At 37.5% G+C, this 71239-nt stretch overlaps 5 protein-coding genes and 1 non-coding gene across 11 annotated transcripts in view; 3 read left to right on the forward strand and 3 right to left on the reverse strand.

The window, feature by feature from the left end:
- The window catches only part of LOC132180555 (Galactose oxidase/kelch repeat superfamily protein), a 10375-nt gene extending 8156 nt beyond the window's left edge, over nucleotides 1-2219 (forward strand). For all 3 annotated transcript variants that reach the window (XM_059593429.2, XM_059593435.2, XM_059593442.2), the window contains 3 exons: nucleotides 400-909; nucleotides 996-1055; nucleotides 1820-2219. In XM_059593429.2, the coding sequence (XP_059449412.1) occupies nucleotides 400-909; nucleotides 996-1055; nucleotides 1820-1900 (651 nt within the window). In that variant the 3' untranslated portion in view covers nucleotides 1901-2219. The remainder of the gene's footprint in view (nucleotides 1-399; nucleotides 910-995; nucleotides 1056-1819) is intronic.
- A 1752-nt stretch (nucleotides 2220-3971) lies between these two features.
- Nucleotides 3972-16607, reverse strand: APC7 (tetratricopeptide repeat (TPR)-containing protein). The gene is made up of 18 exons (XM_059602328.2): nucleotides 16447-16607; nucleotides 16277-16345; nucleotides 16129-16179; nucleotides 15299-15433; nucleotides 15099-15161; nucleotides 14697-14812; nucleotides 13821-13905; nucleotides 13455-13514; nucleotides 10601-10646; nucleotides 9920-9993; nucleotides 6501-6551; nucleotides 6102-6302; nucleotides 5976-6020; nucleotides 5752-5845; nucleotides 5469-5614; nucleotides 5144-5373; nucleotides 4710-4770; nucleotides 3972-4442 (listed from the first exon to the last, which is right to left on the reverse strand). Exons 1-18 carry the CDS (start codon nucleotides 16513-16515, stop codon nucleotides 4356-4358), a joined length of 1683 nt encoding a protein of 560 aa, XP_059458311.1. The 5' UTR covers nucleotides 16516-16607; the 3' UTR covers nucleotides 3972-4355.
- A 1003-nt stretch (nucleotides 16608-17610) lies between these two features.
- LOC132168067 (RING/U-box superfamily protein) lies at nucleotides 17611-25456 on the forward strand. Of its 3 annotated transcripts, none has more exons than XM_059579137.2 (5): nucleotides 17611-17986; nucleotides 23355-23492; nucleotides 23677-23734; nucleotides 24019-24278; nucleotides 24715-25456. In XM_059579137.2, exons 1-5 carry the CDS (start codon nucleotides 17643-17645, stop codon nucleotides 24782-24784), a joined length of 870 nt encoding a protein of 289 aa, XP_059435120.1. In that variant the 5' UTR covers nucleotides 17611-17642; the 3' UTR covers nucleotides 24785-25456. The 3 variants fall into 3 exon arrangements, with proteins under 3 accessions (XP_059435120.1, XP_059435122.1, XP_059435121.1); XM_059579139.2 differs by having other exon boundaries at nucleotides 24726-25456; XM_059579138.2 differs by having other exon boundaries at nucleotides 24025-24278.
- A 472-nt stretch (nucleotides 25457-25928) lies between these two features.
- Nucleotides 25929-35034, reverse strand: FASS (tonneau 2 (TON2)). 2 transcript variants are annotated; one of them, XM_059594506.2, is made up of 12 exons: nucleotides 34654-35034; nucleotides 33625-33716; nucleotides 33244-33306; nucleotides 33037-33135; nucleotides 32481-32639; nucleotides 31585-31656; nucleotides 31309-31441; nucleotides 29196-29260; nucleotides 28323-28398; nucleotides 27638-27739; nucleotides 26842-27034; nucleotides 25929-26452 (listed from the first exon to the last, which is right to left on the reverse strand). In XM_059594506.2, exons 1-12 carry the CDS (start codon nucleotides 34790-34792, stop codon nucleotides 26215-26217), a joined length of 1431 nt encoding a protein of 476 aa, XP_059450489.1. In that variant the 5' UTR covers nucleotides 34793-35034; the 3' UTR covers nucleotides 25929-26214. The 2 variants fall into 2 exon arrangements, with proteins under 2 accessions (XP_059450489.1, XP_059450498.1); XM_059594515.2 differs by lacking the exon at nucleotides 33625-33716.
- Nucleotides 26571-26688, reverse strand: LOC132168333 (small nucleolar RNA snoR104). The gene has a single exon (XR_009438847.2). It is a non-coding gene; the product is annotated as a small nucleolar RNA snoR104 (small nucleolar RNA).
- Nucleotides 35035-56206: 21172 nt separating the features above from the next.
- LOC132167714 (proline-rich receptor-like protein kinase PERK3) lies at nucleotides 56207-59113 on the forward strand. Its single transcript, XM_088513802.1, has 7 exons — nucleotides 56207-56838; nucleotides 56925-57127; nucleotides 57313-57439; nucleotides 57523-57594; nucleotides 57685-57868; nucleotides 58229-58361; nucleotides 58709-59113. The coding sequence occupies exons 1-7, from the start codon at nucleotides 56685-56687 to the stop codon at nucleotides 58958-58960; spliced, it is 1125 nt and encodes a 374-aa protein (XP_088369928.1). The 5' UTR covers nucleotides 56207-56684; the 3' UTR covers nucleotides 58961-59113.
- Nucleotides 59114-71239: the final 12126 nt, after the last annotated feature.

Here is a 71239-nt window from a genome sequence, read left to right on the forward strand (position 1 = left end):
ACAAAAAAACTTTTACAACATGATGTGGCACAATATGATTAGGTTTCTTAAAAGTTGAATTTATCTCATTTCCAATCATGTTGTAAAAGTTTTTTTGTAAAATTTGTTTGTAAACCTAACATCTCTCATGATAAAAATACTCTTAATAAAAATTCAAAAATTTCTTAAAACTAAAAACTTTTTATTTTTATACTTTTATAGGGCTACTTTCTTCTGTTGAAAAAAATTTAGGGTAATTTTTGTCTTTTTATGGGACATTGGGGGTACATTGTAAATTTTTGGTTGTTTGGGAGGACATGATATAATCTTTAGTTTGGGGGCATACTAAAAAAAAGAAAAAGAAAAAGGAAATTTACTGTAAATGGAATTCATTAACATAGCATATTATGTTCATTTCAGGCAACAGAACACACAATGAATCAATCTGATACGGGAAATCAGAGTAACATATCTGGAGGTAAACTCAATGCGGAGGAAACCTCTATGTTTGAATCTGATAATGCGATTCCTCACAACCATGGAATTGGAGAAAATGATTATGTAGCATTCCCAGAAATTGATAGCAAATCTGGAGTCTTATCAGCTCCTTCAAGTATATATCAATTTTATGAAACGAAAATGGCCACCTTAATAAGGAAGAATGGAATTCTAGAAGGACAGTTGGCAACTGCATTGGTGAACCGAGAAGCTTCAGAGAGGAATTTATCCTCTGTTCTCAAGAGCAGACAGGACATAGAGAAAAAATTGGTAGACACGATGAAAGAGATGGAGTTGCTAAAAGAGAAGCTGGCTGGTTTAGAGCTAGCACAAGATGAGGCTAACAGCCTATCAAATATAGTTCACTCTGACAACGTAAGGCTTGAGCATGACGTGGCTTTCCTGAAGGCAGTTTTGGACGATACTCAGAAGGTAACGTATGCATTCATCTTGTAGCCAAGTTATGAATAATTACTTAATTTATTGTATTGTATCCGATGAACCAATATATGTTGTAGGAGCTGCACTCAACTAGGGGAGTCCTTGCAGGAGAAAGGGCAAGGGCCTTCCAACTACAGGTATGGCTTTGAACCAAATGCACAAGTAGCAATAGAAAGGGAAAAGAGAGATAATTATCTACTATTGCTGCCACTTAACTTGGAAATCTTTGGCTTAGCTGTCTTTGACCACTGTTCTATTCTTTGGTGATTCATCATTGTTCTATAGATTACCCTTTTATAAACTAAATTTCCAGGTTGCTGGATGGATGTTTAGACATTATAGGTCCTTGATCAAGTAGGTTAAAGACGGGATAGTTTTCCTCTCCCTATAGTATGTGTAACTTGTTTATATATGATTTTATTTGTTACGTGCTCGTATGAAAAGCTCGTAAAGGGAATTATTTGGGGTAGATTCTTTGGAGGGAATCTGGGCCTCACAAGAAGGAACTTGTTGAATATAATTTTTGCAGCATGCTTTATAGATCTTAACTGAGCCTATTAATAGACTTACAATGTGGAATGAAATAACATTAATCCTACTAACAAATCCTATCAAGATAAAGATAAGATAATTAACCCTACTCAAAGGTAACAATCCTAATTGAATTATTCCTCCTAATCCTATAATGACTTAAAAAATGATAAAATTCTAAGATTGATTATTCTTATCGACTTCTACCAAAACCTATGGCTGTGAAATGACAATGGCATGTGAGTCTCAAATGTCTTGAACAAACTAACACCTGCCTTATATCCTCGCATCGGCATAATATTAATTGGTACACTATCCTATTTTCCTGGGGTTACTTGTGCTGCATTTGCCTCATATGGTTGTTTTGCAGGTTGAAGTTTTTCATCTCAAACAAAGATTGCAGTCTATGGAGAACCGAGCACCCACCCCTAGGAAACCTTTCCAGGTGTAGTATCGAGAATGGAGACAAATCTGAATGATTAAGCTACCCATCAATGGCGAGTGGGGAGAGGGCTGGGCTGTCTTTTGGTAGGTCAGGGGGCTGGCAATACAAGGAACAACATGGTAACTGCTCAGCCTGTAAAAAGTAAAAACCACCTCAATGGTCCAACAAGCACACTACTCCGCAGTTTCAAGCTCGGCAATAAAGAATATGTAGTAATTTTTTCTGTACATATTGGAAGTCACTGTTACTTCTGCACGTATGTTTTATTGTAAAAAAAATTCTGCATCTTCATTTTGTTTTAGCTAAAGAAAACCCTTTCCACTTTTATGCTTGTCTGCCAAATGTTCCTTAATCGAATGACTAATGACCGTGCCCACTATCCTTCTCTCTCCTCTTTCGTTGGGAGTACTTCGGTAATTGTTTCTTGACTGCTGAGTGCTGACCCATCAAGGCCATTCCCAATTTGTGGTCTTATTTGATTCAATAGGGATAGACATGCTTCACTTAATTGAGCTATGCAGAAGGGTATATATGAGATTGCAAGAAAGAGAGAACAACAAGGATGAATGAAGTTGGAAGCGTGTGTTTGTGTGAAAAATTCTGCTAATAATTTAATGTTATGTATTTGGTCTTAGTAACCAGAATATATATTTTTTCATAATTAAAAAGGTAGGAGGGGGCCACTTTGGTAGTTACCTTCTATCTGGATGTGATTATGGAAATACCTGCCCGTTGAAAATTGCACATGGAGAGCCTAAAAGGTGAGAATGCGGAGACGTTCTTTCAAGTCTTTTTGAGCCATAGCTGATCCAATCTCATCAGAACATTAATGAGACCGAAGCAGCTATTATTAATCACGATTGAGAATTCCTATTGTAAAAGTTGACCCCACTCTAGTATTTGTCCAACGCATGAGAATTTCCTTGAGACCACTTAACAAGTACCATTGAGGGTTAAAAAAAAAGAAGGGAAAATATTGGGAATCCCCATATTGCATCACACACAAAATGAATCGTTATGCTAGATATGGCAAATAGTATTTGTGTAATTAAGACTATGCACGATGCTTTGTATTAAACGGCTCGTAATAATCTATTATTTGGTCATACTATTATTCTTTCGCCATTTGAAGCTTTAATTTACTTACAAAAAAATCATACGTCTCTACCGAAGACCTCAACATAACAATTCATTTTTGATTAAATTGTGGAGTAGGTGGGCTTTGAGATGTGGTATTTCATTAATGATTCTTTCAGGACAATGACTGATTCAATGGTTATTTTCAATATTATGCCTCGAAGAAGACTTGAACTTCTGTGCTTTTTAGCACAAGATTTTTGAGTCTCAAGTGTCTACCATTTCACCATCTAAGCCATGAATTGGAGAAAATATGAGCTAACTCAACTAAGCGATAAAAGAAGACAACACAACTCGTCTGCCTGCTGCCCATTTTTCTTTCCTCACATTGGTTGAAAGATCACCATTAATCACATGTTTGAAATGTTCGTTTGCACCAAATTTTTTCTTCTTCTTTCCTAATTGTTCGTTTGCACCAATTGATCTCTTTGTGGCATCTGTTTAAATAATCAATCCATATGAAAAGGTACATCTACGTTCGGCATTGAAGGCATTGAGTAATGCAATAATCTCTCTCTCTCCTCTCCAAGACGCGAAATTTGGGCAAATATTCAATTGTCTTCGGAGTTAAGAGACGAGTGTGCCTTTCTGCTACATGCTTCAACTGGGTTTCTATGATAAGGAAGTTCAGTATTGGATTGAAATTTCTAACAATTTGCTGCTTAATTGTTAGTAATTTGAACAGCAATTGACAAAAGCTCATATAAGAAATTACTAACAATTGTTAGAAAGTCGGTAAGTGACTAAACAACGCAAAATTTATTCGAGCAAATAAGTCTCATATAAGCTCTCTTACAATTACTGACCAGATTGCTAATAAACAAGTGAATTTCATAAAGGCTCTCACACAATTGAAGATGATCTAAATCCCTCTTTACCTTCTTTGGATGGAGAAAACGTGTCAAAATAGGTGTAAGAGTGTGGGATATACAAATATAATGGAAGTAAATTGATTAGATAACAAAACTGAACACTACATATTCTTACATTACATCCGAATTTATAAGAACCCAGTGTTTACAGCATCCAGAAAAGGACCACACACGCAAATACTCGCACTTTCCCGAAGCTTAAATTTTCAAAATAATTAATGTCCTCAAAGATACATCAACTTCCAGCCCACAGAACACATCAATGTAACCTATATGAGTTAAAATTCAAGCTTTTGTGTGACAATTTAAATTTCCCGGTTCTCTAAAGTGGAATCTGTACTTGCAGGGCACCGCCGCAGATCTCTTGCTCCGCATGTTGCTCGATCATTTACAGCAAGATAAATGGTGCGAGTGTGGTCTTCATATTTGCAAAATCTTGTCCAAACTTATCCTCATAAAAGATCAGGATCTTCTTGATCTCCATCAGCATCTTCAACCTCGTTTTCTTCATCTTCTTCAGGTGCATCCGGATCCACACCCTACAAAAGAATATGAGCTTTTAATCCCAGGGCAAATGCACTCCTAAGGTTTTAATTCCTTTGCATTTCCCATTCCAACGTTTCTTTTTTGTTTTTTTCTTCTGCTTAACTGCTTTCATTGAGATCATATTTGGACTAATCTATGAAGTGCCGGACAGAAATAGAAAATAATCCTGAAGCAATGTGTAGTGGTGTGTGTGGGGAGTAATTGAAAGAACTGAAAATTATAAAAGAAATTGCTGAAAAAATAACATTAGCAGAAAGAACCTTCATTTGTTTCTCTAAGCGTTCCAACCCCTTTTTTGCAGCTTCATTCTGTGGGTTTATCCTGCAATGGAATGAAAAAGTAAAATTGAAAGCATTTTCGAATAAGGGCATCTGAGGTTTTCTTGTTTCCTGTTCTTTTGATCATGGCCTGCCCACATGTTTCATCAACATTCAGTGATCAATTGGACATCGCTGGAAGTTGAAATGCCTCATTGCAACTTACTTGAGCAAGTTTGATCATTCAGTGTGAATAGGTAAATTGAAATCAGCCATTCAAACTGGCATAACAAGATAATCTAATAATGATCCCATGCCATCAGTAGTGGTGATGGCTCTAATCAAGGATTCTTTTACCCTTGGGCAATAAAACTTGCAACAGTTCAGATCTTATGTCCTGACCCAGAATGAGATTCACATCTTATGTAAGGCCTTACCTCAATGCAGCCTGATAATGTGACAGAGCATCTTGAAGCATATTTGTGGCAGCAAATACTTGAGCAAGTTTAACGTGAAGGGAGTCGTCAGCCCAATCCTTGAGATACCGTTCAAGCAGAGACACAGCATCTCCATTTCGACCTTCAATCACATGGAGCTCAGCCAAAGCTAAAGCAGCTCCTAGGTAACCAGGTTCCAGCCTAAGTGCTGACTCATAGAACTTTTTTGCCTGTTACAAGTTTGGTTAAATTCACAATATTTAGAATCTGGACAAAATCAATTTTTACCTCTAAGCTGATCCTGAAAAGATCTCCACAGCTTTACCTTCTCTCTGCCACTAGAGTTGCTAGCATGAACATCCCCAACTAATTTAAGCGCTTTGGCAGATTGAGGCATTGCCTTCATCGCCTCCCTGGCAGCATACAAAGCCTCTTTGGTTTTAGAGAAAGCCAAATAAGAATGAACCAAACCTGAAATCATAAGTCAGTTCTTAATCATTTCAAGGCTTCTGCAGTTTTCTATAATTCATTATTTTCTTTAGAAAATAGTTACATTAAACACGAATAAGTCAATGGTAAAGCTGAGTGTTCCCCCTTAAAAGTTGCACCTTGATATGAACGAATGTCAGGTCTCAGTTCTAGAGCTCCCCTGAAAGCAATTACAGCAGCTTCTGCCCGCTTCGCTGCTAACAGCAGGTTACCCTGAAAACTTGAAAGAAATCCTAGTGATTTCATTGAATTGAAGTAAAAGGAAGAAAATGAATAAAATATCGATCCTCTCTGAATATAGTCCATGACTCTACCTATTCTATCAGGTGTAGAATTGTTTTACCTTCATAATATAACCTGGTATGTGCCTCTCATCAATTCGGATGCTCTGATTGCAAAGAATAAGTGGACCTCGTGAGATATAAAAATAAGGAAAGATATATATCAGCCTTTTCTTGAATTTACTGACCTTGTCAGCATAGGACAAAGCTCCTCTCTCATCTTTCCTTTCCCACAACACAGAAAGTGTCACAAAAACCTCTGGCCTTGTAGGATCAATACTCAGCAAATCATGTGCTAACTTGTTTAGCTTCGAATAATCAGACTTCATCTTTAGAAGCATTGCATACTCATCCATATAAGTTACAACATATGGATCAATCAATCGAGCCTGTAAAGACCAAAAACTGCATGCTCATATCTTCTTGCACGTATATCTATCTGTTTGTGTGAGTGTGCAGATGCACACGTGCGAGTGCGAGTGCGAGTGAGAGAGACATTGTGAGTGTGCATATGAGAGAGAGAGAAAGAGAGAGAGAGAGAGAGAGAGAGGATTATAACTGTACAAACATGATCTAGAAGTTATTACCTTTTCAAAATTCATTATGGCCTCATCATTCTTTCCAATAATGGCTTCAATCTTCACATATAGGTTTCATATACAAGTCAAACAGAAAGATAAGTCAAAATGCTGTAGTCATACTAGAAGCAACCTACTAAATATACATTTCAAGACCATACCATGTGAAATTTAATGTCAGTGATCAGGCTAGAGAGGCATCTTAATTGAAAATCAAAGAACATTCTTTTTTGAAAAGTAATCAACATCATTAAAAGCGTAAGGCGCCCCTAGGTACACAGGGAGTATACAAGAAAAGTCACCTAACGTTTACGAGTAAAAAGAACAAAAAAATCATGACAATTAATCACTAAAGGAGAAACAAAAACAACTGTCCAAAGATATAGGGTGTTGAAAAATAAACACTTAATCTCCTCCAAAGTCCTCTTACGGTCCTCAAAACTTCTATCATTCCTTCCAAAGATACAGGGTGTTGAAAATCAAAGAACATTCGTATACCAGCACACTCCAAAGAAATATTTGAAAACCTTTTGTTAGAATTGGTTTCCTTATCTCTATGCATGCACACATGGGCTTAAGCTTGCGAAAGAACAGAAGATAAAATTCCTATAGCTTTCCGCTTAAGTATGAATATTTAAGGGGTTAGGTGAAAAATAAATACAATAAAGCTATAATATATCTTAAATACAATGTGTTTCAGCCTTTCCCACGCCTGGCCACATGGGGGTGGGGAGGCGGGGGGATTACTTGTTGCAACCTATCATTGTTCAGGTCAGCATAATATTAACCAAGAATTTTCCTGTAAAGAAATCATCAAATGGAACATCATATAAGAACTACATTCCATGATCTCTTTAGAACAATAAAAACAGGTTAGATAGACAAATGCATCCAACCAAAAACATTTTATAAAGCTTAAGGTGATGAAAACCCAAATAGCAATATCTTTCTCTTATGCTGTGTAACCTAAGCCATGCTCAGAGCAAGGACCTGACCAAGCCCCATTGCTATAAAGGTAGGTTTTGCACCAGGTCTTGGGTGTACCGCCATCCAGGCTAAAAGACACATGAATCTTAAAAGAGCATTGGCATTGACCAACATGTGATCAAAAAAGCAAGTAACCAGAAAAAGGCATATAAAAAAATGAACATATCACCGTGTGATTCCTTTTTTTTTTTTGATAAGGAATTGTTATATATATCAAAAAGCACAAGCATCGCTAAGTACACAAAGAGTATACAAAGGAAACCAGCGAAAGCCCACAAAAAAACCCAAACAAAAAAACCCAAGAGCCTGAAGAGACCAAGGCACTTTGAACCCGAAACTACCCCTGCTCACACAAAGCTCCGCCAAAAATACCCCCAAATTACAAAACCAAACTAGCCCACAAGCAACCCCACAAGAACACCCAGACCAAGGCACTACAACGTAATAGTCTTGCCCTTAGTCCCAGGCCACCCGATCGTTATACTAAGATCATCTTTCACCTCATCCAGCCACGCTACCTTTCGATCCTCCTCCTCATTGCCCTCCAACCTCCCTCCTCGCGAGGTACTTTATTTTCCCACTGAAAATCCTCTTCCATGTTCATTAAAAGCCCCAAACGATCTTCGTCCTCTAACTCTTCACTGTCCTTTAACTTTTCCCTCATCCACTCAATTTGCCATTTTTGGGATTTGGTCAGACCATTAAACACAGATATGGCAGTGGAGCACGGCCCAGTTGTACTGTTAGACCTTTGCGAACTGGAATCCGGAACAAACCTATCCAACCCAACTTTGACAGTTCGACCGCATCACCTCCGGTGCGACAAGAACCCATGTCATACAAAAAAGCCGTCCACGAAGATGGAGAATTCTGAATCTTTTGGGAAGGCTGATCGAAAACATGCTCCGGAGAAGGAATTGCCCCAGCAAGCGCCCTCGACGAATCAGAAACCTCCAGACCCTGACTTGGGTCCGCAGTTGCCATGCTCGTGGAGCTCGCCGGAGAAACCATTGAAGCCTCAGTAAACTCAATGGAGTGATCCAACGTCGACCCAAAGTCTGAAGTAGGAGTCACTATGTTGGTGACCAAAGGAGTCACCGGATTATTCGCCGGCAGCGGAGAAACAAGCACCATCGGGGAGGCAGACCCAAGACCCACACCAGAAACCGAAGACCCAGAACAAGGCGTCGCACAAGGTCCAGAAGCGGACTTGCGTCCTGCTCTCAGTCTAAACCCAACAAGAAGTTTGGGCTTCGGGACCATCCTAGAACAAACCCAGTCCAGGACTGACCCAAACTTCTCACAAAACTTCTTCCAACGGCTAGGGACCCTAGAGCCCTTAAACCATGACTTTGGCTTAAAGCCCAGCCTGATAGAGAGAACCCGAACCACGTCAGCCCTAAGATTTTCCAGATACGCCTCCCACGAGCGCAAAGCCCTAATCAACTTCGTCGCTGAATCGCCGCCCCCCTGCATCCCCTCACCACCCTTAACCAACTCAGAACAGCTCCCCGTCAGAATCTGATTGCCAGCCGGCTTCACACCACCAAAATCCTTGGAAAGCATAGCCGCATAGGTCTGATTAGAAGAAACAGTCATAATACCCTCGGAACCCTTTGTCTTAGCTACGAGAACCACCAAAAATTTTCACAACTCATCCACAAAGCGGCGCCAACCCCAACCTTCACGGCCCTCAGGGAGCCAAATCATCCCTTTCCAACCACCCTCAGCAAAGACCTCGGCCACTAAGAGCCGACCGGCCTCGTTGCAGCCCTTATGGATCTTCAAAATCATCTCATCCTCCCGAAACGATTTGGCGAAGACCTCCGTCCCTTGAGACTTCAGCGCTCCTCCACCATATTTGCCAACCAATCAGAGCACTGGAGGCTCAGAGAAAAGGAGCCAGTAAACCCTTTTCTCTTTTCTTCCAAGCGCAACTCTGGCTTGCTTGCTTTCGCCAAAAAGGAGAACGATTTAGCTTCCATAGCAAATCTTCGCTCCATTCTGTCCAAAGCAAACGCATGCCACGATACCAAACTAGAGTCTAGCAGAAACGCGCCTCCACTAGAAAGGAAATGGATAGATCTAGGAGATTTCTAGAGAGAGAGAGCTATTTGTTATTCAGAGCCTAATGATCACCCTGTGATTCCTTTCTATAGAATTTGCTTTTATCAATAAGACTTGCTTGATAGAGAAACTGCAAAGCAGTAAGTAGGTATTAAAACATAGAACAAGAAAACAATTCTGCAACCTACACCTTCATGCTTAAAAGTGAAAGATTGTGATATGCAACCAAAGCAACTTGAGGTCTCCATAAACAGACAATCAGTAGTCATTCACCTTCGATGCATATCGCATGTGTGTGTGCACAGTCAATCAACCCAAGCCAGTAAGCAACTTTGGCATATTAAACAAGCTGGAATTTTTACGATCAGTCCTACCTTTGCAATTTCAAGCAATACGTGTATATTATTAGGAAAACGCTGTAAAAGATCTGCAAAGAGCTCCAAACCACCTGCCAACAAAAAATGGCACAGCAAAAGATCGTTGATAATTACAGAAGCAGATACCAATAAAAAATACAGAATTAATAACTTCTCCTGTGGAAACTACACCTGAGAATGAGAGAACTTCCAAAACTAATAAAGAGTAGCGGTAGCAAACAACTTTTTCTTTATCACAAAGGAAATCATCGACATAAATTTCCCAACTACTAACCAAACAATAGACAAGTGAGTCAACCTTATAATTCCCATCTTTATTCCTCCATATCCTTTTCTTCATTCTTGCCTTGGGTTAGAGTTCAAGTAAGAAAGTGAATTTTGCCCAACCAATGTTTGACAGATGGAATGGTTCCAGGACAATTAAAATAAAACATGGCTTACATTACGCAATTTACAGTGTTTAGCAGTTAATCATGCCATTTGGAAACAAGTTCAGTGGTTCTAGGCTTCTTCATGAGGAAGCATCATAGCAATTAGATTCTAGATTTCACCATAAATCAGAAGCAGAAAATTGTAGAATGCAAATCATGTCCCATGGTCTAAATTTTGATGTAGAGGCAACACTGCACACCATACACATATAATAGTCTCAAAACCAAAGAAGAGATAGTAGTTTACCTTTGTAATCATTTGATGCAACACAACATTGGGCCTCAACATACCGCTGCACAAAAAGGAAAATTATTAACTTTCTTCTTTTTTTGGAGTACGAAAATGCACATTAATAATGAAAAACAATACATCCTTAACAGAAATGCCAATGTAAATACCAATAACAATTTTTTATAAGAAAGAACTTCATTTTTAATCTCCATTTTTTTGTGCTGAATATAAAAACGAACTTCAACATTAATGTTGCCAAAGTTGCACCACAACATGCCTAGACTATTTCTCAAGCTTGAAATTCAGAAATCCATGTGATATATGTTAGCCGCTCCCTCAGCAGTTCAAGTGCATGCCTAAACATTATTTCCAATGTGAGGGCACCAAGCATTGCATAATTTAATAACGACTTGATGGATAAAGAAAGCTTATTAATTTATTAGAAAGATGAATCACTCATCTAGCCCACAAAGAATTAACATTAACACCCCCAATATCTTAACCTTCAAACAAATGGAGTGAAAAAGATGGAAGGTCAAATCCCCTAATAAAAAGGACAAGCTGAGTGATAAAGATGTAAAACTATTGTCTTTTGCACAACAAAGTGGGGGCATAGGCTATGAAGCACCTGTTCCTGATACGTGCTTTTAAAACCATGCTCAGAACAATGATCACTATCTCTATACAAAATTTATATTTTACAATGAACCAACAAAATCTTAGACTTCCAGGATAAATCTGTCAAGCTGAAATTGTTTCAGTTGAACACAGCTATCAATGAAGTCAATAGAAACTCAAATTTACTCCAGTGACTCAGCAAAGTAACCTCCTAATCATTGCTAAGTATTACCCTCGTACATACATATCTTTTTTTTTTTTTTTTTATAAGTAATAAGTATATTATCAAAACGCGGAGAAGGGCGCAACCCATCTATACAAGAGGTATATAGGGAAGCCCCTATTGATTAGAAAAAGATTTACAGAGCTCTAAGAAATTAGAAAAGGTGGACTCATGCGAGTTCGACCAAGTCCCACTCCAAGAGAACAAAGTATGTAACGCCAACTTCCTCAACTCTATCATGCCGCTCTCATTATCCTCAAAGTTGCGTACATTTTGTTCTCGCCATAAACACCACATCACACATAATGGGACTAGCCTCCACATACACAAAGCATGCCTATTACCCAATTGACCCCTCCAACTTTCCAAGATATCACTCACCTTTCGCGGCATAGCCCAACTCACTCCAAAGTGTTGAAAGAATACATTTCATACCTCATTTGCAACCTCACAATGTAGGAGAAGATGGTCAATTGACTCTCCACAGTGTTTACACATATAACACCACTCCATTACCATAACATCCCTCTTTCGTCAGTTGTCCAAGGTGAGGATTTTTTCTACCATCGCCGTCCACACAAAGAAAGCCATATATCTAAGGGACACTTTATTGACAAAAAGTTATAACAAACTACCAAAGAAAATGGTCGTTAGTTCTTGTGTTGGCTTAATTCAGTTCCAAAATGCAGAGGCTACTGTTCACAGGCTCAAACACTGATATAGAATGCTCAGAATCAAATATCCACCGTTCATAATGTAGATTCATGTGTCATGAACGTCTCTACAAAATTTCAGCTCAATCGGACCACAAACGTCCATCGATCGAAGCTGTTGATCAAGACTGGACAGCATTTTCAGAATTCTGTTGGACTCAGCATCATTGCATGCTGAGTCCGAACCGGCCTTCCCGGTGTCCGGACCGCAATTCCAGAAACCTTATTTTTGCTCCGCAAGGCCGTATCCGGACAACCCATTAACCTGTCCGGACACCCCGTACCTATTATGCCCAAAAACATGTTTTTAGTGGACCCAGGTCTAGGGTTTAATGTACTGATATATATGCATCATTATAGAAGAGAGAGACACGAATTTTCACCCCTAAAGAGTTCGTCGAAGGCTGTGCTAAGAGAGATCATATGTGGTCAGCGTTAAATTGAATCTCTTAGAGTTTGAGTTATTTCTTTGATAAATCTACGGTTGAGAAGTCTATCGGAGTTCCGGTAAAAAGAAATCATATATAAGAATTGTGCCAGATGTTCTGGAAAGGGCTACTGCGGTAGAAGTCAAGTGGGTCGCTTGTTGTGTGCAAGGAAGCGTCAATTGCAAAGGTTGTGTAATCCTTCTTGTATTCCTTATTCTTCTTATAGTGGATTGATTTCCTAGGTTTGGCTGTCCCAGAGAGGTTTTACATTTAGAGAGTTCTCTAAATGGTTTCCTCTTCGTAACCAAATATCTGTGTCCTTGAATGTTTATTTCATATCTGTATTTTGTTGAATTTTAACTGTTAGGTTAGATCTTATTCTGCATAATTTTTGTGAAACACCTAGACATTTGAATAGGTGTCGTTTGGAGTCGTTTTTAGAATTTTCACATTTCATACCTCATTTGCAACCTCACAATGTAGGAGAAGATGGTCAATTGACTCTCCACAGTGTTTACACATATAACACCACTCCATTACCATAACATCCCTCTTTCATAAGTTGTCCAAGGTGAGGATTTTTCCTACCATCGCCGTCCACACAAAGAAAGCCATATATCTAAGGGACACTTTATTGACAAAAAGTCATAACAAACTACGAAAGAAAATGGTCCAAAGGCATTTAGTTAGAAGGCTTGCTCAAGTAATAAGAAAATACATTGCAGATCAACTTGTTTACACGAAATACAAATGAATAAGTGAACTGAAGCCTGCATAACAAGCTTTTATAAAAAAGAAAGAGGTCTTCCGGTTACAACTGACAAAAAAGTGCTGATAATATACTCATGGTGACAAAGAAATAATTATCCCTCTCATTAAGTACTTACTTGCAGCCAACGGCTCGAGTCAAAATGCTCAAATGAAGCCCTCCCGCTTCTATTTGGAGTCTGAAATAAAAAGTTATGAACAACAGTATCAAAAGGATGATCATATTATTTTCAAACACAATACGCTAGGAGGAAGATTATGTAATTTAATCAAATTAATTAAGAGCTCCAAATATGTAGATGGAGAACATTGGCCTGGTCAATGATACACAAGGACATTGATATTTTTCTAGATATAACAAAGTAGCAGATCTAAGGCTCATAACAAAATAAAATTCTTGCAGATGAATCAAAATATGGTTTTGCACATGATTATGTTGATTGATCACCTTTATGAAATTTCATTTAATTCTTTCACCAACAAACCTGAGGAAACAATGAAATAATGTCCTTGACTGTAGCTCCCAGTTCTGCTAGAGCTGTAATAGCCTCAAGGACATAAGGGCAATTCCTGTCAAAAAGACACCAAAAGGAAACACGATTTTCAAAAACAAGAAAATAATAATAACATCACTAACATCAATACCAATTTTACAATTCAGGTGATTGAGCATCCTATTAGAAACCAGAGATCCATATGATAGAAATACACATTTCAAGCATACACTTTAAACAAGCAAAGTCACAGAGATGGATATCGGATGCAGCAGCATTTGTGGATCAGGAAACCTTTCTTTTTTCATAAAGTTTTTTTTTTTTACCCAAGGGTTGGAGGGAAAAGTGCTATAATAAAAAGAACTGTGCCATTTCCAATATAGATTCAACAAAATAATTTCTCTCCATCTATATATTTACTCTACTGCAATGCTGAATGTCTGTGTGTGCAGGGAGAGGGAGAGAGAGAAAGGCAAATATCTCTACATATATACTTTTTTTTTTTTTTTTAATTACAGAGAGTGAGAGAAACTTCTGTCTATAGTCAAATTGAACCTCTGATTTGGACCAAAACCCTGCCTCACTTCAAAGTGCTGCACCTTCACCACCGTCCTTAGTGGCACTGGCTAGGCATTGCAGTCTTTATGTCAAGTAAGCACAAAAATAGCAAGTCCAAGAATGGAATATTGTGTATTTTAATTTTTCAGCATAAGGAGAATACGGATAGCATGTCTGAAAGTTTATACTCTTGAGCAAAACATAATATACAAAATAAACTAGATGATGTAAACAAAAAAACATATGATATAAGATTGTAAAAGTATAAAATGAAGGGAAGTTGGTGTAAGGAAATATAACTTGTCAAACCTTAAACACTCTTTGTAACAAGCAATAGCAGGACGGGTATGTCTAGAGTTTCGATAAAGCTTTCCCATCAACAGATGCATCTGCAGATTTCTTGCTTTTCCTGGAATTCCCTCCATCTGCAAAGTACATGTGATGATGAGATTGCACATTTATTTTTTCAGAAAAAAAAAAAAAAAAAAGGAAAGGAAACAACAATTCAACAAAACCTATAAATAATACATTAGAAATTCCATGATCTTGGTACATCATTATACAAAGCCATATGAGGACCCTTTACAAGAATAAAAGTAATCTAGGGCATTTTCTGCCATTATGGACTCCCTCCACCAACAAAGATTTCTTAACATTCTTCATTTTATAAGAGAGAGAGAGAGAGAGAGAGAGAACATCAATGGGCACAACCTCAGTAATAGCTGCTCTGTTCTCACTTAGTGCACAGTGACAAGATGCGATTTTGAACCTCACCTGTCCATTATACAGAAAAGGACAACAATGCATAAACAACTGAACCTTAAACATAAAAAATTTCAAAAACGATAATTAGCAAGCTCCAGCAAAGCTGAAAAAGGAACTAAAATGCATAAGGAACAAAATCATTCTACCTCACTTTCATTAATTGCTGAGATGTTAAAAGAATTTGGAGAAGATGACCTGTTTGATGGCAATGAACTTCTAGAAGTTGTTGAATTCTGTTTAGGAATGATCTTGTAATAATGCAAGGCTTGCTTGTAAGTATTCTGTTAGAAAACAGAAAGGCAATAAAACTCAAGACTCACCATACAAATAAAAATGATGATGATGATGATGATGATGATGATGATGATTCATATACACAATTTGAGACGACCAATCCAAAAGAGTTGCATATAGATTAAAACTAAATATTGGTACCATTTAAATGTGGACTAATTGATCACTAGTTTTGAAGCATACTAGTAGCCCTCCCTCAATCAGGAACGAGGTTTGGGGTTTAACCCATTTGAGAAGCCGTATCATATAAATGAAGAAGTCAATCGTCTAAAGAAGATTAAAATATCTGTTCACAAATTTGTCCAATCTTTCACATGCCAACAAAAGTTCCATAGACCCTTCCAACATCATATATACCAGCAAGTCCTAAACACTTGCAGTAACCTTTCAATTTTGAACACCCGGGTTGAGCTACAAACTCCACTCAACTGTACAACCCCTAAACGACAGAATGGAAAAAGAAAAGCCCAACGCTTAAATAAGTCTACATGCTTATTCAGCAATTAGTGGCATACGAAACACAAAAAACACACCGGTCACATTCCTATTCAATAGAATACATCGAAACGCATACAAAATTTTAAACAAACCGCACCAAATAATAATCGAAAATCAACATCGTTTATGTCTCAGTTGCGATTGTGTTTTTTCAGTGTGTGTGTGTGTGCGCGTGTGTTCTTACGATTGCTCTGCGATACTCCCGCTCCCGGAACAATGCGTCACCGAAAAGCACCTAAAGAAAAAGGTTAAAAACAGCAAATCAAACTACAATTGAAATAAAGCACTTGAATTTCCGAATATGAAAGGGAAATATAAATCGAAATCCTAACCAAGCTCTCGGCCTTGAGGTGCGGACTGGTTTCTGCATTAGCCGCAGGTGATGAAACAAGAAAACAACCCTGCCACCAAACGAACACATCAATCAGACAAAAACACACAAAATCCGAAGTTCGGAGATGAAAAGTGGTTGCGTGAAATTTGTAGGAGAGTGAGAGTTTACGAGCATCTGAGCTGAGCTATAGAGGCCGTGCTCGAGGAGCGTGGCGATTTGATCCTTCGGGACGTCCATTGTTGCTTTTCTTGAGCTCACCAAACTTTGCGCTTTTGGGACTGTTTCGAGGATTTGAAAAAGATGGCTGTCACACACGGACTCTTTTAAGCGACACTCAAACCGTTTTAAAACCCCTCTTAGCCCCCAGGTGCTCCGCTCCGTCGTGATTGGATCTTTCGTTGAAATTTGAAATTAATTATTATTATTTTTTTTTTTGGGTGAAAATAAAAATTTACGGTTTTCATTTTGCCAACAAGAAATAAATTTTATAGGTCAATATTTATTTATTTTTTTATATTTGACCAATATTTTTTTATAAATTAATTATTATATAATTTATATTTGTGAACTTAGGTGAACTCCACATAAGTCAATGGTGAACTTCATAAATCTAATGGTTGATCTATTAAATTTATATAAAAATATGTGTAAAATATTTGAAACTTATTGACGCCTAACATTTCTCATGAGAAACTGTACAATGATGTGGATAAGCTTGTATAATGTGAAGGTAAATGATGGAAAAATGTTAAGAGTCAATATTTTTCTCATATTTCGTCCATCTTATCTTACAAATCAACCATTAAATTTATGAATTTATGTTGACCTTACAAATCTAATAGTTAATTTATTGAATTTGTAAGAGAATATGAATCAAATACGAGAAAGTTATTAACCCCTTACATTTCTCTAAAAAAAAAAATGATAAAAATTATTTTTCATTCCATTTCCGTGGATGAGTGAATCCACTGTTAGATTTGCATGGGTCCCACAAATCTAATGGTAAATTTATAAGGAATTAATAAAAAATTAATGAAGAATGGTGTGTATCATGACTCCATACAAAATATTCATAAAAGACTTAAAATTACTTTCACATTCATATTACTTCACACAGAAAAAGTTAAAAAAAAAAGAAAAAAAAAAAAGAAGAAGGTTCTAAAAAGCATTAATAAACTAGCCCGAGGTGTTTGTCGTTATACCCTAAAAATAAAAAAAAAAATTAAAAAAAAAATCACTATTTAGATGGGCTGACCCAGCGCGCTACCATAATCCGCCTTTAAGTCTTCGGCCCAAATAGTCTACCTATCTAAACAGAAGCCTCACGGCCGTCCTTCTTCTTCTTCTTCTTCTTCTGTGAAAGCATGGAATCATCATCGCGGCTAATGAACCGCGAGAAGTTCGTGACGAAGGTAATTTGGCCTGCGATTCGAGGGCAATCTTGTCCTATCTGCCTCAAAGATCTCGAGGCTCGTAGAGCGGCGGTCCTCACCGTGTGCGCGCACGCCTATTGCGTCGAATGCATTCGCAAGTGGAGCGACTTGAGACGAAAATGCCCTCTCTGTAACGCCGACTTCGATGCCTGGCTCTGCAAAATCAGCCTCTCTTCTCGAACTTTCTACAAAGAGAAATTGCCTGCTTCGAATAATCGTACACGAAACGTCGACGTTGGGGTCGGTTTCAGCAGCCGACGAATACATAATCGAAGGTGAGCCTTTTCGATGTTTCCGCGGCTGTTTGGCTGCCTAGAAAGTGTAGGAAAAATAAAAAGAGAAGAAAATTTGGAGTATTAAAGAAAAACATGTCTTTTTTTTTTTTTTGAACTTTTTCAATTGTGAATTGGTTTCAGTAGAATTTTAATTTTAATTTTTTTTTTAAGCGTGCTAAAAAAATAACTAATTTTATGTTTGGTAGAAAGTGTGAGGAAAAGAAAAGAAACTGAAAGTTTGTTTGTTATTGTTTCTTTTCGTTTGTTTTGATTTGAATTGAGCTTGCTGATGCAGATTTTTTTTATTTTGCACGGCTGAGCTGGGCTTGGGGTACCTGCACGGAGGGAGCCGTGCATTGGCTCCAGCTCGGGGCCGGTGGGGAGTTAAGTCGGTCAAGTATTTTCAGAGAGGCTAAAGTATTCTCAGAGAGGCATAATGGGAAAAGAATAGTGCTACACACATTCCATTCTTTCACTTTCACTCTCTAACACACCCTTAGGTAGCTCCCACTCTCACCATTAGATCAAAATCTAACAATAATTTATTCTAAATCTAGTGGTGACTAAGGGTGTATGAGAGTGGGAGTGGGAGAGTGAGAGTATGTGTAACATTACTCTTTGTTAATTGGGTCCATAGGCTATTTATGCTCATCTTAGTTGCCCGCATTCCCATGATTGACCAGTCTAGTCGGTCGGCCATCTGGAATATAATTACTTACAACTGGGGTTATTAGCGTTGTCTCCAGGTCAGTCATTCATTGGTTGCAAGCCTGGGACTTGGTTTCTTGGGTGCCAAGTTGAGACTTAAGTCTTTGGTTGTGCGGGGATAGGAAGTGTTTGTTGGCCTAGTCAGATAATCTGAGATTAGGGCTTTTTGTGATCTTGGCAAGAAGGGATGTTTGGCATCCTGACCGGCAATGTCGGTGGAGGTCCTGGCGGGCAGGGACATCTAGCATTCCGACCGGCAATGTCGTGCTGAACACTCTCCTGGTTAGTCGGGCACTCTCTCCGTCTTTTTTTTTGACAAGTAATAATGATATAAATCAAAAGCGCAGAAGAGCACTACCCACATACACGGGAAGTATAAAAAGAGAGCGCCTAAGAGGGAGAGAAATGAAGTAGGAAATCAGAGAAACTAATCCCTATAGGAGCTAGCCAAGCGGCCGTCCAGGAGTACAGAGTAAAGAAGAAAAAATGAGTCAATTCCTCTATAGTCCTACTGGAGTTCTCAAAGTATCTAGCATTCCTTTCATTCCAAATACACCACATAAGACACAAAGGGATCATCTCCCACACTACCGTGCTTCGAGAATGACCTCCCGACCACCAGCAATCGAACAAGTCCCTCACCCTGCAAGGCATGACCCAATACAACCCAAACCGATCAAAAATAGTATGCCAAAGAACACTAGCGATCTCACAGTGGAGAAGAAGATGATCGACTGATTCTCCATTCTTCTTACATATACAACACCACTTCACTACCACTAGGTTCCTCTTTCGCAGGGTGTCGTGAGTCAAAATTTTGCCTAAGGCCGCGGTCCACCCGAAAAAAGCCACTCGCAAAGGCACCTTAGTACGCCAAATGCTCTTCCAAGGAAACACCTCATGGTCAAAATTGGACAAGGCCTTGAAGAGCGACTTAACCTCGAACTTGCCTTAGACGATGACCAGCGAATACGATCCACAGAACCTGTGGATATCTTGCAAGAGTACAACCAATCAAAGAAAGGAGAAATCAAATCCATCTCCCAATCTTGTACGGGCCACACAAATGATACCGTCTCTCCGTCTTTTCTAGATTGGCGATGTATGTTGCTCCGGTTTTTTTTTTTTATTTTTTCTTAGTTGTCTTTTCTACAATAGGGGGTGTGTTAGGACACTTATCAGATACTGCAGCTTCTTTCAATTGTATATGCTTTGGTCACGTTTGTTTCTTAACGCTTGTCGTTCGCACGATGCTTGTAGGGTTACTTAGGTATTAGCGCCCCCTGCTCGACAACTCCTGAGCTAAAGCGGGGTGTTCTTGTTGCTCTAGGATTGTTTTCTGTATGTCCCCCTTGCTCGGGGTGTTAGAGTAAGACTTGTTTCAAAATGTCACCATGGAAGGGCTTTTTCAAAGGTGCCCCTTGCCTGGAGTCATCAAGCAAGAGTTTTTTCAAAGGTTCCCCCATCCTGGAGTCGTCGGGAAAGATTTTTTTCAAAGGTGCTCCTTGCTCAGAGTCATTAGGCAAAGGTTTTGGTGGAAACTACCCCCTTCCTAGAGTCGCTAGGCTGTTAGTGGGGTGGGGTTGAAGTGGGTGGGGGGTTTTTGACTTGGAGTTGCTGTGAAGATTCTCCCATAAGTGGGAGATGGTACCAAATCTGCCATGTTGCTTGGCTTCTTCAGGAAGGGGACGTTAGTTGAAACTATATTTACTTTGCAGAGGTTTTGTTCATTACGCTTCTTAGGCGGAGAGGAGGGTGTTTGGGCAGGGTTGGCAATCCGGGTTGGTGTGTTGTGTTCGGGTCGACCCGTTTGGCCCCTAACCCTTTAACCCTTATACGATCTGTTTAGTTAAATGAATCAGACCCTTCAAACCTGACATGACCCATTTGATTAGTTTGATAAATGTGTCGTGTTGACCCGTTGGATCAGACCCTTCTGCTGGAAATATGTTTGGAATGTTTGAAGGTCGCCCCATTTTCAGTGATGGGTTCAGATGCATCCATAATGATGCCCTCATCACAAAAAGTCTGTCCAAGTTCCCTGTTGCGCACTGACGCTTCACTTGGAAATTTGAGAGCTCAATTGATCGACCTGTGAGACTTGCTGAGATTTATGTTGCTGCTGACCATGCTTTGCAGTATACAATTGCTAATCCTGATCCATGGAAATCTTTATCACCTCTAGAGGAGTTTGAGCGAAAATGTCTTGAGCTAACTAGAGGTGCTGCTGACTATTACCATTGCTCTTGGTGGAAAAGACACGGTGTTGTCCTTGATGGTGAAATATCAGCTTTCTGCTTCAGACACAGAATACTGATCTCGCTGCAAAGTCATATGAGAAGGTTTGTGCGTTATGTGCTGGTGAAGGATGGCAGAATTTGTTGGCTGAAGTCCTTCTAAATTTAGCTGAGTGCCTGAAGATACTGAATGATCAAGCTGGCTACTTATCCCTTGTGCGAGACTGCCTTCACTAGATGAAGGCTTATTTTTTTACCAAGAAACGCCAAGAATTTCAGTCTGAAATTGTTCATCTTGCACACAGTGAAATGAAGCACCCTGTACCCGTAGATGATCTTCTTTAATTACATTTTCTGTCAATTCTGGCCCCCCATTGGAGCTATGTGATGGGGATCCTAGTGCTTGTGACAATTTGGAGTGGCTTTCCTTGGATTTACATTCCAGTAGGCTTTCCTTGGATTTCTTGTGTTGGAGCTTCTCTGTTTGCAGGGGAGCTTATCTGCCTGCAGGGGAGTTGCTCAGGCTGCAGTGGAGCTGCTCGAGATTTCCAGGGAGCTGGTCGACTGACAGGGGGACTCCTTGACTAACAGGGGAATTCCCCAGCTGACAGGGGAACTCCCCAGCTGACTGGGGTTTTCACGGGCTGTCTTGGAAGGGCTTCTCAGGCTGCAGGGAAGCTTCTCTACCTGTTGGAGAATTTCTTGGCCCCTTTTACTCTGCTAAGTCTTCTTCCCGAACCAGCGAATCTCCCACATGCCTTCAAAACATTGATTGTCCTAACCTCACCAAATCCAACTTGCAAGATAACTCCACAACCTCAAATCCCACATAAAAATCCCCTTTTCTGCCATTCCATCATACACCCATGAGTAACATCAACCCCAACTCCACTGCAATTTGCACGTATATGATCTACGGTATTCTCAACAAAACCGCACATTCTATTCTCAAGAAACAATCTTTTCAGAGGATATGAGGTACTTGGTTAACTGTGTAGGGGGAGGACCTGATAAGGGCATCGGCAACCAATGACGGCGAACAAAGGATTGTCTTGCATGATCTTGACACATGCTAGGTGGTTGGAAACTTGGGGAGATTGGTTGGGCTTTTGCTCTCTCTGAGATGGGGAGGCTGTCGGCCAAATATTTTCCTTGGTCGTGGGCTGAGCCGTTCCACCCTGGACGGTGTGTCAGTGGGCACAACTTCTGCTTCGGTTCCAGGAAGCTGGAAGTTTGTTTGAGGAGGCCAAACTATCCACCACTCGTGCAATAGAGGAAGAATTCAAAGAGCATGGTTTTTTAAAAAAGCCGCTGTGTTACTAGAATAGAAGACAACGAAAAAGAAAAGGAGAAGCCAACATTGTTAGGACAAGAGAGAGAACTATTTTTTAAAAGGTGAGCCAAAAGTGACGACAGGCCCAAAGGCTTTCGGTTTGCGTTTTTTGAACTTCTCAATAGCTCCATGTAATTGACATGTGTAGAGGTGGCTCTTTTTTCTTTGGACATAAAGCATAGCTGGCTGTCAAAGATTTTGTCTCAGTATGCATTTTCAACTTTCCAATTTGACAGACATAGGGACATTGATAGGTAAAAGGTCGCTTGTAGCTTTGTTAATGGAGAAACGCGGGTTGGCTTTATGGGTTTTTGAGTAATCGCAAAAGGAGAAAGAGGTTAACTGAGTGCATATTTGGCATGATCGAATGCAGATTTGTGATGAATGAACACAAATTTGCTATGAGTGAGCATAGATTTGATATGGGTGAGTACATATCTGGAGAAAGAGGAGAAAAGTTGAACATAACTTGCAAATTTAATGTAGGTGAACACATATTTGGGGAAGGAGAAAGAGAAGTTGCACTTAAAGCTTGAAGAAGGAAGAGTCATCAACCCTAGTCTTAGTTGCGCATTCAAAAAAATAAGGAACATCGTCCCCACGTACAACACGAACTGCTGATGCAAATTTTTGCACGGCTGAGCTTGGGGTACATGCAAAACAAGATAGAGAACCACCAGAGTGGCGCCAACTCGGGGCCGGCAAGGGAGCCTCTAATGGTCAAGTCATTAGACTATTCTCAGAGAGGCATAATGGACAAAAAGTGTTATGAGAGAGACTTAAAAGATAGAACATATTAGGTTAGGTTGGAATGTCATATCTCTTTTCGTGTGTCTCACATTTCTTATGTTAGACTCATTATTAGGTGGTCCCCAGTGGAAATTGTTGGATTGTTGGCTATGTAGTGCACTCTTAGACTTTCCTGGGCCTTTTTATGGGGTGGCGTTTTTTATGGGGTGGGCATTTTATTAATTGGCCCATAGGCTCCTTATTCCCATTTCAGAGCTCATCATTCTCATTGTTTGTATAGTTTTCTGTTGGGATTGAGATTTTGAAACTCAAATATTACATTTTTTCCAAATTTATATAGGATTGTCCAAAGAACACAGGATGAATCAAATAGCATTGGCCGGCGAACAAGGCCATTGCCATGGCGGCGATCGTTTGGACGGCCGGAATCTATGCCTCCTGATGTTATTGCTGAAAGAAAACTTCAATGGCGTGCAAGGTACCTTACAAAATCATATATATATATATAGATATTCACCTAAATATGTGTGTGTGTGTGTGTGTATGGAGAGAGCACTGGGCCTGAACTTTTCTCCTGTTCTCTTACTTCTTGTCAGTGGCATTGGTATGGTAGCTCTTATTGTTTTTGCTAATTATGGCATTTGGGTTATGATTTTGTGCAGCATATATTGCAGACGCTTGCGAGCTGTTCCTTCATGTCCCCGGAATTGTATTGGGCCGGTATGATCACTTATTTCTCCTCTTTTAAAATCATGGAAGACTACTGTTTTCATATTATTGCAAAATTATTTATCACCAATTGAAGAGTTATAATTCATCTCTTAGAGTTTGATCTTCATGTGATGCCCATTTTGTGCCCAAAGTCAGCTGGAGGATCTAATTGTTCATTAGTTCAAAACTTTTTTACTTCTTTTTTTTTTTTTTTTTTTTACAGAATCCTGTTTAAATTTAGGGAAAAAAAGGATCAAGTTTAGTTGGATCTGATTATTTTTCCATCTCTGAAGTTTCAGAATGTATCTGGAAATATTGGTGTGAAAGAAAGAATAGTGCAAAGAATAGAACCATGGATTCGGAGGGAGGTGCAGGCTATCCTTGGGGACCCAGATCCTTCTATTATTGTTCACGTGGCAACCTCTCTTTTCATAGCAAGCCTTGAAAAGAAAATTAATGTCCCTTCAGAACAAGTCGATGTTGAAGATAACTTCATTGCACCTTTGCATCCTTTCTTGCACGATAGGACCAACATGTTTTGGCATGAATTAAGGTACATTATCTAGATGCTATTATTAGTCTCAAAGCTTCACTAATTTAGATGTCCAGTGTTTGAAATCTGTGAAGAACTTTTGGCTCCAACATATCAATTGGTTGCATTTTTAGTTGGGAAAGAACTTTTCACTGCCTGAATGAGACATTTAGTCGATTCCTTTCACTTTGATGGCATCCTTGCAAATTTGTGAAGCCCATCAGTTAAAAGAGTTGGCCGCCTAAGTACGGAGTCTTATGACAAACAACAACACCATCATTTGTTCTTTGTTTTGTTCCACTAATTGAAGATGATGAAAATTTCTATGTTTTGTTCTTTTGATTATTTTTTATAAAATTCCTTGCCTTTATACGGTATGAAGGTGGGCAGAAGATCATTTTATATTATTTTGCTCCTTCTTGTTACTGTTTTTAAATTATAAACAATTTCCTTTCAGATGTTTTGCAGAGAGCTCATTAAACATGGAGACATATGATACAGTGGTTGACTATGAGCAGTTGGGTTAATAAGTCATAAGTGCAGAGAAGACTTATCAGTTCAACTCAAATCTCTTCCACTTTTTCCTGCATTGCACCTGAAGGTGCCATGGTGGAAAGTTGAGCCATTCCTTTCTTTCTAAACTTGCCTTTTGAGTGGCATGTTGTTATTCTCAACAAGGTTTAGCAGAGGCTACTGAAATGCATGATCGTGTGATGTAGCTTAAGCTTGGTTACTGACCTACTGGAAAGGAGCCAATTCATATTTGGCTATGATGTTCAAGCAGAGCAAAATTTGAAGTTGCAGCATGGGCTAAAAAAATGCCCACATCAAGCTTATGACAAAAATATTGCAGTGAAAAGGGATTATCAGCTCACTGGGTACGGCTGGCAGTCTACATTGGGGCAGCCAGAAGATTACTCATGGTTGGAGCTTTGAGGTGCCTTAAATCTCGTATTTTCACAATTTCTCACTCATTTGTGTTGCGCCATTGCAAATTAGTCCCTTACCAAACTCGTTTCTGTCACATTGCCCCTAACCCTTGCTGAAGAGCATACAGAGTTTTCAAATTTGTTGCCGCGATCCATGGCGGTTGATTCTATTTTACTTATAATGGATGCTGGTTTGTCTCGTGTAAATTGAAGTACTTTGTAATGTTTGTCAATCAGTTAGTATGTATAAATAGCAATTTCTTGCAGATATACACTAGGACAGGTCTATCAATTTTTATCACGACTCGTGAATTCAACATGAAATTAATAAGTTATAGTTAAAGGGTCAACTCATTTAATTAAATAAATCGAATTAAAATTATCTCGTATAGTTTTATAATCATGCTTAAACATGACCGACAACTTTTTACCCAACTCAAACTCAACATAAGCTAAGCACAAAATTAATAGGTTAGAATTGAAAAGTTTGGTCAATTTTTTAAGTTAAAGTTATTGACTTACATAGTTTTATACTCATACTTTAACATGACCTAAACATTACATGCAAATTGCCATCATCCCTACGCCAAGTGAAATTTAATTTCTTTTGAAAAAACAACAGTTTCAGCTTTTCCTGCCAACCTTTTATTATGTACACCAGAACGAGAATACACCATTGAGCTACGGAAGCGTCAAGCAATTAAACAAGATATACTGCGAGGGGCTGAATTTATAGACAAAGGAAGAGAAGCTTCTGAATGCGATTCAATGCAAAAACCGTGCCACAGGAAGACATAGGGCGGTTTACACAAGTCCTCCACACAAAAACAAAGAGAGGAGAAATTTCCAATCAACAGCTAATACGTTATTCTTTTACAAGTGACAACAACATGCACAGCAAATTCTACGTATAAAAAGAAAACCAGTAAAAACACATCAAAGTTATCACACTATAAAAATATTACACTAAACTTCAAACAACAATTTTGTTAGTTGAGAGGCAGTTTGCCATATAGTAGATCCTTTTGTCATTCTTCTTCTGGCTCTTCCTCCTCTTGGAGAAGATTTTCTCTGTTGTCGTGGGCCCAGAAACCACGCACATCAATGAGCATACTGGCCACAGTCCCACCCTGCTTGCAAGAAAGTAGATCTGCTGATGTAATCCTTAGTGGGTCAGCTGGCTTAACCATATCCCAAATTTCATCTCTTACATCCTCGATACACAATTCATAGTTCCCACCCTCGATCCATTTCTGGTGTACATCCCTGTTTTAATTTAGATTAAGAGGACGAAGAAGATATATTAGAATGGTAATCACATGCTATAAACGAAGCTGACACTACAAAGAACCTCAATGGTTCCTAATATATCTGGAATCTAGATACATGTCTCTGGTAATCTGAGACTTGCAGAACTGCTCTAGTACCACAAGCAGGAAACTACAGAGGTTTTATGTTGGAAGGTTGTATCAGGAAACATCTCAAGCTTTTGGATGCTCCCCTTCTTTTTCTTCCATACTTAGCGGTTGCTAAGAAGATGGGAGGAAAGAGGATATAGATGAGTTGTTTTCAGCAACCAAGAAAAGGAAACAAGAAAAATCATGGAATAAGATTCTAAACCGTTACGAAAGTTCAATGCAGAAGAAGACGTTTACCTAAAAAGAGAATGAATATCAGCTGTTGTAAGGTAACCCCTCCCTTGAAGATCAAGACATCGAAACAAATAAGTTAACCCTTCTGGAGTGTCTTTGTTTTCTAGGGCCAGTACAAAGTCCAGAAAGCTTTCAAAATCCATCTCCCTTGCACTTCCTCCACCACTTTTGCCACGGCGAACATGCTCATCAAATACTACTCAAAAGAAAAAAGATCAAGAAAAACATGAAAGTTAGAAATATTTTAGTCAATGGTGGTGATATGCCCACCACTACTTCACAATAAACTTGTTTGAAAACCAAAGAAAAATTCAATAACATCATTTTCATGGTACTTCTAGATGGTATTTTAATCATATGGTTGGTTATCTTTTGGCAAAATAACCAGAGACAAAAAGTGTTTTTGGGCTTTAAGATTCTTAGACATTCTGACGTCTCAACTCAACCATAAATGTAAGTTGCATTCTTGAGATATATCCTAGTTGCATCCAAAAGAAAACAAAAGGCAGAGCTTGGAAGCTATTCTTACTGACTCATTCCAAGATAAGTGGCAAAATACAAGAGCTACCCTTTGAGCTCACGACACATATTTTAACAGAAGGCCATCATGCAATGGTCAAACTACAAAGCAGCAACAAACAGAGGGCAATAGTCTGCAAATAGTGCTATCCATAAGATAGTATATTAGGATCTATCCCTTTCTGGTAAAACAAATAAATAAGGAAACATACGAAAAGTGAAATCCAAATTTACATAGAAAAGGAAGGAAAATAATGTAAAAACTGGTGTTGATATCTACCCCTTTCAATGAAAATTTCAGTCAGAGTCCCATCTGCATATTCTCGAAGCTCCTGCTTGCTCAATGTTCCATTCATATCTTTATCCAGGGCAAGAAACATGTCTGCACAAAGAATTAAGGTGCAGTTAGCCACATGAATCCAATGACAGCAGTCTTAAGCACTTCAAACACATCATAACATTTATTGCGAGATTAACAGCAAGAGATACATACAAGACAAATGAAACCCACTGTATGAGACAAGCATTTGTTTTTGCTGAGAGCTAATATAATTCATAGAACATGCCACCATAATGAAACTCAACAAGATAACATTTCACCAACCCCTCCCTCCCCCACCCCCCACCCCCCAACACACACACACACATCTTTTGCCTCTTTTACTCAATTCTTCTCTCTTTATGAAGCTTACAAAACATGGTTTAAGTAAGAAAATCACAAAAAGACTCGCTCACTTTGTTATTCTTACCTGTATTCTTAAGCAAATTCATGAAACAAATGCAAATCAATATCAAAGTAAAACTTTATCAAGGGAAAAAAAATTGTCCAATCTGCACTTCGACAGCCTACTGAACCAGCACATCTCATCATATACTATTAAGATCTTTTAGACAACAACAAAATAGGGAGGAAATTGGAACCAGGAGAAAACAAATACCAGAACTTCAGCATGCAAAGTACCCACCACATATGCGTTGAGCAGATGTCAAGGAGAACCAGTTTTCAGCTTGTTCAGTGTCAGTAACTTCTTCCTCGCTCTCCTAACATCGGTAAAATGTTAGAATATATAATTAGTTTTGACTTCAAGTCACTGTCCATAGAAACTAGAGATGTGGTTCAATATATCACACTTCTAAATCAGATACAGTAGAAAACCAGCTCATTTATATACTTCATCTTCTTATGAATCAAAAGAAATTATTATAGGTAAAAATTATGTCCTATTCATCAACATATATGAATAACAAAAGAATCGGTGGTTTCATCCCCCACAACATTTACTGCTTCCATTCATCAGTCAAAATTATAATTGAAAATTTCAAACAAAAATTGCTTCCAAATTTTTTTATAAATTAAGAGAAACAAGCCACAAGCCATCAATAAGACGCAGCCAGTTTGCCTTATATATCATATAGGCCCAGCCATAAAGAAAATTACAATACAGTTTCCACATAACTCAATTCCAAACAAAAATAGCTATTATATGAAGTGCATAGTTTTTTATAAATTAAGAGAAACAAGCCACAAGCCATCAATAAGATGCAGCCAGTTTGCCTTTTATATCATATAGGCCCAGCCATAAAGAAAATTACAATACAGTTTCCACAGAACTCAATTCCAAACAAAAATAGCTATTATATGAAGTGCATCAACACCTCTTCAAGCTGGACCAAAAAAAAAAGCCAATATTTTACAACATAGCCAATAATATAATGGAAAATAAGTAAAGAATACTAGTATAACAAAGTAAACATAAAAACCATGCATAATGCCTACCTAATGGAGATGGTTCGGTTATGAAATAAGAAGCAAGAAGCTTAGGATATATGCAATCTACCTGGTGCAGTTCCATCAGTTCCTGGAGACAGTTACTTAGCAGCACCTTTTTTATGCAGGCTTTACCTGTCATAAAAAATTACAGTATTATTATTAATTTTTTTTGTAAACAGATTTCATTAAAACAAAAGGGTGTACCCAAGTATGTAGGGGATGTAAACAATAGAAACACGTAACTATAAAAAAATTTAAAAAATTAAAAAAAAAATGATCAAAAAAGTCATGGAAACTAAAAATATGGAAACAATCATAGGCACCATCCAACGGAAAAGAGAGTTAAAGAAGGCCTTTAACTCTGCCACCATTCTTTCTCTATCTTCAAAGCTTCGGTAATTTCTCTCTCCAAATACACCACATCAAACATAGTGGAATCATCTTCTAGACAGCTTCACTCAAAGAGCTACCAAACTTCCCTCTCCAACAAGTGAAGAGATCTTTCACTCGACGAGGCATGACCCACACTAAGCCGGACAAATCAAAGATCGAGTTCCATAAAGCACTAGCTAACTTGCAATGGAGTAACAGATAGTTGACAGTTTCTCCACTCTTCTTACACAAACACCAATCAACCATGATGATATGCCGCTTCCTTAAGTTATCCATAATAAGGATCTTACCTAAATCGGCCATCCAAGCGAAGAAGCCACATTCAAACGGGCCTTACTCCGCCAAATACACCTCCAAAGAAAAGGGTGCTATCATGGGGGATTAAGACATCATAGAATGAGCTAACCTCAAACCTCCCTCTCTTGAAGGGGATCCAAAAAAAGCTTGTCTACACCATCTTGTCTAAAACTGATGGAGTACAGCTGATCAACAAATGATGTAAAGAATTCAAACTCCCAATCATGCGCTGCTCTAACAAAAATAACGTTCCACTACAGAGAGCTGTCAGAGAACTGAAGATGATCTGCCACTGAAGCATCCCTAAGGCAGGCAATGCTAAACAGCTATGGATACGTTCCCTTAAGGGGCAACACCCCACACCAAAAGGCATGCCAAAAACTAACCTTGGAGCAGTCCCCTACGTCAAATCTCGTAAAACTAGAAAACTCTTTCCAACCCCTTCTAATGAATTTCCATAGCCCCACCAGTTGACTCCATTAGAGCAGCACCTGCCCCGCTGCCACCCATACTTAAAGTCCACTACCAATTTCCACATGGCCTCTTTCTCATTAGCGTAACATCAGAACTCCTTCGTCCCCTCCTCTAGAATCAAATCCTTTATAGTGGCCAACAACCATGAGACTCTAGCTGTACCCAAGCAAATGGATCGAACACAACCCCTAATCCTTTTGAAAATCTGTATCGCTGAGGACCTACCCTCCACCACCAACTCAAACAACTTAGATTCAATGAGACATCACCTCAAGATTCCCATATAACAGAAAAGAAAAACCGGCACAAGCTAAAACATGCCGACGAGAGAGAGAGAGGAGAGAGATGCTTGATAGTATTATTGATAAGTAAAGTCCAAAAATATATGAACATTGTACTTAAATCTATGAGTAAATAATTATCCTAGAAATTAAAAATTGTCAAACAATATATATCATCAATGAGAATCCAAGCAATCAATAGAAATCCAGTACATGTATATCATTCACATCTTCTCCATCTCTGCTCTCCACCATTAAAAAACGTCATTTCTGCATCCTCACTGCTCAACTTACGCTGTAGAGAGATTTTAACTTTCCCCATATCCTTTCAGCACATGACTCCCACAACATTCATGTTATCCCACAACATTCATGTTATTTTAACATAGCTATCAACAAAGTCAGACATGATACATGTCACTGATAGGATTTAATATCAAAATACTCATGTTCATCCTTTTACTGAAAATTTTCACTTCTGATACCAAATTATAAAATTAGAGATGTCGTAACCCAATCAAACTAATGCACGTAGTTTTTAGTGCAAGGAACTTCTAAAGTAAATGAAGATGAATAGGTTCGCCACAATGTACCCCGGGAAAATATTAACCGCAACTAACAATTAAACACCAGTATTAGATGTCAGCCAACATGAAAAATTCAATGGATGGTACTTGATTAATGACTGTATCAAATCAACTCTATGTTGTAACTAAAGGATAGGCCATAGCGGACCTCGTCTATGAGGATCACAAAAGAAGAAAAATTTCTGTGCAGCTATGCGGCAATACATTTGAACAAAGGCTGATGGCATATCCCGTAATTGTGCCAAATTAGGAATAAGGCCTCGTATATAGGCTTCCATTTCCTGAAACAAGAACCGAATAACTATGGATTTATACATAGAGAATGATGAAAAATAAGATGACATTGAATTATAATGATCCTACTAGAGAAGAAAGACCCAATATCTCATTTTAAATGTTGCCAACAAATGTTGAGAATTCTTACGTGAGATTGTAGAAAGCCATCAGAATCCTCATCAAGCTCACTCATATCAATTCTGGCCTGTGTAAGCGATACCTGAAGAAAGAATGGTGACGTTAGTGTAGAGAGACACAGAGAGAGAGGGTCTTTGTAAAAAACTATACAGCCTAATCCCCACAAAAATCTAATGTGAGTTTCAACTTAGAAATAGCAATGGCTAAGAAGTCACTAAGTCTTATGCGTGTTCAACAGTTCCGGTAAGAACATGTGGAATGGAACATAAATAATCTCTACTTCAAAATGTTATTAGCACATAGATGGTATGCTCCATCACTACCACTTTTCAAATATTTGGAGAAAACAAGAGTACACAATCAGAATCCTCACAAAGAAAAATAAATGCAAATGGCATGAAATCATGGCCAAATCAAATGGCTTCACTACCTAAGCAAAATTGTAACAGATTTATTAGCCCTTCAGACTTCACACCCTCACGATTCTCCAATATATTCCTGTTACAAGAAGATTACTACTTTTGAACATTGTAAAGTAAACAATCTAAAGGATGTTTTTGTAAATTTAACAAATTTAATTGATAAGCCCTCCGAAACGGATGCTGAAGACAAAAAATCCACATTAAAAATATGAATTTCAAGATGCATAAATCTTAAGAAGATAAACAAAATTACATCTTTAAAACAAAAAATAAATAAATAAATAAATGATAAGTTCTTTCAAACAAATAAAAGGAGTGAATATGGGCAGCATAATGCAACAGAATCATTGATGTCAAGAAAATTATCCACAGCAAAAGGTACAAGCAAACAGCAGAGTGTTGAACAAAAAGGGCTTGCACCTCACAAGATATATTTAATCTTTCAGAAAATTTAAGAGATAAGCATCTAGAGAGCACTACCCACCGTACGCATCACATAAAGATAGAAAGGCAGAATGGCAATTCTTCCTGACTCATCTTTCTCAAACTTCATGAAATTTGAAGGGCTAAAAAAGCGCCGGCATTTAGGGCCTATTTGCTCTGTACATACAGAGGCAATGTGGCAAAAATCTTCATAATTCATCTACAAGAAAACAAATCAAGAGATGTATTAGTATCAGTATGATACTAGAATAAACAGCTAGCAACTAAAGGTAATACACAGCTTGCAACTAGAGTGAAGTGTGAAGTGGGTTATACTTTCTGGTCCACATCTGAACTTACAAAAAAAAAATAAAGGCACATTCTACATAGGCTATGCTTTCCAGCAAAAAATAAAAAATAAACGAAAGAAAGAAAGATAATTGCATAACTAAGTACTGCACAAATAGTGCAGGTATTTATTGGAACTTTGGAACAATCTTGCAAAAAAAGCACAACTGCTGATTTTAAATATTTAGAGAAAAGCTAGAATTTGATGAATGATGTTAAACAACATTTGATATAGCAGGAAGCAGATAAAGATGGTGAGGTATACAGACCTTTTCCGCACCAGTAGCATCATCAATTACACAATTCTCTCTTAGGCAAACCCACATTGCATCTAGATCATCAGCATTAAGCAATAGATCTGATTGCTTCTGCAATAATGAGAGGTGATAATGTCACCAATAACACAAATTACCAGACAATTTGGCAGGAAAAACTAACAAAAATTAGCAGTCCAGGCAGGAAGATGTGGATGATACCTTTAAAAATCGATATTTTGCCAGCCTCTGCACCCTGTGACTAATGGATCCTTCTTCAGGTTTCTGAACCCCGAGAAAAAATATATACAGAAGAAGAAAGAAGTAAAAGAAAATGAGTGCGCCATAAAAGGGAACGAGGAAAAGAAGTTATCCAAAAAACAGCATTAAAAGTTCCAATTGCAGTCAGAAATAGTTTGTCATCAGCTTTTGCATATATGTAAAGCAAGTCAAAACCAGAACAGAAACAAAGAAAGTTGTCTGCCAAAGAACATATACACCAAGAAATAATGCAATAAAGCAACTCCCCTTGTATTTAGTCCACATACTATCTTAATCTACAGTATTTTAAAGTCAAATACAAACTTCAAGTCTAGCACGTGCCTTCTTATAGAAGCTTGGGATTGTGCCAGCTTCAGCACTTTTTTGTTGCTTCTCTTTAAATATATCAAGCAAGATTCTCTTTGTTTCAAGCTCTACAAAGGAAAAGCCAACAAAAAAAAACTAAGTTAAATAGTCAAATCAAAAGGAAATGCACATTTTGATATCAAGAAAAAATACCTAGTCTGCATGTACATGCTATGTATGAATGCGTATGTCAACAACCAACATATCAGTTCATTAAGAGTATTCCATAAATACTAATAAACTGCCATGCACACAATAAGGGAACTAGAAGGCATACATATTAAAAATATGAAAAGGCAAACTTATAAATATCAAGGAAGGAATTTCAGCAAGTAGACTTGAACCCAACAATTACATAGCACAGTGGGTTAGTCCCGTAAAATACTGGGAGGGGCTTTTCACCAAGACAGAGTATATGTTCATGTAAAGTACTGCACATATGTGTGTGTGTGTGTGTGTGTGTGTATAATTTGGTAACTTTCCTCTGTCATTCTCAATCCAAACATTTCATTAACAAGAAAAAGAAAACGTTAAAAAGTTATTGCACCCTTTTGTTTTTACTTATAAAAAAATGCATATAACTAAGCCAAATGATTTTATTGGGATCAATTGAGCGTAGGTTTCCCATTTCCTCAGTTCCCTAATGATAAATAACCCAATACTCAAGATCCTCCCCCATTTTCTCAACAACTAACAGAGACCGCACTCAATTGCTAATCAAGCACATCTTATTTAGTTTAAGACTCCAAAACTGCCTAATTACCTTACCCATTCATGTTCCTCAACATTCAGGTCCCAATAGCAGGAAAATCTAAACCCAAAACAAACGAACTTGGAAAAATACTATCACAAAGCAGAATAAACACTGCCTATAGCAATCACCAGCTCCAAAATCACGCACATGTATATATACCAGGAATTCAACAACAAAAAGACAAATTTCGAACTAAAATTTTGAAAAGAAAAACATAGTGAAAAAATGTGATAAAGAGAGAGAATACGAACCCATGAGGGCTTCGGATCCGAGTCCGGTGCCGGATCCGATGAACCGGCGGAGGTTTCGGGCCCAAGGCATCGACGAAGCCGGCGGGATCTTCCTCTGCGTGGCCTCGTGGCTCTCGCCATCACTGGACCCGCTGTACATGGCCGAGTCACCCCCTCTGGGTCTCCGAGTCGACTCGAACGAGCTCAGCGATCGCTTGGAGACTGAATGCGCGAGCGAGAAAACCCTAGAACCAGGGGCATTACTGAGTCGGAAACCCTAGCTCTCCTAGCGGCCCTCCGATCTGCGAGCTTCAATGCAAAGAGGAAGGAAAGGTACGGCGATGCCTTTGAGTCGAGGTTTGTGTAAATTACACGAATCTCCCCTGTTGTTCTTGAATTTGTGACTACCACAACTATCTCGGTTGGATTTACTTGTATATCCCTTGTGTTTAGGGCCGGCAATTTTGACACGACCCGCGAACCTGACACGAACACGAAAAAACAGGTATTGAGTTTGGGCTAATCGGGTTCGGGTCGTAATCGGGTCTACCAAATTAAGACCCGAAAATTTCGTGTCTGGCGGGTCGACCCGCCGGGTCTGACGGGTCAACCCGTTAGACACGTTACTGTACGGGTCTGGCGGGTCGACCCGCCAGACCCGCACACTGTGCGGGTCTCCGGGTCTGGCGGGTTGGCGGGTCGACCCGCCAGACCCGGATGTTTTTTTTTTTTTTTTTTTTTTCTGCCTTGCCGCCACCCGGATTTTTTTTTTTTTTTTCTCTTTTTTTTCTGCCTTGCGGACTCCTCACGTTTACACAGACTTTAAGACCCTTTTTTTTTTTTTTTTTCTGCCTTGCGGACTCCTCATGTGTAACTTTAAGACTTTTTTTTTTTTTTAAGTACAGACTTTAAGAAATTAAGACTTACTTTACCATTTTTAGCCTTTGGGAACAAGGAAGCCTGCTTCAAGAAATAAGTTAATACATAATTACCAACAAAAGAGAAAGCCAACAAGAAAACTTAGATTTTCATTGTTTAAATTAATTTTTTAACACTTTTGTTACATGGTGAACTAAATAATAAGTGGACTATTTTAATAAATGAACTTACTTGTTTTAACTTTTAACTTTTAAGTTTAGGTGAAATTATGAGTTTAGTAATTTCTTTTGGAATACAATTTGTCAATTACAGTCACTTTCCGATATATATATTTTTTTCTTATCCTTTATTAAAGCCTTTAATCTCTTGGAACTCAATTTTTTGTATTGATTATATTGATGTATTATTGTATTAGTATTATTATTACAATTTTGAATTTTTTTTATTTTTTTTAAAAAATTTATAGTTTAAAGTAATCGGGTCGTGTCGGGTCGTGTCTACCCAATTAGACCCGGTTATTTTAAACGGGTAAAACGGGTCGTGTCGGGTTACCCGGCTATTTTCGTGTCATAATCGTGTCAAACCCGATTACCCGTTTATCTAAACGGGTCGTGTCTGGGTATAGGCTAATCGTGTAACAGGTACCCGCGGGTCGTAATCGGGTCGTGTCAGGTACTCATTTTGCCACCCCTACTTGTGTTGCAGTACTTATGAAGAACTGGGCTTGTTTGAAAAATTTTTGAAAAACTCTCATCAATTCTTAGATATAAATAGGAACTCGTGAATCCGATAGAAAATTATAGGGTTAAGAATTTTTTTTTTTTTTTGACATGTCTACACAAGAGGAGGAGGGAGATTCAAACTAGTGACCTCCGCTTCATTAAACGTGGTCTCAGTCGATTGAGCTATCTCTTGGGAACTAAGGTTAAGATTTTACATAAACATGTTCGGGTCATAGACAAGTTGACCACTTGACCCACAGGTTGACCCGTTTATAAAATTATGTATTTATTTATATAATAAATATATGTTAAAATGTCAAACGTGTCAAGCAGTTCATGTTTCGTTCAAAACGAGACAAACAATTTGTATTTGATTAGGTCAAACGAGTAAAACATGTTGCGTGTTGGTCCAAACGAGTCAAGCAGCTTTTATCGGATCACTTGTGTGTCAATGTGCATGTTCGAGTTTAAGGGTATGACATGTTTAGCTAAACTGATGGTGTTCAGGTTTATTAGGTTTGCGAGTCAAGCGGTCCGACCCAAACTGGCCTGTCAACCCATTTTGACTGCCCTAGATATAACCCTTCTCATTAACATAATTTTGCAATATAAACTATAAAACTTTCTTTAACAAAAAAAATTAAAAATAGTTTAACTGTTTAAATGGTGGTTTTTATTTTTTTTGTTGAAAAAGTATTCTAATATAAAATAAATGTAAAATTGTTTTAAGCATTTTGTAAGTCTTTTGTATTTGTAGTTATTTTTAATGCTTTTGTTTTTTTTGTTAAAAAGTAAAAACTTCCAAAAAAGCATTATCAGACGAAGCTAACATTTTTCACAAAATTTATGAAAAATAGGATTAATACTCCAAAAATAAATACGTTTATTTAATTGGTAATGATAATTTGCAAAACAGAGACCCTTAGTTTAACTCATGAAGAGGCTTCCAATAGTGTTTACAATCCTTTAGATAGACCATCAAAAGTATATTTGATGAAATATATGTTTTAATGTAAAGTTCTGTTTTTCGACCGTTCGAAATTTCCTCCCAAACGATCGAGGTTTCCACATTGAATGTTCAACCTTTCCTTTTAAACGAACGGAGTTTCCTCCAGAATGTTCGATATTTCATATCGAACGATCAATGATAGTATGCACATAAGATTTTAAAAGAGTTTTAACTTCTTATACACTCTTATGTCCTGTTTAAGAACCTAGGATAAATCTTAGGTCCCATTTCATCAGGGGCGGAACTAGGTTTTGTTATGTGGGGGGACGGTACTAAGATCTTAACAGAGAGAGAATAAGGCACACACGGTTGGTGTTTCGGCTTCACTAGTGCAATGGTTCTTAAAGGAGTGGTTTAGGTCGGTCGGATCAAGGCATGTCCTTGTGGGGAGTTGGTTCAACCACAAAGGCTACGGATGTGCTCACAAGTCATCTGTCAGCACAAGTGGATCATGATGAATCGCCATTCATCGTTCTCTCTCTCTCTCTCACGTTGTTTCTCCCTCATTTGTTCTTTAAGATGGAGACTTGGAGAGACTTTGAGAGAAGTTCAGATGAAGAGTTTAAGATTTGAAAAGTAAAAAGGAAAAATTGAAAAAGAAAGGTCGAAGCCATCAATTTCCTGCTTTGCCCCTTCTTAGTCAATGTGAAAAATAAAAGTACAAAAAGCAAAAAAAGAAACTATTCCTTATTTCTTTTGTATGATTTTTAGAAAAGAATATTCACTTAAAACCACTAGAACACAAAAAAATTCCTAACATTTTTTTTTTAATCATAGAATATTTGTGTGGGTTGAATCATAGCCACACAAGTTCTTCTTTTTGAAACCGAGCCACATCCATTTGTGGATTTTTTTCTTCTCTATTTGCCAGTCAACAAAGGCCCACCTACTCTTTCCTTATTTTGTTTAATCTGCTCAGATTCTTCTAGTGGGTTCTAGGCTTCTATCCATTTTCCCACTACAATAAGCCAAAAAAAAAGGGGTCCCATGAACTCCTCTGCATTCTCTCTCTCTCTCTCTCTCTCTCTCTCTCTCTTGAGTATTTCTCCTCCATAGCCTCTACAATCCTCCATCTCTCATGGCTTTTCATCTTCTTTCAAATATTCTCACCAGTCTGTGAAGGGGGGACGAAGACAAAAAGATTGTGTACCTCTCATATCAAAATGCTATCTAAATGAAATTCTTAGAAATTTTTAGGGGGACATTCGCCCCCCACCCCACTAGCTACTTCCGCCCTTGCATTTCATCAAACCAACCTTAGAGAGAAAGAGTGAGGGAAGAAAGAGAAAGTCTTTTTTTTTTTTTGGAAAATATGATATTATTCATTCTTGACAAAATAATCTAGAGCATTAAACTCTAAACAGAAAGAGCAATTTGCTCTAAAAGTACAATATCTTGGATACTACTGGGGATCGCCTCCATCCAAATTCTATGGGTTATTACATTTACCGCCAACTTTGCAAGTCCATGAGCCGCCGCATTCGCTCCCCATTTTACATGTTCGACATTCCATCTCCTAAAGACAAGTAACACAATATGAATGTCTTCCATTATCTGTCCGTAACGACACCACTGTGGCCCATTAGCTTTGATTGCGTGGACGACTTGCTTAGAATCTCCTTCCAACATGATCTCTTGTAGCCCCAGATCACGATAGAATTCCACTGCACATAACGCCCCCATTGCTTCTGCAATTATTGGGCCGGGGTAGCCTTCCTGGGTTTGGCTTAAAGCTGCACTGACCTGCCCCGTATAGTCCCTGACAATAACTTCCACACCTATTTGTTTATGCTGAGTCTTCAAGGCCACGTCCCAGTTTGCTTTATACTTGTTGCAAGGAGGAGGCTTCCAAGTTCTCACGTTGTCAACTGTTGTGGAAGGGTTCCCCTCTGTGTGTTGAGCAAGGTCCACATCCGTGAGTCCCCTCATTTGCTGCATTAGTTTCTCGGCCTTGTGAACAATAGAGTTTGGGTGAGTAAACCCACCTCCGTGGACCACTTTGTTTCGTCTAAGCCATATGCCTCGTGCAGCGACTGCAAAAGCCTCCATATCCTCTATGTTGCACCTGTGAGACAAGAATTCAAAAACCTTCATGAAACCCACCTCATAGCTGCACTATTCTAAATTATACGACCACTAGCACCCCAAACGTCTTGTGCCACCGGGCACTACCACAGGGCATGGGTAGTTGTCTCCACATCTCGACTACAGAGAATATACACACCATCAGCCACAATCCATTTGCGAAGGATATTTTCTTTTGTAGGAAGAATGTTATTTCATGCCCTCTAAAGAAAGATCTTTGTTGTGTTGGGGATTTTCAAATTCTATATTTTCTTCCATAAAGAATTATAGATCGATTTATTAGACCCTTCCCCATACTCAGCCGCATTGCGGTCCATCTCCAGGTAATATGCACTCCAAACCGGAAATTTCCCCCGTACTTATAGCTTGCAAAATCAGCTTATTATTTTTCTTGTACCTACTTAAAGGTAGACTACAAATCATGTCCGCTTCCTCCTTCCAAAAATTTTCTTGAATGAGTGGAATATTCCACCTTGAATGGTTGGGTTCTATCATATCGCAGACCTTCACTTCCATTGGCAAGATTCTACATGGAGTTTGGATAGAAAAGGAAGACATTTTTGGAACCCATTTATCACCTCATATATGCACCAACTGTCCATCTACAATGCACCACACTATTCCTACCTGAAGAAGATCTTTTGCTAAGAGGATACTTCGCCAAGCCATCGATGGTCTACTCCTAAGTTTTGCTGCCAGCAATGTATTCTTTGGGTAGCATTTGGCCTTGATGATTTTTGCAGCAAAATTTTCAGGTTGTTGCACCAAACGCCAACATTGTTTTGCAAGTAAAGCCTTGTTAAAACAATGTAGGTTGTTAAAATAGACAACAGAAAGATAATTGTAGGGAAGAAATTTGTATTTCTGATGTATGTTTAATTGTACAATAGAATGACCTATTTATAGTTGAATGAGGACCTAAGAGAAAGGAAATACAATAATTAAAAAATCATATAAAATCAGCATATTTACAATAATGAATATGGTATCAAATATTTCCATAATATATTGTGAATATTACGAGAATATAATATTCTAACGTCCCCCCTCAAACTCTAGGGGGTAAAGCCAACTAGAGTTTAGAGATAAGATCATTGAGTCATCCCGGTGGATGAGATTTGGTAAAAATGTCCGCCAATTGAACTGCAGAGGTGACAGAATGAAGATGTAAAATACCATGCTAAAGATGATTTCAGATGAAATGACAATCAATCTTGATATGTTTTGTGCGCTCATGGAAAACATCATTATGAGTAATCTGTATGGCACTTTAATTGTCACATTGAATAGGAGAACTAGTGGACTAAGGAACACCCATGTCGGACAAAAGCTATTGTAACCAAAGAAGTTCAGATGTAGTGTCAACAAGAGCACGATACTCAACTTTAGTACTAGATCGAGCAACAACAGATTGTTTCTTACTGCGCCATGAAATTAAAGAAGTTCCAAGTAAGAAACAGTATCCGGTGGTGGAGCGACAATCAGTGGGATCACCAGTCCAATTAGCATCATAATAGGCCTAGAGCTCAAGAGATGAATGAGAAGAGAAGTGAAGACCATGAAATATAGTACCCTTGACATAGCGCAAAATGCGAAGAACAATAGCATAATGAGTAGATCGAGGTGCACTCATAAATTGACTCACCAAATGAACAACATAGGCAATATCAAGCCGTGTAACAGTAAGATAGATGAGACTGCCAACTAGTTACCTATAGAGAGTAGCATCTGATAAAGGCTCACCATCCGTGGTAGAAGTTTGTCATTGGTCTGGTCGCTGTTTTACTATCTATCAGTCCTGCTCAGGAAAGTAGATCAGATGCATATTTGGCTTGAGAGAGATAATAATCATCATTACTTGAAGTAACCTCAAGACCAAGAAAGTAGCTGAGTGTTCCAAGTCCTTTATTTCAAAATTTTGGCTAAAGAAGGATTCAAGAGCGCGGATGCCTGAAATGTTATCTCCAGTAATAATCATATCATCTACATAAAGAAGGATAAGAATAATACCAGTATTAGTAGTCCGAAGAAAGAGAGCTGAGTCATATGAACTAGAAACAAAGCCTTGTTGAGCAACCACAAAATTGAACTTGGAAAACCAAGCACGGGGAGCTTGCTTAAGACCATAAAGTGCTCGATGGAGTCTGCAAACTTTGTGTGATGGATGATAATAGCCAAGTGGAGGGTGCATATAGACTTCTTCTGTAAGATCACCATTGAGGAATGTGTTTTTAACATCCATTTGAAATAACTGCCAATGACGAACAACAGCAATTTCAAGTAAGGATTTAACAGAGGTTAGTCTAGCAGCATGAGGAAAAGTCTCCTCGTAGTTAATACCATACTCCTGAGTAAAGCCTTTCGCAACAAGACGAGCCTATAGCATTCCACAGATCCATCTGCACGAGTCTTAATTTTATAAATCCACTTACATCCCACTGCAAACTTCCTAGGAAGCAAATCCACCAGGTCCCATGTATAGGTTTCATAAAGGGCATCTAGTTCATCAAACATAGCTTTTTGCCAAAGAGGGTTAGCACTAGCCTCACGATAAGAGTGAGGTTCGTGAAGAGTAGCAATAACAGAAAAAAAAAAATGATAATCGTAGAGATGGGCAGGTGGTGCTCTTACCCTATCGGAGCGATGAGGTTCATGTGAAGGCTCGGGAGTGTGTGATGCAGCATGAGGATCCGTAGTCGAATCAGGCAAATTAGAAGCAGCCGTAGAAGGTTTGTCCAATGAGCTTGAGTTATAAGCAGATGATCTAGGAAATAAGACAATGGAAGGGTCAGTGAAGACAAGAGAATATGTGGAGGAGGAATGCAAAAAATGCATTTGGCTGGTGAACATTTTATGTTCCCAAAACTCCACATGACGAGAGATCCGAAGTCGTTGGGCAATGGGGTCATAGCAGCGATAACCTTTTTGAGTGATGCCATAACCAAGGAAGCAACACAAGCGAGAGCGATGTTCAAGTTTGGTACGCTCATGTGGAGGAAGAATGACAAAACAAATACAACCAAATATGCGAAGCAAAGAATAGTTGGGTGTGCTACCATATAAGCGCTCATAAGAAGTTTGGTTGTGAATAGTTGGGGAAGGAACGCGATTAATCGTGTAAACAGCAGTGAGAGCAGCCTCACCTCAAAAACGTTCAGGAAGTGAGGCAGAGATGAGAAGAGCTCTTACCGTGTCTGAGATGTGACAATGTTTGCATTCTACACGCCCATTTTGCTGAGAAGTGTAAGGGCAAGAACAATGAGAGAGGGTCCCATTTTGTTTTAAAATTTTTTGAAAAGATTTCTCATTATACTCCATAGCATTATCTGAATGAAAAATTTTGATGATACGAGAAAATTGGGTTTGTACGATTTGATGAAAATTTTGATAAACTTGAGTGAGTTCAGAGCGATGCTGTAATAAATAAATCCAAGTATAACGAGAATAATCATCAAGAAAAATAACAAAATAACGAGATCCCCCTTCGGTGGGAATAAGGGCAAGGCCCCAAATATCAGAATCAACCAAATCAAATGGTGCAAAAGACGAAGACTCACATTTGTTAAAAAATAAATGTGTTTGTTTTCCAAGATGACAAAAAACACAATCAAAAGATTTTACATCTACTGATCCTAGATGACCTTGAGATGCAAGAAGTTGGACACGTGGTAGAGATGCATGACCCAAATGAGAATGCCATAAATTGGAAGAGGCAGTGAATGTTGTGACAGGAGCTACTAAGTGAGTAGGAGTCTGTAGGAAAGAAAGCTCAAAAAGACATCCAATCTTACGGCCGATCTCAAATAGTTGACCTGTATGTGGATCCTGCACATCAACACCCCTGTTAGAAAATGTCAACTCCAAACCTAGTTCACAAAGTTGGCCAACTGAAAGAAAATTTAATGACAATTGGGGAACAAGATATGTGTTATCAATAAACAAATTAGGCGAAGAAATAGACACAGTGTGGCTAACAGGTAACCTAGAACCATCAGCAGTATAAATGGCAGGATTGGGAGAAATGGCAGACTTTTGGGAAAATAAAGTGGGATTATGGGTTATATGAATACAGCAAGCAGAGTCAATAAACCATGAATTTTTACTTGATGTGATAGACAAGGCAGTAGAGGAACGAGACAGAACCTAATGGATTAATGCCTCAACGTCAAATGTAGTGAGAGCAGAGGATTGAGATGGGTTCTCAGTGTAAGATGCATGTGCAGAGGAACTGTAACATCCCGATATTTCTTTTCTTTTATCTTGTAAATAAATCGAGTGTTACACTGAAATAATCTTACACAGCGGAAAATCTGAAATTTATCAATACAAAACAATACTCTTAAAATACTTTTCTTTATACAAAATACCCACAATTATGCCAAACAAGGCATTTATACAAATCTATCTGACTCTATAAACTTTAGACAAACTCCACCAACTTAGAATCTCTGTACATCTCAAATATGAAGCTCCAATCACAACTGCATAATTACCTTGACTTTCCATTCCTGCAAGCACTACAAAAACTGTAAAGTAATGAGTCAATTGATTCACGATAATATAAATCATTGTTTAAGCAATTATATCAAAAGGACAGACATTTAATAAAACTACAAAGATCTGTATTATTGAATATCAATATCACTCTCAGTAAGTAAGAATACTTATAGTGGATTACATGAATGGATCGTCAAAGGTAATTACTTGTTGAAACCATTTTGTTGCAATTGAACATTACCCATAACTTTCTCAATGACTGACTTTCTCTCTTTGTCGCCCAAACTCTTTTTCTTCCTCCTCAACTCTCTATCTCAATCCTCCCTTCTCACTCTTGGTTTCCCTCATCTCTGAAAATTCTCTCTCCAGCTCTCTCTCTTTCTCACGTATATTCTATGATTATGCAATATGTTGAGTACGGGAGAGGAATTAAATAGGCAAAATAAAGTAAGATGGAATGAAGAAAGAAGAAAGGAAAATTAAATAAAGGAAAGGTAGGTGTGTTGTCGGCAAGAGTGGGTTGGTGGAAGTAAAGAAAAGAAAGATGAATAACTCAAAAGATAAAGAAGAAAGAATATGCATGATTGAAGGGAAGAGAGAGAAAAATAAAGGAAAAGAGTGTTGGTAATGTCAAAAATGGACAAAGAAGAAAAGTTGACTAATTTGGGTACAGATTTTCCAAAGTTTGACCCATCATAATCTGTCTAATGTCCTCACTTAATCAATCACCAAATATTATAATCATACTCCAAAATATATTAATCAGTCTTCAATTATCATATCTCTTAAATCACCAAATAAAATAATCAGATAAAATCAATATCATATGATCTAATAAATTCCTCAAGCATAAATATCATTACTTAATCATCATCAAATAAATATCTCTAAAATAATACTTTTAAAATCTAGGGCGCTACAGGAACTAGATGAAACAACTGCGACTGCCTGTTGGAACGGAGCCCCTGATTGACGTCCGTTGAGTCTCTTCAGACATAAGTTCTATTACAGCAGCTTCTAATGTGGGAAGAGGATTGCGGTGTAAGAGAGAAGCCCGGGTGGGTTCAAAATCTGTATGAAGAGCCATCATGACATGCATAAACTTCCGCCGATCCCGATAGTTTGCGAATATTTCCACATCTTCAGGATACTTCAATTGAGGATCTGTAGCGGATAATTGCTCCCAAAGATTATTAGTTTAAGAATAAAAATCTGCAATAGACTGACCTAGCTCCTGACGTGTCTAATAGAGTTTAGTTTCAATCTGAAACTCTAGTGAGGTATCATAAGTACAATTGTATCACTTTGCCAAAAACTCCTAGGCAGCCTTTGCATTACCAAGCTTGGGAAGCAAACTATGGATAGAAGGAACTAAAGTATTAATAAACCAAGAAATAATCCTATAATTTGCACTATCCCAACCTTTAAGTCTATTGGCAAATTTGTTAGCTGATTCACCTTCTTTTTGTGTGGGTGCAATAACATCCCCACAAACATAATGCCATAATCTTCTTCCTCTAAATTTTTTTTTTCATATTTTGAGTCCACAACATATAATTGGAATTGTCTAAAATATTGTCAATAGCACGGACAATATTATCAAGATTGGTAATCCTATGTGGCGGAGGTGCAGGTGCAGCCTTATGAACAGATCTAGTGTGACACGCCCACTATAGCTAGAGTGCACTTGCGAGCAGAGATCCAGTGTGACGCGGTACACAGCAATAAGTGTACAACCGCAGGCAGTGATCGAGTGTGATGCAGCACTGTGGAGTACGGAGGATCTGGTGTGTGGCGAGACTAGGGAGCGTGTGGCATGTGAATCTCACACGCAGAGAGTTTGACCGGTGCGTGGCGGCGTATGGAGGCGTTTGGCAGACTATTTTGGACCTGTTTCTTCACAGATTTTTCGATTTTGAGTGATAAAACCTCTACAACTTCCGTTACGTACAAAAAAAACTGCAACAAGCGTTTGGTGTAATGTTGAAACAAAAAGAAACACCAAAAAGAACGCTAAAAAAAAAAAAAAAAAAAAACTATACGGACGATGAACGAAGGCTTAAAAGAGGCACCAGGAAAACGATGGCTCTGATACCATGTTAAAATATACAACAGAAAGATAATTGTAAGGAAGAAATTTGTATTTCTGATGTATGTTCAATTGTACAATAGAATTGCCTATTTATAGTTGAATGAGGCCCTAAGAAAAAGGAAATACAATAATTACAAAATCATATAAAATCAACATGTTTACAATAATGAATACGGTATCAAATATTTCCATAATATATTGAGAATATAATATTAGGAAATATAATATTCTAACATAGGTCATGAAATCCCATTCTCCCTTGGGACTTGGCACACCCCATTTTTTTCCAGCTATTTTCTTGTCATTATTCTTATGCACCCATCAGAATTTCGGCGTGATCACATTAAGCTCTTTCCATAACATTTTAGGGAGTAAAAATATGCTCATACTGTGTAGGTGGGTATTGCTTGGACCACCGCTTTTAAAAATGATCTCATTCCCAGCTTGTGATAGAAACTTTATTTTCCATTCAAAGACCTTCCTCCTTACACTCTCCGTAAGATGCTGAAATTCTCAAGTGCGTGACTTGCCCACCAAAGCTAGTAGACCCAAATATTTATCATCATCGGCAGTGCGTTCAAGCGCACCTACCCACCCTGCCAGATTCCAACAAGCTGCACGCGAGCCAATTCCCCCTACGCCCTTCCCTTGTCGATAGTGCGCTCGAGCACACCCTCCAGTGTGATCGAGTGCACCTACGGTGCAGTGCCTATTCCTAGCAGCTGCAGCTTCTGTTTCGAACAACTGCAGCCTCTTTTTGGGGTCGTTTGTGAGTTTTTATTTTATTTTATTTTTGTTAGTTTAGTTCATGTGGGGAGACATTCTAACACCCCATGTACCATGTTCATATTGGTATAGTCCTTATCACCATGTTAGAGATTGTCCTACCTCTGGACAATTTTCTAACTATTCTTATGAGCATATAAACACACCGTTCTCTAGACCGAAGAATAACCCTTATTCTGATTTCTATAACCCGGTATGGAGCTACCATTCTAATCTCTCGTGGCAAGCTCAAGCTCCTAGAAATTATGCTCTACAATTTCATGAACTGCACCATCAAGCATATTTGCAGTTCAATGATCAATCCTATTATTCCCCTAAATATCAATCAGCTCCACAATAGCAGTATCAGGCCGAGCCACCTCCTCCGAGAAATTCTGACTTTGAAGAAAAGATGTTAGTTGTTCTCAGCTGACTGGAGGCCAATGATCAACTAGTGCACTCTCACTCTAATCCATCGCCAAGATAGAAGCTCACGTCGAACAAATTGTCAATACCCTCAATAGGGAAGAAGAAGGAGAGCTTCCAAGCCAGCCGATGGCCAATCCTAAGGGACACTATATGGTGGATGGGAGTACTTCTTATCATGAGCAAGCTATCACTACACGGAGGAGTGGAGAAGTGGTCAAAAATCATGTGGAAAAGAGGAAGGAGGAGCAAATTGAGGCCCCACATGATCTACATCAGGCAAAAGGCAAGGAAGTGAGCACTGAGGCTCCTTCATCATCCACTCCTATTCTCGAGACGCCCTATGAGCTCCGATCCCCTATTTCAGGTAATTTGAAATCTTCATTTTTACGGACAAATGACACTCTCTCGGTTATTATTGCTTATGACTTACCTAGAGACCAGGAGAGTAGTATGAAAGAGCAAAAAGAGACCACTGAGGTAGAAAAATTTCCTGAGTATTCTCCTCATTTTATTCCAGTTCATGATTCCCTTCCAGATGAGAAACTGTTTGAGAATACTTAGAGTGATTTGCTTCGATTTGCGAACATTATGAATTACTTTTCTATAGGTAAAATTTATTCTCTTTGGTACAAGAGAAGAAAATATTGGTGCTTCAAATTTAAACTTAAAGGTTAGAGAGCACTAAGCACATCAAGGATATGGATTCCGTTGACTTGGCGGATCCCATATATTTTGATTATATGAGATAGCTTCATAGGTTCAAGTGCAAGCCATGTGCACTCAAACCTCACTCCATCAGGGTACATGATTTCCATCCAAGTTTATTTTCTCCATTGTTGTTTCATTCTTTGATTATATTTTGACAACAATGCACTACACTTAACTGGTATTTGGTTGGAGTATCTTTTATTTTTTTTAGGACATGTGTTTTTGCATACAAGTTTGGGGGTATGATATGTCCCACATCTGCTCATTCAGGTATTCCTATCCTCTTGCTCTTGTTTTACAGTTCTGTACACACATTGGGGACAATCTATGATTCAAGTTTGGTGGTATGGATGAACAAAACACTGTCCAATATTGTGGTTATGTTATTCTTAAGCATGTGGTTGAGCTTTGATTTTGATTTGAATTTCATTGGTGGGATTAAAGTTATGAATGCACGATCATTTGATACTCCAGCATGAATACATGATTATTATGATTAAAGTTAAAAATTTTGAGTCTTGTTACTTACTTTTAGCAACATGAGATGCTTTTTGTTTCAATTTAAATTTACCTTGAACACACTAGCACATGTTTATGAGGTATGAAATTTAAGACAAATTATGTTTGTTTTCAATATCTTGAATACAGTTGGGTGACTTATTGGATGAATAACCTTGGCATATGAGCGAACTGAAAAGCTCAGCTTTGCGGAGTGGACCATTCTCCCATACCACCCTCCTTACTCGCTCTCTATAATAAAAAGCCTACGGGAAGCATGAAGAGCTAAGCCACTAATGTTGTGGCGAAGGTTATACCTCAGAAAGTCAGTGAAGTTAAGGTTTCGCATGTGTTATATCCTTTCGATTGAGCGACAACTTCTAAGGAAGGCCTTCATTTCCTTTAGCATAGGCGCTAAGCGATAATATTATAATACCTTTGAAAGAAGTAAAAAAAAAAGTAGCGCTAGGAAAAGACCAATGGAGAGAGATAAGGTTGCAGAAGTGCTTCTAGATTTCATGGAATGGAATAAGGAAGAATTTAGAACAACACTTTCAATCTCTTGCTTTCATAGAAAAAAAGAATTTAGGAGATGAAATCCTGATTACATTACTGCAGGCCAAAATTTTATTTTGAAATGCAAGCCAGAGAAAGCGTTGAGATAATATACTTTCATCCTAATCTCATCTAATGAAAAAGGGAGCCCTCTTGATCACATGAAGAGATTTTTAGGCAGAATTGACATAATTATTACTGTGAAGATTGAGCTGCCAAAAGAGATTATAATCTGTTTTTTGGGCTGGATAATAAGATTTATGCAGTCCTTTGTAAGAAGTAAAAAAAAAAAAAAAAGTATTATGAAGCAAAATGCTCTCGGATGGGCGTTTGAATAGGGAGAGAAATCCTTTTTTCTCTTTCATATTGAATGTAGTGTATATATATATATGGGAAAAATATACTTTACCCCCTGAACTATTAACTAATTTGCATTTTTAACCCCAATGTTTAAAAAGTGATACTTTACCTCTCAAAGTATCTGACATTGACAGTTGACCCCCATGAAGTGCACTTTACCCCCTGAAGTATTTTGAGTTGACATTTTACTCTTCCGAAGTAACTAAGTTTTGGGAGGTAAAATGTCAACTTAGGAGGGTAAAATGTTAATTCAAAATACTTCAGGGGGTAAAGTTTACATCATGGGGGTGAAGTGTAAATGTCAGATACTTTGGGGAGGGGATAATTTGTCATTTTTTAAACATTGGGGTTAAAAGTGCAAATGAGTGGATAGTTCAAGAGGTAAAGTGTATTTTTCCCCATATATATATAAACTCACAAATGGCCTGAAAAGAGGCACAGAGGGCTGTTAAGTGAGCGAAGCGTCTCGCGAGCAAGCTCGGGCTCGGCTCGCATTAGCTCGGCTCGTGCTCGACTCGAATATTAAATGAAGCACTTCATGAACACAAATCTTAGCTCGAATATTAAACGAAGCAAGCTCGGCTCGACTCGGCTAGGCTCGTGAGCAAGCTCGTATAAGCTCGTGTGTGTGTATATATATATATATATGCTCTTTTCCTCTTTGCTTACCCCCTGTTATCCTTTCTCTGTGTCGAGGTTCTAGTTGCTTTATGGTAGTCCACCACCCCGTCACCTCAGTTTGCGAACCTGTAAGTCCCGTTGAAAGCCTGGGTTTGGCGTGTTAGGGCATTAAGTAGGTGCTGAGGGCTAGGCCAAGGGTATGCGTTACCTGTACAGCAGGCCAAGGGTATGCGTGGGCAGTAGAGCGTCTAGGAAGGACATGCTTAGGAAGTTTAACCAGTGAGTGAGTACCTAGGATGAGATCCTCTAAGACTTCACCCAGTGTGTGACCTATATATATATATATATATATATATATACTAAGTAATACATAATTAATTATAAATCTCATAATTATTAAAATCTTAACATTGCACTTATATTTAAGCGTTAGAGAATGAAAAATTCTAAACCCTTCGTGATCAAAAAGAGAGAGAGAGAGCAATCATTAAAAAGACCTCGATTAAATTAGAGCAGACCCAAACGAAAGGAAGAAGAATCAAGCAGAAACTATTGAGAGATTGCAAAAGGCAGAAACTATTGAAGAATCATACAGACTCAAACACTATCACTACCTGTTTGATGAGCGAGAGTGAGAGAGTGGGAAATGAGAGTTCAGGTGGAAGATGCGCTGTGACTAGTGAGGGGGATTGAGAGAGAGAGACGTTGAAAAAATAGTTTTTTGTAAAGGGCGTTGTCCCAATGCAGTCTGAATGCAACTTATTAATTTGTCCCACATTGTTAAGAAAATATTAATCTCCAAGTTTGCTTATCTATAAAAGGATGCATATCCTCTCTCTTTGAAACCAAATGCCTTGCTGTATTGACTCAGACTCCATACTCGACTAGCCAAGTTAAGCAAATACTCATATGCAAACTAACTTCTTAAGCCGTTTAAGAGTACTTGAAGTTAATTTTTTTTAAAAAAAATAAAAACATTAAATATAAGAGCTAGCTCGCGAGCTGGCTCGGCTCGACTTATTATTAGCTCGAGCTCGATTTTTTTTGGCTCGCTCTTGAACTCGAGCTCGAGCTCGAGCTCGAGTAAAATTTAAACGAGCCAAGCCTGAACAAGGGAAGCTCGCTCAAGCTCGAGCTCGTTTACACCCCTAGGCACAGTTGTTGGAAATGGAAGTTGCAGTTGCAAATTCCAGGTCCAAATATTAGTCTACGGCTAAGGGGTGCTTATTTAAAAAAAGAGGCTTTGTGCAATAATTTCTTCAATGGTTTAGATTTAGGTAATCCAAATTGGATTTGGGTTTAGTGTGATAAAAAAAACTATAAGATATGTGTAGTAATTTCTTCAACGATTTAGATTTAATTTCAAATTTTTTACAAGAAAAATAGTCGTATCAAATTTGAACCATTAAAAAAACTATGGTAAAGTCCACTTAACCCCTCAAACTACCACCCCAATAATAATCTACTTCCCAAATATTAATTACGACAATTTACCCCCCAAACTACCAAAACAATGACAATGTACCCTCCAATGCTAGCAAAATGATGAAATTACCCCTATAGAATTTTCAATAAGACAAAAATACCCTTAAAATTTTGAAAAAAGAAAAATTATTTTTTAGTATTTTTGTTTTTATTTTAGTAAGGGTAATTTCGTCATTTTTTAAAAAAATTGGGGGTACATTGTCATTGTTTTGATAGTTTGAGAGGTAAATTATCGCAATTAATAGTTTGGGGGGTAGATTGTCATTGAGGTAGTAGTTTGAGGGGGTTAAGTGGACTTTATCCAAAAAACTATAACACTTATGCCAAGTCCAAGCCTAAACTCTTTATACTAAATCATTGATTTCTTTTCAACAGATTTGACTTTAATTGTCCAAATTAATTTTGAAGTGTCGGACTACCTACCTAGACAGTTGGATCCCACTTGAGTTCTTTGATACTATCGGCCTAAATTGCTGGCAATTTAAACAAGTAATTACCATGAATGTATTTCCCATCCCAAAAACCTCTACAAAGAACATGTATTAGGTAATCCAAGTCGGGTTTGACTTAGGTGCAATAAAAAAGAAAAAAATTAAATCTGGACCGTTGAAAAAATTATGACACCTATGTGCTCTAATAAGCCAAATCCAAACCTAAACTCTTTGTACTATATCATTGATTTCTTTCATTTTTTTTCCGCTTGTAATTGATAATATCAGTTGAAGGCTCACAATGACATGATAGGACGTAAGAATCAAGAATGTGGTAGTTAAAGACAACGATCCCAATAAAAACTGACTTATAATCGAAGCACATGATGATCTCAACCACTCTTGATTTTAGTAATTTGCAATGAAGTGGAGGTCTATACGTTAGTCAACATCTTATGAGTAGGTTTACCTTTTGCCTTCATGTGCTTCAAAATGTGGTAACTAAGCTGCCAAACGTTGGTTGCAAATGGAGTAGAGAATAAAAAAAATAAAAAAAAATAAAAAAAAATAAAATTAAAGAGGAAAGAAGAAGGAAGACTTCTGGGACATCAACTATGATTATTCTATTTTAGCGTGACTATAGTAGTACATAAGGTCCATTTAGAATTGTGATTTCAATAAGTGTGATTTTAAAAATTACGTGTTTAAACATTGCATTTTTGAAATCGCAAAGACGTTTGGTAAAACATGTTAAAAATTATTTTTTTTATCAAATATTTGTTATTCGAAATCGTGATTTTGGTTTAAATTCGTGCATTTTCAAATAAGCACCCCGCTTGCTTATAGAAATAGCAGATTTTTTTTTTCCTATTTTAAATTAAGTACTTTTTAAATCGTAATGCCAAACGCCTGATGTTTTGCGATATCTTTTAAAAATACAGATTATTCTTACGAAATTGCAATCCCAAACTCACCCTTACCCACTAGAAGCTGCACATGAAGGGCTTTGTACCATGGAAAATGCAAGTGCTCATTCAAATCCGACTGAGCTATAGCCTGACTCAAACTCACTATGACATCAATGAAAACCAAAGAAATTTACTCTAATCAAGTATGTAGATTTCGAATTCAAACTCATGCATTAGTGTGTACCTAACCACTTTGAAAATTTCTTTGAACTATTAAACAACTACCCTAGATGGTTTTTCTAATCCTCTTTTTAAATTGTACTTTTATATGTGAAATGAGGATGCCCATACATGTGTAACAATTTTTAACCATTTGTTTTGTTAGAAACAGGGGAAAAAATTAATTAATTATCAACGTTTTTTTTTCTCTTCTTTTTCTTGTTTCTTGAAAAAGACTTCAAACTTTCAAAGTCACTTAGAAAACTGAAGTACTGTGATATTCGTTCAAAAATTATACAATGATTTAGAGCAAAAGAAAAAGTGAGAAATCATGCAAGTAATTTCAATGGTTGGTTTGACTCCGTAACAAGTGGGATTCGTCAAATATCATTCAAATTTTCAACATGAAAACAATTTGTATAGAAACCAAAGATGACAAAAAAAGTAAAAAATTAAGGGAAATTACCTTTTGCCCTCATGAACTATCATGCCTTGGCACTTTCCCTTTACAAACTGCCAACTGTACTACTTTACCCCCATGAACTACTATTTTGTGCCCAAAACCCCCTTCCGTCAATCAAAGCCGTTAACTCAGACGGTCAACCTGTTACTTTGTGTCACTTTGCCCTATAAACTATAACGCATTGTCACTTTGCCCTTATGAACTACAACGCATTGTCACTTTGACCGTCTGAATTAACTGCTTTGACTGACGGAAGAGAATTTTGGGCATAAAATGGTAGTTCATAGAGGCAAAGTAGTACAGTTAGCAGTTCATGGAAGGAAAGTGCCAAGGCGTTGTAGTTCATGGGACAAAAATGTAGTTTTCCAAAAGCAAATTAGAAATAATGGTCATAAATTAGTAGCAACTTGCAGAATGCAGCTCTCCTTTCAATCTAGCCCTAGTTTTGTATCCACCTATTCTCTTCACCAAAAAAGTTTAATTGAAAGAAAAGTTGCAGTCCTAAAAAAAACAAAAATCTACCACCAGCCATATATATATATATATATATATATATATATATATATTGCTGGAAAAAAAAAAATGAAGGGCCAGCATAATATATATAGACTTGGCAGTGATATCATAAAAGATATATAGGCATCATAATAAGAGAATTACAAGGTTTTCAAAAAAAAAAAAAAAAAGCGACTATTTTTTATGACAAAACTCCGTAAAGGTAAGGTCACTTCATGTATTTATTCTTGTCGGGCAAATCTTAGACCTATGTAAATCGTCCATTTTATAAGGATTGGGTAAGATTTCAGCTTAGTCGACGGGCGTGATTCCAAAAAATTGTTTGCACTTAAGGAAATTCTAACTTTAAACTTTATAAAAATGACATTAAGACCAAAGTCATTACCACTTGAATCAATTCATTGGAGTTGAGCACCAAGAATCTCAGAGTAACACCACATTGTCCCTTCTCAGTTTTTCAGGTGTCTCTTAAGGGACTCTTTGTAGTGCTTTGTGACTACATCTACAATTATTGAAATTGAATTTTCAAGAATCCAGTAAAATCAAAATCAAAATCAAAATCAAAATTCAAATCCCAATCAGAGCAATACTAATCCAATAAAATCAAAATCTCATAAGCCAAAAAAACAATCCAATAAAAAATAGAAATTCTCACAATCATAGAAAACCCCAGTTCCAAAGAGAGAAAGTAGAGAAAAAAAAGGCAATAAATTTAAGGACTTGCAGGTGCTGGAGCAACGGCGGAGGAACAAGGATTGTTGTTTGGCTGTGGAACGAGGGGTAACGTTCGGCATAGGGGAGAGGGCTGTGGCGTTCCATTCTATTGGGAAAAAGGGAGATTTTGTCAATTGCTTGCTTTGTTGAAAAAAATAGTGTAAGATACGCATAGACATATCTATCATCTACTCGATCCCTATAGATGTTATTCTCTCTCGACATTTCTATGTTTATAAACAAGACCGGAACAATGGCTACAAACATGGAACTAAGCCAATGTTGCATTAGCGTGATGTAAGAGGAACTATTTATCACGTCATAGTGAAATTAAAAACAAAACAAAAACAAAAACAAAAAAATCATTAATACCATTACCATCCTGCCGTGAAAGTCAAAACTAAGAATATCCAAAATTGTTGAAGAACATGGTTAGAAATCAACACCAGCTGAATTCTGGCTAGAGAAGACAAAAGAAGAAGAATCCCCACTTAGATGGTCCCCCCAGGCACAAGATTTAATATTTATTTGAAGCATAGATACTAGGTGGATGCTGCCGCCCTATGGGGATGATTTTGACCAAAAAATAACTATTTACTCTTCATATGAGCCCACACCTAGCAAGCAGAAACATTGAAGGACTACCAGGTGTGAGAAACCTGAACTTTTGTTAATGTTTGTAGTAGTTTCACAGTAAGTTCCTCTTGTCGATAAAACAAATAAAGTTCATAGCATGAAATAGAATAATGGAGTTCAGAAATCAATCTTTTTTTCTACTCTGGCCATGCACAAACATCCTCACTTGCTGCCAGAGTCTCACACAACAGATCCAAGGCTGTTTGAGAAATCTACCTCTCCTCTCTCTCTCTCTCTGTTGTACCTAGCTTGCAGGCCTGCATGAAATGACAATCTCATTTCCACAAATCCCCTTTTGCTTTACAAGCTAACCCCAAAACACAACAAATTCAAGCAAAAAAACAAAATAAATAAATGAGAGAGAGAGAGAGAGAGAGAGAGAGAACCTAACAGCTCAAAAAAATCCCTGCCCCTTGTCCACAGGACCACAGCTCAACTAGTTGGAAGAAATATAAATATATATACAAAAGCAGGCAAAAGGGGAGAAAATTTCAGATCGTGTTTTTGCCAAAACAGATCACATTCATTTATAAGCAATAAAACCAAGAACATGTAGCCATGGAAACAGAGCACCTGTTGAACTTGCTGTGGTGGTAATGTCTTGTTGCCTCAGCTCGGTTGTCAATGACCCCATCTGGGGAAGAGTCCCATCTCTCTAAAATATAATAGGAACTCCCTCCCATCTTTCCAGATCAGATGACAAAAAAGAGGCAAAAAGGAAGATAGAGTGAATTCAGGGAGGAGACTTGAAATCGATAGGCTGATTACTACCTTTCCATTTGATTCCCTTCAATAATTATGTCTTCCGGTACCTGTCCAACTAAAGTCGCTTTATCACCCCCGTCCACATTCACATAGTAAAAAATAAAAATAAAAGTAATAAAATTTACAGTTGGTAACAACAGCTCACATGGCATTGATTTTCTTTTTCAGTATAGAGAGACCACATAGATGTGCTAGTCAGCTTACTTGCAGAAGTTCTTGTTGTACATCAAACGCTCTTTCTTCACCCTAATTGTATGTACTGAATTTCTGAAGAGAATCATTATGATGTCTTCTTTCTGGAAGCAACGTGCAATATAAATCAGCATAAAAGGCTTGCAGCAGTAACTTATAGGGTAATAACTTCTGCTTCATATCTTTTAATAGTTCCTAAAGTCACCCATCACCCCTCTTCCCCTCAAAACCAGATAAAAGAAGGATTTGTTTTGAAAGGACACATGCTGATCAGTCATGGGATTCTCCAATGTCATTTTGACGAGGTGGTGAATTCTGGACAGGGAAGTGGGGCACTTTGAGAAACAAATGAGTTGTCTTCTGATCCCTACTTTATATCAGCAGAGAAACAAAAGATCGAGTTGCCTTTTCTTTCTTTTTTTTCTTCTTCTTCTTCTTCCTTTTTGTTTTAATAAATATTGATTACTCTTGGGTTCTCCTGCATCACACAAAGGCTGTGTGACATGTCAAAGTCGAATGCAGCTGTAGTTGGAGGTGCTGCAGGGGCAGTTGCATTCTTGGCCATAGTCATTCTACTTGTGTGGGTGTGCAAGTTACAATGTAAAAACGTTGGAAACAGGAATTCAGAGACAGGTTCTTCAGATCCATCTGCACTAGGTAAGAGTAGTTTCAATGGCTATTTCATTTTTCACATTGATTGTTGTTGGGGTTGGTTACATTGGCCGATGCCCTCCACATAACAGTGGAGTGGGATAGGGGAGGTGGAGCACATAGAGCCAAGCAGTTCACAATGATAGAATTAGAGCAAGCTACCAAGCAATTCAGTGAAAGCACTCTCATTGGGTATGGAAGCTTCGGCCCGGTTTATAAAGGTTTGCTCTGTGATGGGACTGTTGTGGCTATCAAAAGGCGTCCAGGTCCTCCTCAACAAGATTTTGTTGCAGAGGTAGCACTAGGTTCCGACATGTTTGATTATATTCTTCTTTGTTCCAAAATCCACTACAAAACATGTTAAACCAATAATCCATCTTCACTGAGTGAATGCACAATATCTGTTACTACTTGTGGATATTCTTTGCTTTAACAAAATGGAGACTTGGGGGATTAAGTAACAGTTTATGTGGTGAACAGGTGAGTTTTTTGTCAGAGTTTCGGCATCGAAATTTAGTTGCTCTTCTTGGTTACTGCCAGGAAAGCGGATCTCAAATGCTAGTTTTTGAACATGTACCCAATGGAAGCATGTGCAATCACCTCTACGGTATGAGTTATTTAATTAGTAGGAATTGATTTTGAATGATCATGTGATACATGATTTTGAATGATCATATTGATTTTTGGCAGATACTGGAATAGATTCCTCAACTAAAATAGAGTTCAAGCAAAGGCTATCCATTGCTATAGGGGGTGCCAAAGGTAGATTCAACAGAATCTAATGAGGATATGTTGTTGACCAAATAAGAATTGACAGAGTTGAATTGAGAATTGGTTGTTTAATTAGTGCAGGTTTATGCCACCTGCATGGCCTAAGACCTCCCTTGGTGCACAAGAACTTCAAAACAGCAAATGTCTTGGTTGATGAGAACTTCATTGCTAAGGTTTCAGATGCAGGGGTCTCAATACTACTTGAAAAGATAGAAGAAGCAGGCCCATCTCGGACATCAGGTCGCAATGTTCTCCGAGATCCAGAGTAAATTCATTTCCGATTGCATTCATTTTCATTTTGGTGTTGAATAACATAGCTTTTTCCCTACATACAATTCTCTTAAATCACCACTTATCCCAAAAGTTTAAGCTGATAGGAAGAGGTACTTTAACACTCCCCTTCACATGTGGGCTCAAACTCCCTCTTAATAAGCGATGCCCAACACGTGGAATATTTAATTTAAATGGGGGGTGAATTGACAGAGTCATGGTTCGATCCCAGAACCTTTAACTCTAATATCATGTTAAATTACCACTTATTCCAAAAGTTTAAGCTGATAGAAAGAGATAAATTTAATTACTTAATCATTATTTTAACAAATTCATCATGTGTGCCAATGTTTAGGGTAGGACTATCAGGGGCTCTCTCTGAAATGAGCGATGTGTACAGCTTTGGGGTATTTCTTTTGGAGCTTGTGACTGGACAGGAGGCTTTTCATAATGACTCCTTGGGATCTAATGAAAGCCTTTTCCAATGGGTATGTAAAATATTTCTCTCTTTGATTCTTTTTCAGAAGAAATTCTTACTTACCTTGGTGTGACATAGAGGAATTTACTAACACTAGCTGTAAACTATCATAAAATTTAGGATAAATCTATCAGCTTATGGCGATAAAGATCTAAATAATAACATCGGCTTCGATGTTTTGATCCATTCCGCTATCCTAGCTCTCATTCTTAAGGTTGTTGAGAAAATTAAGTTATTTTGAATACAAATTTGATAGTGTTGCTTGTCCAAGTAAGCTCAAGGCCATATTGCTTTCGCCAAAAATTTCAAATTTGAGCTGGAAATAATTGGCTTTTTTTGCTTTGTTAACTTGTGTAGGTGGAATCACGATTGGCTTTAAACGATTTTGTGGACCGCCGGCTAGTTGGAAGCTTCACCACCGAGGGAATGAGGGATTTGATCAGACTGACACTACGATGCATGAGTTTTCCAGGAAAAAAGAGACCAAAGATGGAAATGGTTGTGCAGGAACTCGAAAGGATACAAGAGAAAGAGATGGAAATGACCACTGTCATGGGTGAGGGCACTGGTTCATTTCCCTTAGGGAGCACACTATTTACATCAACATGAAGAGAGGGAATGTGCTTGTTGGTGTTTGTTATGTTTGAGCCAAACTTAAGCTTAATAATAACACACTGCAAGCAAACAAGTAGCTATTGAAAATTTATTTGTCAAACTGCTGTAATTGAAGTTGATAATGTAAGTATGATTTTACAAAGTCAATGATGCAAAATATTGGCCTTCCATTTAGAAGGTTAACTTATAGTTTTATAATTCTCAACCCTGCTTTACCAATGATTTAACATGCATTGCATTTCTGTGCAATTTTTCAATAAAATCAAAGGAAGAAATGAAACATATATATATATATATATATATATATATATATATATATATATATATATATATATATATTAAAGAGAGACAACTTGCTCCCAAATATGTCACCATTTCACAGAGCACATGGTTGATTATTGATATTAAGAATTACAAAAGAAGATTCTTTCACGCTTTAATGACCTAAAAGAGATTCAAGCTGACTGCCCAAGACCCCAAAGTTCCTAGACATCATATGTAGTGATGAGATCAAACCTTGCATACTCTGCAGAAAACTGTTATATTCAGAAACTCAAGAAAGGAAGAAAAACACATATTTGCTTAATATGTGTGTCAAAGGAATTCATACCATCAAGTCTCTAGATTAACATTCTTTGTCAACTTATAATTGCTTCGTCCAGTGGTGACCTTTACCTAGAGAATTTCTTGAAAGGACATTTGCATTATGTGGTTCCTAGAGGTTCTGGTTGCTATACATCTAGGACACTATTGCTTTCTTGCTCTAGATGCCAGTGGAAAAAAAGCAACAGGCCAACAGCAGATAAGACGTGGACTACAACCAACACAACACTGTGCAGTAAATTAAGAAAGACATTAATCAACATAGGAACTAGGTTTATGATTCCCATCTTGATTACATATCCAAAAACAAACAGAGAAAAAGAAAAAAAAAACAAAAAAAGATCATTAACCAGCTTTGCTATTTGAAATAATAAAATTACCATTTGTATTTATGTCCTTTTGCAGTTTGATCACAAATTGCTTGAGTGCGCACCTTTATGTGATTCAACAGGGCTCATGCTTTCTACAGATGAGAAAGTTGCTTTAATTTTGTACAATGGTAAAATTACACCATACCTTAGGGCATCCACCAGCTCAAGTTCATAATGCATAAACATCAAAATGACAACAGAAAAGGGTGGTAGTTTCCTTCATATGAAAGGTAAGCCAGGCTACTTAAAATATTTCAAATCCACTACAGATAATGGTGTTGAAATGACATAACACTTAGATTTACCAAAATTTAGGTGAAGAAAGCTCAAAAGAAGTGTACATTCATAGCAAAACTAAGAAGGGGGTCGTGGTGATAAGACAAAATCATTCTCAAAAGGGTTCTAAGTCACTGTTTTAAAAAGAAAATGGGACTCAAAATGTATTGGTTCCTAAACTTTGGACTGCAGCCAAACCCCAATATTGTGCAATCACTCTGATATGAAGAGAACATCAAATCAACCATCAATGCTGAACTTTTTAGTTCCTCATTTTTAACATTTCCAGCAACTAACATAACTACAATTACTATTTCTGCCGATTTTAATGTCCCTGATATAACATCAATAGTGCTTCTCTATAGTTGGATTTAATAAGTGTACTACTATGATAGAATCAAAAAGGCATCATGTGGAACCAAACACAAGACATGAAGTGCTTCCTAACTGCAAGATTCCCTGCCCCATCTGTCTCCAACTAAGATCCACGGTGATTCGGGTTAAGGGTCCACAAAGATTTTAAGTTACCCTTCAAAAGATTGCTTTCTTCAAAATCATTTCAAGCAAAGGTAATTTATTATTTCCCTACCTTCACCCCACCATCACCAAAGAGACAAAAACGAGAGTAAACAGGTAGTTGTGCATATGTTTATTAATTTATAACAGAGGGAAAACTACAGATTGTTTGAGGTTTTGACTGTAAAGTGGGGTACCTGAAGAACGTAAATAGTGGAAAGAGTTGCAAAACCTTGTGTAGGAGATGTGCCTCCTGTAATGCAAGGTTTTGAAGTATAAAGGTGACGTAGGAAGGCAAGTCTCAACCCCCTATTTTGGGGTGCAAGCAATAGAAGTATAAAAGAAAATATTTTCCTATGGAGAAATAATTATAGAATCACAAATGAAGTAGAAAAATAGCAAAATAGTAAAACAACAATTAGTCACACAAGACACTAAGATTTATGTAGTTCGGCTTAACAAACCTACATCCACTGGCGGGGACGATCCAGACTAACAAAAGGTGGTGTACAAAGAGCAACACAAATAAACCACTCAAACCCAAAAGCCCCAATACATGCAAGCTCACACTCACATAAAAGAGAATTAAATTACAAAAGAGAAAAATATCTCTTAATCCCCTAAAGCTTGTTGCACTCTCTCTTTTCTATCTCTTACACAGAGCTGCTGCCAAGTTCACTCTCAATTTTTCTCACACACAAAGCTGCAACACATGATAAACGCCGAATGTTGAACATTCAAGCCCCTTAAACTCGCATATGTTAATTTTTTAGCATTGTTATTTGTTTGATTTTGTTCTGTTTTTGTATTTCAAGTTTTAATTGAAAGATACAAGAAACTCCATTGAAAATTGGGCTTAAAGAACATTTTGGATGCATTTTGGAGACCTGGGATCGAGCACACCAGCAAAAGGGCTCGAGCACACATGGGCTTCCAGAACGCGGCAAAACTCCAATTCCACCTGGGAAAGGGTTTTCAGTCTCCTATTCAAACTAGGAGACTATCTATGATTTTCCTAAGACTTCTAGGGTTTTGAGGATTATCCTACTCCCTATAAATAAGCCTCTAACTATTGAAGAAAAAGACTGCTAACTTAGAGCAAAAACTCAAAAATTACTTCTTGGAGGCTTGAAGAGTTGAAAGGAAGTAAATCATAGCAGAAGGCCATCCTAGCAGAGTCATGAGCGGCTAAACCTCTTGTGGGATATTGATGTAACCCTATTCAGGCACAATGGTTTGATTGTATCTTAATTTAGAGATTTTTTGTTTATACATGATGGTTGTATAATTTAGAGAATTGCTATAATTTGATATTGTTCTTAGGCTCTATTTGTTTTGACGTAAAATGCTTTCCGTTGAAAAAAATTTTCAGTAGAAAATATTTTCTTAAAAAATGATTTCTTGTTTTAGTGCATACGGAAAATCACAATATATAAATATATATAGTGATTTTCCGTACGCACTAAACACCATAAAATGTTTTACAAGAAATCATTTTTTAGGAAAATATTTTCTATTGAAAATTTTTTTCAACGGAAAGCATTTTACGTCGAAACAAACAGAGCCTAAGAATAATATCAAATTGTAGCAATCCTCTAAATTATACAACCATCATGCATAAACAAAAAATCTTTAAGTTAAGATACAATCAAACCATTGTGCTTGTATAGGCTTACATCAATACCCCACGAGAGGTTTAGCTGCTTATATATATATATATATATTAAACTCTAAATTACGAAAATGTCTTGACCAAGTCTTAGAGGTGTCCTAACCGAGTCCAGCAAGAACCCCACTACGACTCACCCGGACCTTGCCTAGACCTTATCGGGACCCCGTCCCGGACCTTGCCTAGACCTTATCTGGACCCCGTCAAGATCAACCCGGGACCCTGGCAGGACCCGCCCAAGACCCGACAGGGACATTTTCGTAATTTAGTGTTTAATATGATTTTCCGTACACACCAAATATCGGAAAATGTTTTCTGCTAAAAACATTTTCCGACGTCAGGGACCCGATCAGAACCCTGCCTGATTTTTCGTACATGCCAAATACCGAAAAATGTTTTCTAAGAAATCATTTAAAGAAAATGTTTTCCATCGAAAATATTTTTTGACGTCGAGTCTCGATCAAGTCTCAAGCAGGTCCTAACGAGGTCGCAGGCAAGTCCGATCAGGTCCCAGGTGGGTCCTGGTCAAGTATACACTAGAGAGGGTCCAATTCCAAAAAGATTTGCATGAAGGCCTATTGTAAAATGCACCATTTCCATAGAACAACACGTGTGCAAAATTTATAAGGGGAACCATTATTAGGGGCGGAGCAAGGTCCAAATTTTTGAAAATCACCCCCGCCCCAATAAAAAAGGTTTTTTTTTCAATCTTACCCTGTATCAAAATTTCTGGTTTGGCCCCTGATTATTAACATATATAAAGCATGTACTGAAGTACATACAAGTTGCTTTTTATATGAGATATTCTTTCATAAGGTTTTTAACAAATGATGAGAAACTAGTGTAAGTGCGTGAGTGAATGCACATTCTATTTAGGGATAATTTCACTTTAAACTTCTAAATTATCACGCGATTTGATAAGTCTCTCAAACTTTAAAACCTCTCAATTTGAACCTCTAAACTTTCAATTGCAGTCTATTTGAACCCCTTCATCAGATTTTAAACCTTAAAAGTGAGACAATGACGTTTATACCCCTGACTTTTTTTATAAAATTCTAAATTTACCCTTAATTCAAAGGGTTCTCTAGATTTTTTTCTTTTTTTTAAAAAAGTAAAAATAAAAAATAAAAACAAAAACAAAAAACAAAAATTAGGGATATTTTGGTCTTTTTAGATATTGCCATGAGAAGTTAACGGCTAAATCTGACGGAGGGTTCAAATTGATTGCAATTGAAAGTTCAGAAGTTCAAATTAAGAGGTTTTAAAGTTTGTGAGGGGCTTGTCAAATCGTGTGGTAATTCAATGGTTTAAATTGAAGTTTCCCCTTCTATTTAATTTGCAAAAATTTAGAAATGCTCGAAAAGACGATATTAATGAAAAATAAAATCAGCCATAATTAACTTGGGTATAAAACACATCACAAAGTTCTATCACAGAGATGACACAAGGAAAGTCGTGTGCCCAAGCATACATTTCATTACCATATATGGATTACATAAATCCCCAAAAAAGTAGCAGCATGCATGTGCATAAAAACCTTCATTTTTTGTCTCATCTTCTCTGGTAGATTCTTCTTTCCGGCGCCCACCCCCCCCCCCCCCCTTTTGTCTCATCTTCTCTGGTAGATTCTTCTTTCCGGCGCCCGCCCCCCGCCCCCCCCCCCCCCCCCCTCTTTTGCAATTAATTTGATTCTTTTATCTCTATTATTTATTTAAGAAATTTACTTTTTAAAAAATCTAGAAGTCGCTTTTTGATTAACACTCAACACTTATGTTGGGGATATACAGTCAACGAATTCACTAAAAAGTACAGTAATATATATAGTTTGATATTACTTTAACTCAAAGGCCTAAGTTAATAAACTTGAATTCACTTGGGTATATTAACTACTCACTCTTTTTCTTTATACTTTCTCAATGTTAGATACAACACTCACAACAACTCATTAATCTCACAAATAACGTAAAAGAAACAACTTTTATAAAAATAAAAAAAAAAAAAAAAAACCTAGGCAATTAACAACGTAAACTAAAAAAACGTAATACCTCATACCAAAAATAACGATATGAAACGCTCTCTCTCATAATTATTTCTCTAAATTCAATGTAAGATTTTCAAAAGAAAGAATAATGACGGACAATAAATAATAATATATAAATTAAAACAGAAAATCAGGACAAAAACCAGAAAAAGAAGAACAAAACCACAGAAAATAAAAAGGGGAAACTTCAATTTGGCCCTTTGAACTTCCAGCCAATTTGACAAACTCTCCCAAACTTTCAAATCTCTCACTTTGGACCCCTGAACTTTCAATTTGTATTACTTTGGACCCCTCTATTAGTTGTTAACATTAAACTCAAACAGTGACTTTTTATGCTCATTATACCCTCACCCAGTCTACTTGAAATTTCGAAAACACCCAAAACTACAACACCCACCCCAGCCCAAAACGACACCGTTTTAGGCATTTATTTTTTTAAAAGAAGAAAAATTGAGGTAGCTCTAGCCACCCCTTGGCCAAAAATGGGGTGGTCCAGCCACTCCATTTTGGCCAAGGGGGTGGTCTGACCACAACCCCCCCCCCAAAAAAGGAAAAGAAAAAGAAAAAGAAAAAAAGGAATAGGTTTTGGGCTTTGGGGGTGGCTGGACCACCCCCAGGGGCTTGGGATACCGGCCGTGGGGGTGGCCAAAACCACCCCCAAGCCCCTGGGGGTAGTCCGGCCACCCCCAAAAGCCCAAAAGCCATTCCTTTTTTTTTTTTTCTTTTTTTTCTTTTTTTTTTCTTTTTCTTTCGTTCTTTTTTGACCTTTTAGGGGTGGCTGGACCACCCCCTTGGCCACCTCATTTTGGTCAAGGGGTGGCAGGAGCATCCCAATTTTTCTTTTCCTTTTTTTGTTTTTTTTTGTTTTTTTTTTGTCTTTTTGTCTTTTTTTCTTTAATTTTTTTTAATTTTATTTTTTATAAAAAAAAGAAAAAAAAGAAAGAAAAAAAAAAGAGAGATAATTTTTAATGCCCAAAACGGTGTTGTTTTGGGCTGGGATGGGTGCTGTAGTTTTGGGGCCCAAAACGGTGTATTTTCTAGGTGAGCGTATAATGGGCATAAAAATTCATTATGTTTGAGTTTAACGTTGAAAAGTAACAGAAGGGTCCAAAGTTATAGAAATTGAAAGTTAAAGGGTTCAAAGTGAGAAATTTGAAAGTTTGGGAGGGGGGTTGTCAAATTGCGTGGAAGTTCAGGAGGTTCAAAGTGAAGTTTCCCCTTCTTCTTTTTTTTTTGGTTTTTTAATTTTGATTTTTTATTGAAACTGATACAATAATAATAATTTTTTTCATTTATTTAATTTTAAAGGCATTATATGTATTTTTTTAAATATTAATTTATAATTTTTGTTTTTAGTTTTATATATTTATATTTTAAATTTATATATTTATTAAAGTGACACGTGCCATCATTTTATTGGTGATGACATGGCACACTAATGAAATCTATCAAGTGTTTTGACGGAATTTGACTGTAGTGACTAAATTGTTATTTTGGCCTACTCCATGATCTCTAATAATATATATATATATATATATCGTAAGGAGATATTTGTAATTTAGGCGAACCACGTGCACATATTTTACATTTATTCATTTTTTTAGTTTAAGTCATTTTAGTTTTTTTTTTAGTTTTTAATATTGATATTTTTTATTTGAGGGTATTTATGTCATTTTACGATATTTAACGTTTGAAAATAGAATATTCCATCTGATTTCACGAGATTCCTCAACAACAGGGGCTTTTGGTAAGTAAATGGTTGTTTAATGGGGTCGAGTGGTAATGTTGGTAGTAAATGGGAGTAGGGCTGTTAAGTGAGCGAAGCGTCTCGCGAGCAAGCTCGGGCTCGGCTCGCATAAGCTCGGCTCATGCTCGACTCGAATATTAAATGAAGCGCTTCGTGAACACAAATCCTGACTCGAATATTAAACGAAGCAAGCTCGGCTCGACTCGACTAAGCTCGTGAGCAACTCGTGAGCTCAGCTCGTATAAGGCTCGCCTCGCTTATTAGGCTCGGCTCGTACATTTTTTATCAAGTAACAAATAACAATATATAATCAACATTACTCATTTACTCAATAATAACAAATATATTATATACCTTTGTTTTTTTTAAAAAAAAAAAATTATTTATGCATATGTGTGTATATATATTATATATATAATATATGTATATATTAATATAAAAACATATAAGAAATATATATATTATCATTAATAACTATTTTTTAAAATTTTAGTTGATTATGTTAGTTGATTATGTATGGAATTGTGAGATGGAGATTAATATGTTATATTTGTTTAATGTTCTTTAACATTTTAGTTGATTATGTGTGGATGATTGTAATGTTGGGATTAATTTGTTATGTTTGTTTAATGTTCTTTAGCATTTTAGTTGATTTTGTTAGTTTTAATTGTAAGGTTGACATTAATCCGTTATGTTTGTTAATGTTCTTTAGTATTTTAAGGTGTAAAATATTCTGTATGGATGATTTTTGTAATCTAATACACTTAAATTACCAAAAACAAAAAACAAAAAAAAAAACAAACGGTCGAGCTCAAGCAAAATTGACGAGCTCGAGCTCGAGCTCGAACAAGGTTCCAACCCTGTCGAGCCGAGCTCGAGCAGCAAAGTCGGGCTCGAGTCGAGCTCGAGCTCGAGCTCGAGCCTGGCCCAAAAATAAATGAGCCGAGCCTGGACAGCCCAAGCTCGGCTCGTTTACACCCCTAAATGGGAGTATATTGAAATCGCATGGTAGTTCATGGGGTAAAGGCCACCTTGTAATTTAGGGGGGAGGGGGGGCTATACTATGCAGGCCCCCCTTCTTCTATCCCTGTTAACAATTTTAAGACAATATTCTTAATTGAATAAGGATCTGGCATAACCGATTTCAAAGTTATGAATCAAGATTTTGTAAAATTGGACAGGTTCGATGGAACAAATTTCATTCATTGGCAAAATAGAATGAAGTTTCTCCTCACTTCATTGAAGATTTTGTATGTTCTCGATCCAAGTCTAAACTCACTTCCTGAACCAACTCCTGAAGAGACTAATGTTGTCAAGCTGAAGAGGAAGAAACGTGAGAATGATGAACTTGTGTGTAGATGGCACATTCTAAACACTCTTTTCTGATCGATTGTATAATTTGTATGATTTGTTCACTGCAATTGAGTCACCACGAGAAATCTGGAACGCATTGGAAGCAAAGTACAAAATATATATATATATATATATATATATATATATATATATATATATATATACGAATAAATTTTGAATTCCAAAGTACTTTGAATTTAAAATGGTAGATAATTTGTCTGTTCTAGACCAAATGCATGAGTTGTAGATTTTGGTCAATAAACTCTGTGACCTTTCTATAAATATTTCTAAGTCTCTCCAACTGGGAGCAATTATTGCAAAACTCCCACCAAGTTGGAATAACTACAGGAAGCATGGGTGTAAAGGAGGTTATGGTTAGCGGTTATTGGCTAAAACGGTTACGGTTAGTGGTTATTGGCGGTTAACCAACGGTTAGCGATTAAAGCGGTTATTAACCGCTAACTGCATTTTTAATGAAAATAAATAAGTAAATAAAAAAAAACCAACACGACATTGTTATAGAGTTTATACATTTTTTATATATATTTAATCACTAAAACGACGTCGTTTCATTTTTTATATATATATACATGTGTGTGTGTGTGTGTGTGTGTGTGTGTGCGTGTGTGTGATATATATAATATATAATTGCGGAAGCTTCTGCATATGACCAAAGATCTTACGTTAGAACAAATTGGAAAACATTTACGAATTGATGTAGAAAGTCGAATTTGTGATGGTATCTAATTTGAGTCTAATATAAATATTAATAATGTCCACACAAAATTATCTTAAAGTGAAAAGGAATGGATCTAGCTTTAAGAAGAATAACTCTAAGGATCCCAACAAAGACAAGAAAAATAGGTCATGTTTTAATCACGGAAAAAAGAGTCATTATATTCTTAAAGAATAAGAATAAAGAAAATGGCAACAGTTCAAACATGGCAAATAGTTGAAGAAATTAAGGCTATGGTGACTAAAATGTGAATTGGCATGATCACTGAAGTGCATATGGCTGTGGCTACAAATTCTTCTCATTGGTGGTTTGATTATGGTGCTACTGTGCATGTGTGCGACGAGAAATCAAAATTAAAGACCTATGTCACGACAACTAATGGTGAAGAAGTTTTGATGGGAAACCACAATTCTGCTAAGGTTCATGGAAAATGGAATGTAGAGATGCAATTCACTTTTGGGTAATAACAAGTGGGGGGTTGTTATTGTTATTGATGAGTGCCAAATATTGCATATTTGAACCCCTTAATTTACATTTGTTAAGTCTTTAGCTGTGTCTTAGTCTGAAGTTTTGTGTTAGTTTTGGTGTTTTAGTGTTTTGTAGAGTGTTAAGGGAAAACTACAGTCTTAATGTGAAAGATGCAAGGAATTTGAGAAAAGAGCATTTCTAGAAGGGCGCAATCAAGCGCACACACTAGCACTCGAGCGCATCTACGCTCGAGCCCAGCAGTCCTACAGTCGAGCGCATTTGCGCTCAAGTATGGGCATAGCAACACACGAGCACAACTGCGCCACTTAAGAGGGACTCATGCACGAGTGCGCTCAAGCGCACCCGTCCTAGGATAGAGCGTACTCGCGCCCAACATCAAGCCAGAAACGCCTAAGCGTTGCACCGCAGGAGACCAAATGCCCAAGTGCGATCAAGCGCACCCGGCTTACCTGGAAGCGCTGAAACTCTAAAATTAGCTTATAAATATCACATTGTTATAGGGAAATGGGAGCTATCATACAGAAGCCGTCTAGGGGGCTGCTAAGGACGATTTTTGGAGAGAATATGAGCAAAAAGGCTAGGGTTTTGTAGTTTTTTAGTGGTTTCAATTGGAATTTTCTAGTTGTAAGCCTCTAAACCTCTATAAATTCCTACATTGTTGTATTCTCTTTTATTTTCATGAGAAGCTAAACCCCCAACTAAGGTTGAGGATGAAGCCTCACAAATGATTAGCAACACATGATTTTAATGATATTTTTCCAATGTTATGAGTTATATTTTTCATTGTTCTATTTATATTTCAATTGATTGTTATTCACTTTTAATTGGTTGCTTGTTTTATTTGTTATACATTGGATATCCATTGTCTCTCGTTCAACGGATACATCGGATCATTCGGTTTAAGTTGGATATCTATTGTAATTGTGCAAAGCATGTATACATTGGATGTTTTGAATTAAATCGGGTATCCTTTTGTGATTTGTACAAATAACAGATATTTTGGATGTTTTGATACATTTGTTTTGCAAAAATAGAACATACATAAAATTTGTCGTTTGAAACGTCAAATTAATATTGATGAACATGAAAGTTCTTATGATTCGATGAATATGGATTCTCAAACCTTAGTATTTTATCTCTTAGTTTATTTTATTTAGTTTATGTTTTGGTTTTTTAGTTTCAAAAAAAAAAAAAAAAAAAACCCCAAATCAAACTCTTTTTGGAACTAGGTTATGATAAAATTATTTTAGATATAATTAAGTTGTTCTTTCAAAAACACAATTCTTTGTGGGTTCGACCTCGCACTTGCAAAACATAAAATTTGCACAACAAGTTTTTGGTGTCGTTGCCAGAGAATTGTTTGTATTTGTGAAAATAATAATTTTTTTTTGTTTAAATTGATTTTATTTTTCTACTAGTTTAGTTAGCAATTTTTTATTTTATTTTATTTGTTTCTGTTTACAATTACTAACAAAAAAAAAAAAAAAGGTGTTGTTTCTGTGTTGCAGGTTTCTTCCGAAGCTACTCCCTGCCAAGCCGCTTGAGCGCACTCGTGCTCTGCCTAGCAAGCAACAAACACATTTACGCTCGATCTGTTCCAGCTTGGGCTCAAGCGCAAGGCAAATTTGCTCGAGCGCACTCGAGCACAAGGCAGCAAGAAGAATCCGCGCCTGCACTTGATCATCTTTGGTTGCGCTTAAGCGCACAGCACACCTATGCTCGAGCGCAAGGCACTTACACTCGAGCGCTCCAGCGCAGTAGACGGTAGCAGCAGAGTATCCCGCGCCCCTGCGCTCGAGCGCATCTCCAAAGACTGCACCAAAACGGATCAATAGCTGAATTTGAGCCAAAATTTTAATTTTGGTCTATTTTGTAAGTTTCTGAGTTGAGTAGAATGGTTAATGTTTAATGTGAAAAGGTGTTTTTGTTTTAAAGAGTGAGAGTGAGCATGTTTTCTTTGGATAAATTTAACAAAAATTGGTGGCAACATGTCTCAACCTATTGTAGGACACCCGTTCCTACCAACTCATCTCACATTGTTAACTCACATGAACCATTTTCATATTGCTCAAATCCTCATCATCAAATTGGAAATTGTCCATCCTATGGGCAATTTTTCAGTTTTTCTTATGAGCAAATGAACATTTTTTTCTCCAGTATGGGATTTGAATCTAATTCCAATTTTTATAACCCGAACTGGAGCAACCATTCTGATTTCTCATGAGAAGCACAAGCTACTGGAAATTTTGCTTCCCAATATAACGAATTGCACCATCCTGAATATCCATAGTTCAATAACCAATCTTCTATGCCCTCACCTTGCAATTATCCTTCCCAAGAATCATTAGTGCAACATTTTCCAACTGCTCATGTCAATGACTTAGAGGAGAGAATAAACCAACTCATGGCAACTAGGTGTGCCCATACCCAGCCTTCTCACACTCACGCACCTCATAGTCATGTTTATATTGT

Source organism: Corylus avellana, chromosome 2 (assembly GCF_965113065.1).
Source record: "Corylus avellana chromosome 2, dhCorAvel1.hap1.2, whole genome shotgun sequence".
NCBI lineage: Eukaryota > Viridiplantae > Streptophyta > Magnoliopsida > Fagales > Betulaceae > Corylus > Corylus avellana.

Excerpts from the sequence above, each read along its gene's own strand:
- APC7 (XM_059602328.2), bottom strand. The coding sequence starts at position 16,515 with ATGGACGTCCCGAAGGATCAAATCGCCACGCTCCTCGAGCACGGCCTC. Across the intron at positions 15,162-15,298 it reads CAGCAATTAATGAAAGTGAG|GTGAGGTTCAAAATCGCATC; the intron begins GTAGAATGATTT and ends TATAATGGACAG. Across the intron at positions 10,647-13,454 it reads ACTCGAGCCGTTGGCTGCAA|CGGTATGTTGAGGCCCAATG; the intron begins GTAAGTACTTAA and ends CTTTTTGTGCAG.
- LOC132168067 (XM_059579137.2), top strand. The coding sequence starts at position 17,643 with ATGGAATCATCATCGCGGCTAATGAACCGCGAGAAGTTCGTGACGAAG. Across the intron at positions 23,735-24,018 it reads CCCGGAATTGTATTGGGCCG|TTTCAGAATGTATCTGGAAA; the intron begins GTATGATCACTT and ends CCATCTCTGAAG. Across the intron at positions 24,279-24,714 it reads ATGTTTTGGCATGAATTAAG|ATGTTTTGCAGAGAGCTCAT; the intron begins GTACATTATCTA and ends ATTTCCTTTCAG.
- FASS (XM_059594506.2), bottom strand. The coding sequence starts at position 34,792 with ATGTACAGCGGGTCCAGTGATGGCGAGAGCCACGAGGCCACGCAGAGG. Across the intron at positions 33,717-34,653 it reads CGGATCCGAAGCCCTCATGG|AGCTTGAAACAAAGAGAATC; the intron begins GTTCGTATTCTC and ends TTTCCTTTGTAG. Across the intron at positions 31,657-32,480 it reads ATCTTTATGTGATGCGTACG|GTATCGCTTACACAGGCCAG; the intron begins GTGGGTAGTGCT and ends TTCTTTCTTCAG.
- LOC132167714 (XM_088513802.1), top strand. The coding sequence starts at position 56,685 with ATGTCAAAGTCGAATGCAGCTGTAGTTGGAGGTGCTGCAGGGGCAGTT. Across the intron at positions 57,869-58,228 it reads AATGTTCTCCGAGATCCAGA|GGTAGGACTATCAGGGGCTC; the intron begins GTAAATTCATTT and ends GCCAATGTTTAG. Across the intron at positions 58,362-58,708 it reads ATGAAAGCCTTTTCCAATGG|GTGGAATCACGATTGGCTTT; the intron begins GTATGTAAAATA and ends TAACTTGTGTAG.